At 43.6% G+C, this 70924-nt stretch overlaps 4 protein-coding genes across 14 annotated transcripts in view; 1 reads left to right on the forward strand and 3 right to left on the reverse strand.

Moving 5' to 3' along the window:
* The window catches only part of GET4 (guided entry of tail-anchored proteins factor 4), a 16192-nt gene extending 13990 nt beyond the window's left edge, over positions 1 to 2202 (reverse strand). Inside the window, exon 1 of the mRNA XM_081965675.1 lies at positions 1939 to 2202. Coding sequence (XP_081821801.1) covers positions 1939 to 2102 — 164 coding nt within the window. The 5' untranslated portion in view covers positions 2103 to 2202. The remainder of the gene's footprint in view (positions 1 to 1938) is intronic.
* Positions 2203 to 4374: 2172 nt separating this feature from the next.
* On the reverse strand, positions 4375 to 39366 carry SUN1 (Sad1 and UNC84 domain containing 1). Of its 11 annotated transcripts, none has more exons than XM_081965667.1 (23): positions 33832 to 34010; positions 27255 to 27351; positions 25907 to 26098; positions 24728 to 24918; positions 23520 to 23546; positions 23221 to 23418; positions 22446 to 22568; positions 21058 to 21141; positions 19502 to 19612; positions 17325 to 17423; positions 15095 to 15188; positions 14120 to 14178; positions 13816 to 13961; positions 12968 to 13204; positions 12368 to 12451; positions 12071 to 12114; positions 11357 to 11495; positions 10822 to 11076; positions 9816 to 9900; positions 9469 to 9584; positions 7766 to 7933; positions 7050 to 7142; positions 4375 to 6590 (listed from the first exon to the last, which is right to left on the reverse strand). In XM_081965667.1, exons 2-23 carry the CDS (start codon positions 27329 to 27331, stop codon positions 6477 to 6479), a joined length of 2736 nt encoding a protein of 911 aa, XP_081821793.1. In that variant the 5' UTR covers positions 27332 to 27351; positions 33832 to 34010; the 3' UTR covers positions 4375 to 6476. The 11 variants fall into 11 exon arrangements, with proteins under 11 accessions (XP_081821793.1, XP_081821794.1, XP_081821795.1 ...); XM_081965668.1 differs by having other exon boundaries at positions 27255 to 27376; XM_081965669.1 differs by having other exon boundaries at positions 33706 to 34010.
* Positions 39367 to 40797: 1431 nt separating this feature from the next.
* On the reverse strand, positions 40798 to 65411 carry DNAAF5 (dynein axonemal assembly factor 5). The gene is made up of 13 exons (XM_081965674.1): positions 64720 to 65411; positions 63203 to 63387; positions 62935 to 63059; positions 62088 to 62203; positions 58978 to 59210; positions 55860 to 56072; positions 55063 to 55206; positions 52553 to 52721; positions 51108 to 51255; positions 45934 to 46084; positions 42916 to 43063; positions 42072 to 42263; positions 40798 to 41843 (listed from the first exon to the last, which is right to left on the reverse strand). The coding sequence occupies exons 1-13, from the start codon at positions 65264 to 65266 to the stop codon at positions 41698 to 41700; spliced, it is 2517 nt and encodes an 838-aa protein (XP_081821800.1). The 5' UTR covers positions 65267 to 65411; the 3' UTR covers positions 40798 to 41697.
* Positions 65412 to 67654: 2243 nt separating this feature from the next.
* PRKAR1B (protein kinase cAMP-dependent type I regulatory subunit beta) overlaps positions 67655 to 70924 on the forward strand; it is a 55706-nt gene continuing 52436 nt past the window's right edge. Inside the window, exons 1-2 of the mRNA XM_081965680.1 lie at positions 67655 to 67854; positions 70437 to 70650. Of these exons, the coding sequence (XP_081821806.1) occupies positions 70465 to 70650 (186 nt within the window). The 5' untranslated portion in view covers positions 67655 to 67854; positions 70437 to 70464. The remainder of the gene's footprint in view (positions 67855 to 70436; positions 70651 to 70924) is intronic.

Raw genomic sequence — 70924 nt, forward strand, 5'->3', positions numbered from 1 at the left:
TTATTACAGCTCATTTATAGTAATTACAAGCAAGGGGGTGGATGGCAGGGTATTTTCAGGCTTATTGCTTTTTAACATGGAGGACTATTTAAACCATCCAGTTGAACAGTTCCTTGACAAGCCTATTTCTGTACATTCTAGATTAGCTTAACCCCCTTTTCAATCCTCACTACTTTGATCTGGATATGAAACCACTACTCAAAGGTTTTGGGTTCACGCCTTGAGCATCAACGGCTCAACCATAATGGTTTACACAAGAGTCTTTGAAATTGTAACCTTATTAAAAATAAGAGAGAGAACAGACTAACTTGCCCAGAATCACTATGGATAGTGAGATGGGTGAGATATAAATAAATAAAATCTGATGGAACAAGAGAATGAATGTTTCAACCACAGCTGTGTTACAGGTCTAAGAATATAGCACAACCGGTCAGGTTTACTCAAGGCAAGAAACCACCCAAGGCGAACAAGCTGGATTCCTCCTTGGGTTCAAACCTGCCCCCACCCCCAGCAACCAGCTTAGCATCATCTGTGAATCCAACCTGAAACTCACCCATTTGTTCCTCCAAAAGGATGGATGGATATCTATCTATCTATCATCTATCTATCTATCTATCTATCATCTATCTATCTATCTATCTATCTATCTATCTATCTATCATCTATCTATCTATCTATCTATCTATCATCTATCTATCTATCTATCTATCTATCTATCTATCTATCTATCTATCTATCATCTATCTATCTATCTATCTATCTATCTATCTATCTATCTATCTATCTATCTCTATCTATCTATCATCCATCCATCCATCCATCCATCCATCCATCCATCCATCCATCCTATCATCCATCCACCTACATACACACATACATCGGTCCTGTATTGGCGTGGCCTCAACATCCCAAAAACAACCTCACCTCCCTTTGGTTGAAAAGGAAAGCCCCCCCCCCGCCCCACGAGGTGCAGTTGGGTTCGCACTAGGGTTAGGGGTCTCCAACCGTGGCCACTTTAAAGACTTGTGGACTTCAATTCCCAGATTTCCTCAGCCAACGAAGTCCACTAGTCTTAAAAGTAGCCAAGGTTGGAGACCCCTGCTCTAGAGAGCACGTCAGTTTGTAGAATAAGCTTCCCTGTGTGGACCTAGATGTCCCTTTGGGGCACTCTCCTCCCACTTATGACCTCAGGACTGTAACTTTGTTGCTTGTATCCTTACGATTTATATAGATATTGATGGTTTCCTGATGGCTTATTTGTACCCTATGACTATCACTAAATGTTGTACCTTATGATTCTTGACGAATGCATCTTTTAGGTACAATGAGAGCAGATGCACCAAAGACAAATTCCTTGTGTGCCCAATCACACTTAGCCAATAAAGAATTCTATTCTATTCTATTTAATACAATACAATAGCAGAGTTGGAAGGCACCTTGGAGGTCATCTAGTCCAACCACCTGCCTAGGCAGGAAACCCTATACCGTTTCAGACAAATGGCTATCCAACATCTTCTTAAAGACTTCCAATGGAATAGAACTGCATGGAGCTGCATTTAGGATGGGTGGACTTCAACTCCCAGAATCCCCCTTGGAAGTCCACCCATCGCGCTGCGCCAACATTCCCTCTCCCCCCCAATTCCTTATTAGGGATCCCTATCACCCCTCCCGACCCGAAGCATAGCCAAGCACGGCCAAGGGAGGGGAGAATGGGCTAGGGAGTCCTTCCTCTCCTCCTCCCTCACCCCACCAGCACCTTCCCACCCCTGTCTTGGCCAGACCGGGTGCCCGCTCCCCCGCCTCCTCCTCCTCGACCAATGGGGCTTCGAGAGCCCGAGAAAGACACGCGGCACAGCCAATGGCGTGAGGCCGGCGCTCGGGCGCGCCAATGGAAGCGTCTGGAAGGAGGAGGAGGAGGGCCGCCCTCCCTATACGCACCTGAAGAAGAGAGTCCGGTACATCTGGTGCGCCTCGTAGTAGTCTCCCTTCTCCACGCTGGCGCGGAGTTTCCCCTCGACGCGCTGGACGCCTCCCCGGTTGCGGACGCTGTTGCCGCCGCCTCCGCCTCCGCCGCCCTTCAAGGCCTCCTGCTCCGCCGCCATGACTATGGGGCGGGGAGAGAAACGCCGAGGCGACCCTGGCCGGAGCTGCCTCACGCGACGTAACGCAACCACACGCACGCACGGCGGCTTCCGGCGCCGCCCACTTAACAATGGGGCGACGGCGGCCGGCGAGGGACCGAGTCGTGCGGCGCGCCGCCCTCGCCGGAGGGAGGGGAGGCGGAGTGACGTCGCGGTCACGTGACCGCCACCTGCGGTCGTGCCGCGCGGAGGCGGTCCCTGCTAGGCGTCTCCTAGGCAACGCCGCCAAGGATGCAGCTTCCTCTGGACCAGAGCATCCTTCGGGCGGGGATGGTCTGCGGGTTGCCACCTTTTGCAAAGCCGACCCAGCTGAATGGGGGCCGCTTTTCTTTAAGCAGCCCGGCTGCTTTTTACCTGTTGGGTTTTGAGGGATGCTTGGGGAAGGCCAACTTCTTCTGGAACAAGGGTTGAAGGTGGAAAAAAAGAGGACAAGCCCACCATCTTTCCAGATCCCACAGATGTGGCCCTTCTAATGTCCGTCTAGGCCAGTGATGGCGAACCTTTTCGGCACCGAGTCCACGTGCTTTGCATCAGTGGGGAAAGTCAACTTTTTTTTACTACCGGTTCTGTGGCCATGGCAGGGGAAGGATCTTCATCCCTTCCCCACTCTTGGGCCAGCCAGAGGTGGTATTTGCCAGTACTCCGAACTACTCAAAATTTCCACTACTGGTTCTCCAGAACCTGCTGAATTTCACCCCTGCTTTGCATGCGTGCGCCTACTCATCTGGGCCGCAACCGGGAAGAAGAGTTGCCCAGGGGGCATGCAGGCACCAGAAAATGAACTTCCAGTGTCCAGCCAGCTAGAACAGAAGAGTTTACTGGCGCGCATGTGTTTGCCACCATCAGCTGGCCGGCATTCATGCTCACGTCGGAAAATGGAAGACCAGCTCTTCCAGTTTCTAGCACTGCTGCATGCATGAAAGCCAGCTGATTATGGGAACATGTGTGCCAGAAACCCCAAAGAGGAACGGGCGATGCCGTGCATGCCAAGCAACATGGCTCTGCGTGCCACTTTGGGCACGCGCACCATAGGTTCGCCATCACGGGTTCTAGGCTTTAGGAAAGAGAGTGCTGCAAGGGCATACGCCCACATGGAGTTTCAGCCCCAACCAGTCTGGGCGTTCCAAATGAGGCTTTGCCCGAGGGAGTTGCCTAGTCAAGCAAGTTTAACCACGCTGAATCCTGGAGAGGAGACCTACTTACGGCAATGGATGAAAGCAAACCAAGGGACGTTTCATACTCTTGCATGAGGACAGAAACAGGTAGGCAGCCAAGGTCTCTGGATGCCCCAGTAAACCTGTTCCAGTTTTGCTAGTTGTAACCAGAGGTCGTATTCAGCAGGTTCTCACCAGTTCTGGAGAACCAGTAGCGGAAACTTTGAGTAGTTTGGAGAACCAGCAAATACCATCTCTGGCTGGCCCCGCCCCCATCTATTCTCTGCCTCCTGAGTCTCAGCTGATCGGGAGGGAATGGGGATTTTACAGTATCCTTCCCCTGCCACGCCCACCAAGTCACACCACATCACGCCCACCAAGCCATGCCCACGGAACCGGTAGTAAAAGTTTTTGAATCCCACCACTGATTGTAACCGACAGATTTAGGGACAATTTTCTGAAACTGACTTAATGTATGACTTATTTCTCAGAGAGAGGGGTGAGGCAGCCAGCTCACCTAAGAACCGATGAGAAAATAAGGGCTATACTGGGGAAAGGGCATCCTGGAGACGCAATCAACATTGCGATAATCACTGGTCTTTCACCACTGCAGCCACTTGTCTGAAGTGGCATAAGGTCTCCTGCTTGAGTAGGAGATTGGATTAGAAGATCTCCAAGGTCCCTTCCAGCTCTATTCTGATTGCTTTGCATCCATATGCATATTGTCAAGGATCTCTTTCATTTCTACCTTGTTTTTAAGGGAAAACAATCTTTCCTTGGGCAATAGTTCTGACTTGTCATTCTAAAACTAGGGAAGGCAGTACTGAAATATCCACTTTGAATGTCCTCCACTGTTCTCTTTCTTGAAGATACTAACCGCATGGAAATCAGACATAATGGATGTACTGTTACACTTGAATATTTTGACAAAGTTCGCTTACATGCATTCTTTTTGCGTGGATTTCGATGTAACAGCAACAGAATAAGGGTTCTATTTTAGGTTTTGCTTGCTTCCTCTATTTGTTAATCCTTTTAAGGAATTTGATCCCTCCCCAACCACATATGAGAAGCATTCAGTATAAATATCCAAAAGGAAACTTTATTCTTATTTCCAAATATTACATGCACTTTCAAAAATTAAAATTCTTAAACTTTTTTCAATAGCTTCTGGTCAGTTAGGAGGCAGCAAAGGATACCAGAGACAAATATTTTGAAAAAGCATTTACAAAAATACATTGCACAAAGTCCTATCTCATTTTTCTTAAAAATAAGTTAGTGTTATGCAAAACAAACAAACAAACCCTGCCCTTCCCTATCTGGATTTATACAGAATAATTTGGAATCATTTCCTTAAAACTGTTAACAGGTTTTACTAAGTTTTTCTCAAGAGCCACTAGTTCTACTGTAAGCTAAACTCAGCTGAACAAGTGGTATTCAAGAATAAAACTCGCTTTTATAATTATTTGAGGACTCTTGTGCAACATATGAAAAAATAAAATAAAACCAGCATGTCTTTTTTTCTGAAATCAAAGTTTACGTTCCAAAAATCCAGGACTCAAAGTACCATTTTCATAGGGGAAAAAAAAAGAGAGAGCTTTTTCTGAGACGGATCCCGACAACTTTTCAAAATTAAATTTTAAAAAAGGAAGCTGAATTGCCAGGGATTCTGTTCAATAACATGAAGGGAAATTCCCCATAGAATCTAATAATAGCCCCAGGTGCCATCCTGAATTTGATAGCCCGTTTTTATTATGTGCATACACATGCTTTAAAAAAAGAAAAGTAAATATAGATCTTCTTTTTTGTTTTGTTTTTGGAGAACCGATTCAAAAACGGTTGCCTTTTGTGCTTTCCCATATATCCGGCCTTGTGAAGCTTCCCCTGAATTTTCAGAGATTAGCAGCAATCCCAAAGGACAGAGAGAACTCTGAGAGGAGTAAACGACACAAAACCCAACATGCGAATAAAGCTCCAGGCCTGAATTTTACTGGCAAACTGCTTTCTTTGACGTTTAGTGTTCCTGCTTTAATCTTCTACCACTGATTCCATCTCCTACATTTCCTTTTCATTATCTCCCATCACAGGGTAGCCAACTACTATTATGGATCTGTCTAATTCCATTCCATCTAAACCAGGGGTGCCCAAACTTGGCAACTTTAAGACTTGTGGACTTCAACTCCCAGAATTCTCCAGCCAACAGCTGGCTGGAGAATTCTGGGAGTTGAAGTCCACAAGTCTTAAAAGTTGCCAAGTTTGGGCACCCCTGATCTAAACCATTCTCAATGTAACGTCGTCCTTAATCCACCTACCTCACTCGGTGCTAACACATGGGGATACTTTGCCTTCAGCACACAAGGCAACTTACCAAACCACTCCATTTCTGTTTCTTACTAGAAGCCATCAAATTAGACTCAAGCCCTTTCTGTGTTCAACAATCACTACTGATATTCATTTGGATGTTAGGGTTAGGGTTTTTTTTTTTGTTTACTAATATATATTTAAGGAAAAATGTTCTAAAACCTGGAAGATAAATATCAAAGCAAACTTCGGTTGAAATCAGAATCTTCAACGTACGAATTAAATGTTGCACGGAAATGACTACAACTGATGAAGGAGCTTCAAGGATGAGCTGCTAAGCAGTTTCGTCAAGCAAAACTCTGAACGGTGGTAACAAGCCTTAGTTTCGAGGCTTGTGCTGGAATTGCAAACAAACCTTCATCTGATTGGGAACTGCATAAACAACAGAACATGCTAACCATATCCAGGTGCAGAGGAGAGTCCCAATATTTAAAAAAAAAACCAGATTCCTAATGGTGAAAAGGAAAAGTTTAAAAGCTTTTATCTTCTGACTTATTAAAAGAGGGGTTAGTGATTTGCTAATTCGGTTTAGGAACGAGAGCAGTTGGCATGCGGGGTTTCTCCCCCCCCTCCCTTCAGAAAGAACATATTAAAAAAACACGAAGCTGTCTGGCAGTTACAAGCTGAGCATCTTGAGCAAATAACCATTAGGTTTGGGATAGAATTTTGTTGGCAATCTTCTACGTTTAGCCAGGAAAGAGTAACACAACCTGTCGGACATCACATATCTTCATCTTTTAAAGATTCCAGTGTTCAAAATTTCCCTTTATAAACTTAAAAACAGAAATGGTGTATAACCAGAGTAGGAAAATAAGCGTAGTGTTCATTCAGCAGTTTGCCCGTGCACTCTGAAGCGATACAGGCACGTATATTCTGTGTGACCCCAGTTGGAAAATATCCTTAGTTCCACTATTTGGAATGCTTTTTCAGTTGTCTCCTAAAAGTAGAAGAAAACGTGATTAGAATCCGCTAAGAGGGAAGTCCTGATTTATGACCACAATCGAGCCCAAAATTTCTGTCGCTAAATGAGAGAATTGTGAAGTGAGTTTTGCCCCATTTTACGACTGTTCTTGCCATAGTTAAGTGAATCTTTGCAGTTGCTACACAGCTGCCTAAGACAATCTAGACTTGGCTTGTCAAGAGGTCACAAAAGGGAAATCACGTGACCCTGGGGACACCGTCATAAATATGAGCCAGTTGCCAAGGATGCAAATTTTGATCATGTGACCCACGGGGATGCTGCAGTGGTTATAAGTGTGAAAAGTGTGTGCTGTAACTTCGAATGGTCAGTAAACAAACTGTTAAGTCAAGGACGAACATGTACTATTTTCATGAAGCTTATTATGCAAAGCATAAAAAAAGGATTAAAAAAAAATCTTCTGAAGTGTTGACCTACCAAGACTGGAAACATCTGTAATGGTTCTCCATCCTGATCATATGTATACTGGCCCAGAAGTATTCCCTCTTCTTGATACTCATTTTCAAGGCCCTGTCGATAAAAATGGTTTGCATGGCTCTGAATTCTTGATAAAAGAAGATGAGCAGATCAATTTTAATTTTCAGACTCGGTGGCCTCCCAAAAAAGATGATTATTTATTTACTTCTATTTATTAAATGTTTCTGTTGCCCATCTCACTAATGCAGCCCGTAAACCTTTCACACCCTTTTGCATCCGTGACCTCCGGTTCCACATCTGTAGAGTTCAAACTTAGCCACTTTATTGTTCTATGCCTATTTCACAGGAATCTTCTCAGACTGGCAGCCTTCACTGGGTAAAGACTAGATAAGGCACAAAGGCATTTGGTGTGAATGTGTGAGTGTGAGGGGGGGGCAATGAGAGGGAGGGAGGGAGGGAGAGAGAGGGAGAGGGAGAGGGAGAGGGAGAGGGAGAGGGAGAGGGAGAGGGAGAGAGAGAGAGAGAGAGAGAGAGAGAGAGAGAGAGAGAGAGAGAGAGAGAGAGAGAGAGAGAACGCTTCCCCTTTAGAAAAGACTTTAATTTCTAGTCCTTCTAATGTGCATTAGAAACCCTTTCATCATTACTAGAAACCCTGGAGCAACTTTAGTTGAACCCTAAGACAATATTCCTTTCATTTTGCAGAGGGCACCACTTACGTATACTAAGAAATCCTTTGGGGCGCTGGTAATATTGCCTGTGGGTGAAAGCGATTTCGGGATGTGTTCCAGGCAGAAAGACGTTGGATAGATCATCATCGAAAGCCTGATCACCAGGTAACCCTGTGATCCTTTGAAAGCCCAGCAGTTTCCAGGATACATGTCAGGCTGTGGATAAGAACCAGAAGTTGCAAACAAACAATACAATGGAAACAACTGAGAACCAGTTTGGTGTAGTGGTTTAGGCCACGGGCTAGAAACTAGGAGACCGTGAGTCTGAGGACTATCCGTACACACTCGACTTACGACCACAACCGAGCCCAAAATTTCCATTGCTAAAAGCGAGGCATTTGTTAAGTGAATTTTGCCCCGTCTTATGACCTTTCTTGCCACAGCTGTTAAGTAGATCACTGCAATTGTTAAGCTAGTGTCAGTTTTGGAAGCCATATTAACCACCAGAAGCTTCCACGCTGCCACATTCTTGTGCTTGGGAAATTAGGAAAGGGGCGGGGGGATTTAGTAGAGGGGATGTGGTTAAGACATAATAGCATTCTTCTTTTCGGTCGAGGTCATGGTGTTCCTGCACCTGGAGGAGAAGTGGTTGGAGTGATGTCTCGAGATGGGAAGGATTGGGATTGGACGAGGTGATGGATTGATGGGGCGCTTGGGATGGGTTTGGACTTTTGACTCACTTAAAGGAATGCCTGGAAATCTCAGATTCCGGTTTTCCCGCATGTGCCACTATACCTACTCTAATAAAATGGAACTTTGAGAAAATGCCTGTGAAAGAATTAGGATAAAATCTGAATTATTTGTGTAAAGAATGAACCTGACAGATTCCATTTTGAATCAATACATATCTATTCTGTTTGCTAGGTTGGAAAAATACTGCCTGGAAAGGTCACTCTGACCCAGCCAGGAATAGCCCAGATGGGAAGTTGGAAGTCCCCTCTGATACGGATATAGTTTGGGAGAAGTTGGCAATTATCTTGTTATTGTTTAAATTGTGAGAAAGACCCATTTTTGCAGAAGTTTAAAATATGTTCTGGGCATGCAATTAACAGGAATTTCCCACAAAGTACACAGGAAAGTTAATTTTGGGCTATCGCTTAATTAATGTCAACTATTGTCAATATTGCCAAGTATTGTTATTGATCATGCCAAATGCATTTATGTAATTGTATTATGACGCTCTTTGATGATACCCATGAGACTTCAACGTGTGTATTTAAGTCTCACCGGTGCGCTGTTTAGGATTCTCCCACTTTTCGGAGAATCCACTTGCGCAAGTGTAAATAAAATAGATGCTTTTTGTTGATCATAGTCTCCTTGACCATTTTTTAAAAAATGTATAGAAAATATATCAAATATATTTTTCTGTCTTGGAGTTTCCACTTGGAGTTGGGTTCTTCTGGAATGATGATACTAGGAACAGGGTTGTTACGGGAATCCAGGTTCCGCATTCACTTTGCTTGTCAGAAGGGGATTGTGTGACCCGGGGAGGCTGCAACTGTCATAAATATGAGTCAGTTGCCATGTGTCTGAATTTTGATGAAGTGACCGCGGGGGATGCTGCAACGGTCATAAGCGATCAGGGTCACAGGTTTGTTTCAGTGTCTCTGGAACTTCAAACGGTCATTAAATCAATGGTTGTAAGTCGAAGACTGTAAAAGCGCTCTAGCATAGCGCCCCGTCCTACTTACCTGGATCACTACACGGGGTGATTGGGAGAAATACCACAACGGAATTCCAAAGAGGCTAAGCAGGGCCGTTTTGGTTTCGTAGGTCTCTGAACAGCGAGTGCTCAAAATGCTACCACCTCGAAGAAAGACAGAGAGAGGGGAAATCTTTTAGCTTTGTTCATCGCGGCAGCTTTCAAAATAAGACTCCTGTTCTTGGCTTAAGAAGAGATTGGACCACCATTTGCCTGAAATGGTACAGAGTTTCTTGTTTGAGCAGGGGGTTGGACTAGAAGCCCCCCGAGGTCCCTCCGAAGTCTGATATTCTCTTAAAGAGCTGAAAAAGATCTTCCTAACTCTTGACCCCTTACCTCCAGATTCCAAAGCAAAATCCACGATGCCGGTTTTGTCTTGAGAGTACAGCCTCAAGGCGTTGTTGACAATGACCTGGGCTTGCTGCAGAAGGGAGAGGTGGACAGAGATTCCAGGTCAGCATTTCAATAAGGTGTTGAAAGTCACTGATGAGCAAAGAATTCCTTTTGCTACAGAAATCGTCACCTGTTCACCTTAACCTGTTTTAAAGGGGAAACGTACAGCCCCTTGGGAAGATGGTCTCAAAAAGATCTAACAGGCTACTCTAAATCTCAGCCCTCTGCTCTGCAGCATTGAAGAGAGATCTGGAATAAAGGCAACGGTGTTTAAGATCTAGATCGCTTTTTATTAGGTGGGATAATGGCTGCTTCCTCTCATCCCCTGAAGAATGTCATGAGAGTTATTTCTGAGTAGGGACGTATCTGCCTTATTGCAATATTGAACTCTAGCTTATTGTCGCAACAGCATTACATGTCAATTGTGGTCTCCAACCTTGGCAACTTTAAGACTTGTGGACTTCAACTCCCAGAGTTCCTCACCCAGCAGGTCTTAAAGTTGCCAAGGTTGGAGACCATATTTTAAATATACATTGCATTTTATCCTATCACAAAATCTGGCTCTCAGATTTCTCTAAATTAAGCCAAGATAAATACCACAGCTGATAAAGGAAATGCCATTCCGTATTCTAATGGGTAAGCCAAAAGAATTCAGCACTTTCCATCCTTGTCCTATAAAACCCCTCGTTTCTGGCATTGGCCGGCTTATATTTAGTTTAAGTTATGGCTTAAACTTAAACGTACTAAGTTATTTTAAGTTATGGCTCTTTTGCCCTGCAGGAGTGAAACCAGGGCTGACAACTTGTGGCCCATGGGCTGGATGTGTCATGCGCTGGCCACGCCCAGTTTAAGGAAGGGGGGAAAAAGTTGCAAGACATTGCATGACACCGCGAGTTTGACATCCCTGTGCTAAATCAACGGTATAGAATACCTTTCCGTTGTGGCTTACCGCTTCCGTGATGCCTACAATCCCAGCTTCGTTGACGGCATTTGTCACGATCTCTGTGGTCACTTTGGAATTTGCGATCGACCTCTGGAGAGTGATATTCCTGAGGATTTGCATCTCCAGATCTCGCATCAAAACTTGTACGTCTGTTTTGGTCACAAATCGGGAAGTTAGCCACTGAAGCAAGGATTCCGAAAAATCTCCTTTCAGATCGTCCGAAAACATAACCCTGATCGATTCTTTAATCTGAGCATCAACCTAGAAGTGAAAAGCAAACAACAAAACATGACAGCTTAATGACGGATTTCAAAATAAAGGCGCAATTAGGTAAGGCATCTTTATTTTGGGTATGTGCCAACTAACCGATGGAACACAAGCATTCCAGCGGTTAATTAAAAGTGGGTAATGTTGAAACAAGTCGAGCAATCAGTTCTTCTTTCCCAGATCAGTGGTTTTCAAAAGTTAACCCATCCAGAACATTATGTCAGAACGAGGCGTGCTAATTCAGGCTTGCTCAGGCGTTCCCTCCTAAGCTCACCTTTTGGTGAAGGGCGTCGATCGTGTTGCAGCAGCTTTTCACGTCCTGTAAACTCAGCAACTCTGTCTTTAGACGCGCCAGTTCAAATTCTAGGTGCTTCATCTTGGACAAAAGGCTCTGGCTGTGCTCATCCATGTCACTGAGAAGCGGGGGGGGGGGGGGAAAGAGCGACAGGGGTCAAGCTCTGGAGAGCTAAATTAGAGATAGGAGAGTTTGTGTTTTTACACTGGAGTAAAACCAAGGGAGCATTATTACCTTAAATAATGAGTGGAGGTTGCATATGTTATAAAATTGGGAAATCTGTCTGTCTATATCATCTCTCTCTCTAGTTTGTCTATCTCTTCTATCATCTATTTTCTGTCTGTCTGTCTATTTATCTATCTCTTATCTCTTTCTCTCGCTCTTCTGTCTAACAGAATAACGGTTGGAAGGGACCTTGGAGGTATTCTAGTCCAAACCCATTCAAGCAAGAGACCCTACATCATTTTAGACAAATCTCTTGTTAAAAACCTTCACTGTTGAAGCACCCACTGTATTTATATCTGTACTATGTATATGACTGTCTGTCCGTCCATCCATCCATCCCAACATACCATTGATTATTACTAATAAACATCCTCCCCCCTTCTTTTTTTTTAAAGAATACTATCAACTTTATAGAACGTTTTGTAATATTTAATGGTTCCCAATTCAATATACAGGTTGCAGCCGTACCTCATTGTTTTTGCTTTGGTTAATTCAAATTCTTTCTGGAGGCCCTGGAAAATAACACAATATTAGTTTCCTGAATAAATCGCTTCACCGTACTTGGAATGATTGAAAGGAGAATCCACAAACTCTCTGCATTGCAGAAAGTGGCTGATGGGGAATCTAATGGAGAAGACAAGGCTTAATGTTCCTGCCTGAAGCACAGACGGAATTGCAGTTTGATGCTGTTGGGCTGGTAACAGGGATACAGGGTGGTAAAATTCTTAGAATTATTCCAGAAAAAAAAAAAAAGTTTACTGTTACCTCTGATTTTTCCGAGAGTTTTGCCAGAAGACTTTCTAAAGTTGCAAGGCGCCATTCGTGCTCTTGATGCAAAGTCAAAAAATGCTCGAAAGGCAAAACAGAATGACGTTTTTTGTTTAAAAAGTACTCTTACAATGAAAATATAGCGCTTTTATCATGAAAACACTGAGGATTCATTGCGTGTTTAAATGCTGCACAGACAGTTAAGCATACAAACAAAAATGGCTATCTTTAAACATTTTTCATCTTGAGCCTCTATAAATAGAAAGGCAACGATCCCTTTCGGCCAAAGGAACAAAATGACATCATTTCAAAAATTCACATGTGAAAAGTACTTTTTGTTCTTGATTAGGATCTATGTTGAATCTGGCAACTGTATAGATTTACATATTTCATCTGGTTGAATAATTGAGTTAACGGAGGGCAAACAACCATAATTTACTAAACTATTACATTACAGTGCAAAAACGAATGACAGTTTCTCAGCTCATGCAAATTCTAATTTTCCCCTTCAATTTTTGCCCTAGAAAACATACTATTTCATAAGTTTATAATATTTTCATTAAAATTGGTGCACAGAATTATTCCACACGAGCCTACCTCGGAGTGCACCGTTCCATCCGATTTGGCCTTTGTTAGATGTTGGCTCACAATGTTTTTGACGAGCGCCAACATTTCACTTCGGTCGTTCATTTGGGTGACTTGTTCCTGAAAGCTTTGGACCAGAAGTAGCATTTTATTGTATTCTTCATCCTGGTGACGCCACCTCTCAGATAACTGGGCCATTTGTTTCTCCAGCTCACTTACACGATCTGCATCAAAGAACTTCATAGTCACCTAGATTGGTGGGGTGGTTTTTTTTTTTTTAAATAATAAAAAAGGCTTATTTATTTTCACTGCTTCTGACCATAAACAAACTCACATTAATAAAATCACTTCACCAGAAACCAAAGTGTCACTTGAAGGAAGCATTAAAACGATACTAAAACGGATTAAAATCAGCGACAAATCCCAATTAACTTTAGACAAAGTTTGCGGATATAAAATTAGATTCCACCACGACCTAAATATAGACGATGATAGTTTTCTTGAAGATAATTCCAGATTTTGGAAAACCCGTTGTGGAAAAATCAGATCCAAAGCTTTTCTAGCCAAAAATCTATGGCTCAATGCTGGCCTCTTGTTTATTTGGGTATTTATTTATTTATCTATACAGTGTTTATATCACCCCATCCCTCAGCATTGAGCGTTTAACAAGAGAGCCTTAAAATAGCCATCCATAAATGGAAACCCAATCTCCCTGAATTAAAGTAAAATATCCTTGCCCCTGTTTGAAGTTACGGTGGGCTCAGAAAACCCTCTAGCAACACTGCAGTTTTCCTAAACCTCTTTAAGACATTACACCTTTTTGAGAACCAAAGTGGGAGGTCAGGGTTGGCCTAGCTCACCTCTGGAAACCGATCAGCGGGGCCTGGATGAGGTTCAGATGCGACTCTCTTTACGGAGTCTTCCCACCTGGGCGTTCTGAATAAGCTTGTCCAGTTCAAAGCTGGTAACAAGGAAAGGAAATCTTCGGAACCCCAGCACCATAAACCTGAAGTTAAAAAATGTGGTTAAGCGGAAACATGCATGAACGTTTGAGGAAACTCAGTCTAAAACTACCTACACTGCAAGGGTTGTGGGAGCTGATGGACTACGTTATCCTCCCGGGTAAGATATTAAGAGTCTTTTTCTCAATACCTGTTTACTCACCAAGCAGTAAAAGTAGGGGGAGAAAGAACAGCAGCAATCTGAACATCTTTGGAAGACATCTGGAAAACAAAAGGCAGACGACTGGAGTGTAAAATTGCCCATTGCTGACCTTCATTGTCATTAATAGTTTACGTACAGTGACTTAATAAATAATAATCAAGTCAGTGGTCCTTCCCAAAACTTCCCAGGGCTGCTCATTGGAGCGCCTCCAGAAATGAAATTTTTATTCAATTTAAATCGAATTTAGTGTTGTAGCAAACGGTCCAACCCACTGAAGCACATTCTCATCGTGATGAGCCAGGGTGGCACAGTGGTTAGAGTGCAGTACTGCAGGCTACTTCTGTTGACTTTCGTTTGCCTGCAATTTGGCAGTTCGAATCTCACCAGGCTCAAGGTTGACTCAGCCTTCCATCCTTCTGAGGTGGGTAAAATGAGGACCCAGATTGTTGGGGGCAAGAGGCTGACTCTGTAAAACTGCTTAGGGAGAGCTGTAAAGCACTGTGGATAAGTCTAAGTGCTATTGTTTTTCTCCTTCTTTTTCTTTTTCTCTCTCTTTCTTTCTTTCTTTCTTTCTTTCTTTCTTCTCTCCCTTCCTTCCTTCCTCCCTTCCTTCCTTCCTTCCTTCCTCCCTCCCTCCCTCCCTCCCTCCCTCCTTCCTTCCTTCCTTCCTATGGTTAGAATATTGGAGGCTGACTCTGCCCACTGTCAGGAGTTCGATCCTGACCGGCTCAAGGTCACCTCAGCCTTCCATCCTTCTGAGGTCGGTAAAATGAGGACCCAGATGGTTGGGGGCAAGAGGCTGACTCTATAAACCGCTTAGAGACGGCTATTAAGCACGGTGAAGCGGTATATAAGTCTAAGTGCTATTGCTATTAACAGTAGTTCACGGTTAGAAGCAGCTTGCCCAGTCTGCAATGAACTGATTTTTTAAATCCAGTGCTTGAGACCCCGTCCCGTTAGGAAATGCTTACAGACCTTGTAAGGAGAAAAACATTCAGCAGAGAAATTAGGGTCGCGAGCTGATACCATCCAGTGCCGAGCCACCAGAAGGCCCCTGTGGCCGCTTTCCCTAAACGAGAGGAGAAAGCCGAGATGAGTGAGAAATGTCAAGGATCCTTCAGCGCAGTTGTTTTCAAACGTTTTTGGATCCTGAGGGAAACTTTTCTCGATCAACCCCAACGCTGCCCAGGAGCCATTAGGCACTGCAGCAAAATCCAGGCACCGATGCATCCATCAACGGCTACGAAGATGGGAAAATGGTAAGGCAGGTGTGAAGACATCGCCATGGAAACGCTGCCTTGATGTTCTTGGGTTCTACAATTGGACTCAGGTATGTAAGTCGTAGGCTTTGCATTGTGATGTCATGACTGTTTCATCATTCCTTTGCTGGAGGATTCTAGTAATTCATTTCCTGCCTTTATTATTTGTACAAACAATTCAAGGTGGTAAATATATATAATATATATACTTCCATTTATTTTCCCTACAATAACCACCCTGGGAGGCAAATTGGGCTGAGTGTGTGCGATTGGCCCAAGGTCACCTAGCCGCCTTTTAGGCCTGAGACTAGGACTCACAGTCTCCTGGTGATTGGCCCAAAGTCACCTAGTCGGCTTCCCTGCCTAAGGTGGTACTAGAACTCACAGTCTCTTGGTGATTGGCCCAGTCACTCAGCCAACTTCCATGCCTAATGCGGGACTGGAAGTCACCATTTCCTTGTGATTGGCCCAAGGTCACTCAGCTGGTTTTCATAGCTAAGGTGGAACGAGAACTCCTGGATTCTAGTCCGATGACTTAACCACTAGATCAAACTGGCTAAGCATAGACTGAGACGTACTAAGGGCAGGCAGATACCAGCTGGCTCTACTAGGTCTCACTGCCATTCAGGTTCAACCAGGAGTTTCTTTGGGATACGACCCACAAATTCTGCAGGCTAATGGTGTATAATGGTGGTGGCCCATTAGGATTGATCTTTTCACCCAAGGTTCCCTGAGATGCAGTTTGAAAACAACTGGCTCAGGAGGAGAAGAAAGAGAGAGGAGGGTTAAAGAAAGGTTATTAGATGACAGAAGTTTCCAGAGGGAAGGAACATTTTTTTGTAAGTGACGATATACGTGCAACTGTAAGAAAAAAACAAACAGACACCACTTCATAACGCGTTGATGTTGATTTTCTGCATTAGTGGCTCAGAACACTCCCGGCACAGACAGAAGAGTCATGCAGCATGGAATTCGGTTTTAAACATTAATTTAGGCGTTTTAAATTAATAGCGCAGGTTGTTGCATTCGCAGTAGAGCCCGTCTGACGGAAAGTCATGCTGGAAGAAGAAGTCAGATTGCCTAGGATAGAATTGTTTCAATTTGCAGAATTATTCAGCCACTCTTCAAATCATTGGCAGCGAGCATCTGCTCTCCATTTGGGAATACGGGAAGCACACAAATTGTTATAAGACATGATCCGTTGTTAATTAGGACGAAGACAAATGCGTCCCCTTTTGTCAGTTATAAAGCAAGGAAGGACAGGGGGGAAAAAAGCTGCCCAAAACAAGATGCATTTCCTACCCGCTAATCCACATGGAGGGAAATGAGAAAAATGCAGCGGTCTCCAGATAGTTTTCGTATGACAGGTTAAGTCCTCAACTTAGGACCCCAATGTCCGTTGCTAAGTAAAGTGGTGATGAAGTGAGCCATGCCGGATTTTATGATCTTTCCCACCTCCAGAGTTAAGCATTTCACAGCAGTTGTTAAGTGAATTATATGGTTGTTAAACAAATCCAGCTTCTCCCATTGACTTTGCTTGTTGGAAGCTAGCTGGATGCATGTGTGTGTGTGTGTATAGTGGATCGTGGCAAATGGACAGGTAAAGGAGCAGGTGGTTCTCCTTCACAGCAAGCTAAATTTATGCAGGAAGATCACCAAGTCACTCTCCACAAAAGGGGCTCTTGCAAACCCTTCTGCCCACCTGAAGGGCATCTTTCTCTGCCTCTTCCTCCCCCTTCTCCCAACCAGGTGTGACAGCATCGAGTGGAGAAGACTTTGCTGTCGAGATAGGAAATGCACCGTTTGAAGCTGCGCCAAAGCCGCTGAGCTCAAGTTAATCGGCGGTTCGCATTTCCCTGCGAGACGCCGCAGTCGAAAGGCAGTAGGCTATTTCCATGCAAAAAGCTTGAGTGCGCATCCAACCCACACACGCACACAGGAGTAACCTGGGGCCACAACAGCCAGCCAAAGGAGAGACAAAATCGTCCGGGTCACAAGCCATCCTGCCGTTCTCGTTCTTTGCAACATATGGAGGAAGAAGTAACCTGGTACGACACAGATGGGTGTGAAGGGAGACAACAGAAAGGGGATTTCATTCAAAGCCATCCCTCGGCGCTTCTGCACGCCAAATTAAACCCGCATTTAGAAACAAAAAAACCCTAGCATCTGGGCAGAGGAAAATGAGCGCTAAGGTTATTAACAGCCAATTTGACAAGATCACTGTCTCTCGTTTGAATGAAGTTACGCTTCCTATCTCTTAAAAAAATACAAGGCAGGTTTTCAGAGGCATCCCCCCCCCCAAAAAAGTTATTGGTACGAATTCTAAATTATTTTCAATGGTGAGAAGTCCCATCACCCCTTAGAATTCGACACTTAAATGTAAGGATGTAATAACCATTTTTAAAAAATATGTATCGAGACAGGTGTTTTGCTTGATTTAACAACAACAGAAAAGAAAAATAAACCAATGTCGGATTTTGATTTCCATCTCGGAAAACCCAGGGATCGAAGACCATCAGGAGATCCCAGGTATATTTTTATCTGATAGAAGTTAAAATATTTCTAGCTCAAATTGTTATTTTTAGTCCTTGGTGCTCTCTGAGTTGATGGGTTTTCTTGCAGTCATTTCCTTAGGCAACTTCATCAGTGCACTGGATGCTGTTACTTAGTTCGGTAAGGAAACGTCTGCAAGAAAACCATCCAAGCTCAGAGAGCACCAAGTATCCCCCAGGCGTCATTGTCTTGTTTCACTACACTAGATTAAGATGGGTTTCCCTAAAAGCTAAATGCCTTTGTGCTTCCTCTCTGCTTTTTGCTAGGATTCCTTTCAGCGTTACTTTATTTTTAATCCTCTAATGCATTATTTTATTTTTAATCCTCTGCTGAACCACGGGGTTTGGCTTTCTTAGTGGTTGTGCAACATATGTAGAATAAGAATGACCTTGCCTCAACAATAAGGCTGTGTGTGTGTGTGTGTACACCTAAATCTACAGCTAGAGTTGGCAGGCAGCTTCTGGGGAATGGCACAATTCTCGAGGGACGCTTTGATCTAATCTGTGCAAGGAAGCTCTAAGTTTAGCCATGCGAGGATTCGGATGATGGTGAAAATCCAAAGGCTGCAGAGGGAAGTCCTTCTGACCTCAACCTTCATTAAAAGGCACGGGCTACTGTGAGTAGAGGTGCACATCATCAGATGCATGAAGTGCAGTAGAGATGAATCTAGGGCTCTCTATGGAGATCCTCAAACACCCAGGTCGGGGTTGTCCCAAAGATGCTTTTTCCGAAAAAGCAACTGAACTTTTCTAACTGAAGAGGTGAAAAGTTAACAAAACAAAACAAAACAAGAATAGAACAAAGAAGTCCAATTGCTTTTTTTGGGGGAAAAAAAAACCACCTTTGGGATGATCTGGAGCTCTTGCTCCATGCATCTCATAAGCAGCACCTGCAGCCTGTGACTTTCAATGAATTGGATTAGTTGGAAAAGATGCCACTCTTGGGGTAGATACAGATTAACAAAGTTGGAAGGGACCTTGAAGGTCATCTAGTCCAAACTCCCGCCCATGCAGGAGACCCTACACCATTTCTGTCCAGTCTCTTCTTCAAAGCTTCCAGTGATGAAGCTTTCCCACAACTTATAAGGGCAACTTCTGTTCCATCTGTTGATTGCTCTCACTGTCAGAAAATTCCTCCTTATTTCTAGGTTGAATCTCTCCTTGATCAGTTTCCATCCACTATTCGGGTGCTTTGGGAAATAGCTTGACCCCTCCTCCTCTCTGTGGAAGACCCTCACACATTGGAAGACTGCTATCGTGTCTCCCCTAGTCCTTCTCTTCACTAGAACTAGCCATGGCCAGTTCCTGAAAACTAGCCATGCCCAGTTCGTATGTTTTAGCCTCTAGTCCCCTAATCATTCTAGTTGCTCTTCTCTGTCCTCTTTCTAGAGTCTCAACATCTTTTTTTTTTTTTATAGTGTGGTGACCAAAACTGGATGCAGTGTTCTAAGTTGGGGTATTTGGCTATTGTAGATTAAGGGGGGGGGGGAGGCTCTCCTCCCGCAACATTTATGAGGGCCAAGAGGCGAAAAAGGAAAGAAAACGATAAAAACCAAGCGTTGCAAATCAACCTGGGTAAGAAAAGATGTGCCACATGCTTCTTGCTATCCTTTTGGACCGTGAGGATTGCAAGTGGGCTGTTGTGTATGTTTCAAGGTGTTTCTTCCCCTTACAGTCATCACCTGCAGGTTGGGGGGGTAAGAGGAATGAATACAGAGCACATTCATCAATCAACTGCGCAATGCAATATGGCTAGCCCAGGGGTGTCCAAACTTGGGAACTTTAAGACTTGTGGACTTCAACTCCCAGAATTCTGGAAGTTGAAGTCCACAAGTCTTAAAGTTCCCAAGTTTGGACACCCCTGGGCTAGACCAACTTTCAGTACAGAAAACGACTGCGGAAGGAGGGGGGGCAACAAATTTGATAAATAAATCCATGAAATTACTTTGCAGACAGTCCTTAAATCTTAATGGTGTATGTGAGCATGGCCACTGCTGAGACAATGCCACACACTGCTTGCGACAAGACAATTGATCACCCCTACCAACACACGCACACACCCCACACACCCCCATACATGTTGCCAATGCAGGAGGCAACAAAAGGGTGCCAAACAGGCTGAAGTGTTCAATTTGAGGTGCCCGTCCAGGTTCTGGAAATGGGGATTAGGAACTTTGCAGGTCTGAATCTGGAAAGCCTGTACTCAACTGGGGATCACCAATGGAGTGGAGGACAAGCAAGCAAGCAAGCGTCCAAGGTTTTTCTGACCCGTGTAGACATATCACAAATTCTGCTTCTGGGTCAATGACAAGCTCCATGCTTCAGGCTGGCAATCTTGGCTTTAGGTGTGTTCTGACTGAGGCTTCCCAAGAGCACGAAGCAAACTCCTTGTTCTGACAAAAACCTCTTTTATTAATTTGCTGTGGATTTACATCCAGCAAAGTCTTTCAAGGGAGGATTTACAGTCACAGACTTTATCTGGCTTCGAGAGCTGCCAGGCCGAGATCTGCAAAACCTGGCAAGGAGTCTCGGAGAGTCACGAACCAATTGAGCGAACTAATTGTCTCCTGCAAACTCCATTCCTCTTATTTCTCTAGGAGGGGCCATTCATCGTCCACTTGTGCCTTACTCCCAGGTTGATCCGTTCTTTAGCTGTTCCCTTTGTCTGGCAACTCTGCGCATGCGCACACTGGCTCCAGCTGTTTGTTTGCCCCACTGATGTCTGACTCTGAAGGCAGCTGATAACTGGCATATGGCCCTGGCCCCCTCTCTGCCTCCGACACAGAGCCCTCATCCGAGCCTTCCCCAGACTCCTGGATTGGCCATGTTCCTCCCCAACCTCCTCACCGTCCAAATCTTCTGACAGCTCTGCTGTGGGCCACAACAAGTTGCCCTTTAAAATTAAATCTCATAGATGGCTGCATGTCTATAAAAAAACCCTGCTTTTCTGAGTTGTGCATGAGACAAACCAATCAAATAATGGAAGCTCCCTGGAAGTACAACATGCTGCTGAATCACAACCAGCATGCAAAGTTTTTCAAGCTTCCACAAGACCGATGGAACACGGATGCAACATCTGGAATTCTAACCAGGGCTTATTTCTTAAACAATGGGAAGCTGTACTTACACATGGATTCTCCGTTCATACCCAAGTGGCTTTTATTCCTGAGAAATTCTTTTACATTCATGCTTCCACAGTAATTTGAGTGAGCTGCAACAGAGAGAGAGAGAAAAAAAACACCCTGAGTCTAAAATTGTATTGTGTGCTAGAGGAACAAAAAGAGAGAAAGAATAGCCTTGAGGTGAACCCAGTATGTTTTTTAGAAGTGTTTCTTTTAACGTTCAGAAGCAAAGAACAAAGCAGCAGGGAAAGCAACATTGTCCATCAAAGCAATTTGCCACCCAATACCTGAGTGAGGAATGTGTTAAATTAGTTCTCACCTGGTCAACAGTAAGCAACCTAATACTATGTTAGGTCATGACTGAAACAAAGAGCAGAGGGAGTTTGTCCTCAAAGAAACAGTTCCTAGAACTAAGCAAGCAGGAAAAAACAGTGAAAGAAATTTGAATATTCACTATGGTATAAATAGAGCTTGTGTTTGATACAGTCATTGGAATTCTTTCATAAAGGCTTCACGGTTTTGCGATAATAAATCTACTTGTTCGAGCCTTCATGTTTATTGAAAATATATTCTTGCAGTATTTTGCCTTCTCAGCCAACAGAATCCTGACAAGAGAAATAGGAGAACACAATCCTTTTATTGGAAATGGGGGGAAAGTCCAATTAGGTGTGCATATTTACACATCTAGATTATATCTAGATTGTACTTGTATAAGCACCTGCTGGTTGCATGAGGGAGGCGCTTTATGGGACAGGTGGATGGAGCGGCCTCTTTTAAAAAGATGCATTTCCCCCCAAAGACACAAGTCCATTTTATATAGGTAAAGGTAAAGTGTCCCTCGCACATATGTGCTAGTCATTCTGGACTCTAGGGGACAGTGCTCATCTCTGTTTCAAAGCCGAAGAGCCAGCGCTGTGCGAAGACGTCTCTGAGGTCATGTGGCTGGCATGACTAAATGACAAAGGGGCACGGAACACTGTTCCCTTCCCACCAAAGGTGGTTCCTATTTTTCTACTTGCATTTTTTAAGTGCTTTCGAACTGCCAGGTTGGCAGAAGCTGGGACAAGTAACGGGAGCTCACTCCGTTATGTGGTGCTAGGGATTTGAATCACCGAGTTCCATAACCAAGATTCCTCTTTTCGTTTCAAGCCCACAACATCCATCATGTCCGCTGCAAGAAAGAAATTGAGAAATGGAGGAGCCAACACCTGCATGCTGCATATTGTTTACTTCCCGAGAAAAAGGAGGCAAAGGAGTGCAAAAAAACAGAAGCCGGCATCAAAGATACCCTGAAGTTGTAGGTGCACGTCTGAAAAGACACCAGGGAACCGTTTCCTTTGAGGTGTGCAAGGTGGGTGGAGAGAGCTTAAGAAAAGCTTAAAACTGAAAGTACCTGTACAGTCATAGCCCAGTTTCAGCAACATCGCCTGAAACAGATGCACTATGAGGGATGTGAAAGATGTAGAGGCGTGCTTGGCTGCTCGCAGGACCTTGCTGCGGTAGTAAAGGAGACCCCCTATTGAAAAAGCATCGGGACATGTGATTATTTTCCTCTTTTTCTAGTGACTGAGAGGGTGGGGGAAAAAACACAAAGGCAGCAAGTGTGCCGAAACTGAACATGCCAAAGATCGCGAGCCTGCACTCTGCCAAGAACCAACCCTGTTTTTCAGAGCTCAATCGTAGAAAACGGAGTGGGGAAGGAAGGGGAAACAAACAGGACGTTCAGGGTTTATTTGTCGCTCTTCTTTCCTTAATGGCGTGTCGAAGTATAATTCTGGAACGGAGCAAATTTGAACACTTCCACTGAGTTTGAAAGACTTAGCAGAAATTACCTTGCCAAGTTGAGTTTAAATTGAGGTGTCCTTCCTGCTTTCCGAGCTTGGCTGTTTTCTCTCAGACGTTTCATTACCCAAACTAGATAACAACATTGATGCTATAAGGTCAAACCCCACTTTCTCCTAGCGTTCATGAGGTCACCTAGCCGGGTAATGAAACGTCTGCAAGGAAATACCCAAGCTCAGAGAGCACCAACTTCTCATTTCAAGCCTGAGCCAGAAATATTCTCCTCTACTGAGTTTAAATTCACGTGACTTTACTACTCTGTCAATACTTTATTTACGCAGCAGCAGCAGCAGCAGCAGCAGCAGCGAGAGAGAAGGAATGCTTACTGGATTTGTATATTTGGCTTCTATCCCTAGAATAAACTCTTGAGGTTGGCATGGAGGAGGAGGAGGAGTAGGCTGTAAGGGCTTCCTTCCGTTCGGAAAGCATGCTGCAATCATTGCAGGTGTATCCATTGCTGAGTTCAGTCTGGTTCTCCATTGTTGCAATATTGCCATTGGCCGGGATGGAAGTCGTATCCCCACCTGTTGAATGGGCAAAATAAATAAATAAAATCGTCTACCAAACCAAATCTACTGGAGTGGCAAGAAAAGCCATCGAAGCGAAAACATACAAGCCGAATTACCTTTGAGGTCCCCATCGTCATCGAGACCTAAGAAGAGATAATTTGTTTGAGTCCAAGGAGGTCAACAAGCTAACAATTTCTGCTATTTCTAAAAAGCGCGAATGAGAAGCAGAGGTGGAGAATTTCATGCATTCAAGACAACAGCAGGGTGATTTTAAGACCACACCCAAGATAGCCATTATGTTATCTAATATTTCCTGATGGAAAAAACACGTTTTTGTACCTTTTCTTGCTGTAACAGTAAGTCACAGTAGCAGGCTTGTTAGGTGACATCAAAATAAACTTTAATTTATGCTACTAAAGATAAAAAAGATTCCCTTATCTCAGTCTCTAACTAAGCTAGTGGCATATTAAAGCAGGAAAAAGATTATTTGTGTAGTATAGCCTTTATTTTCATTGTACATCATGTACGCAATGAAATTGGTTTTATTGTCATTTTTTATCATCTTTACTGTCAAAGATGAGTTTGCTTTAGGGAGCTGCAGGCAGGGCTACTGTCTACGTCCTTATGCATTCCAAAATACATTTTCAAGATAATTTACAAGTGCTGTTATCAGGCTTACTAAATAGATAATGTAGGACGTAGGAAGCATGGACCAGATAAGAGAATTCTACTTTATTGTAAAACAACGTTCACAGAATCTTACATGTCTGAAAGTCTAATTCTCCCAGTCTCTTTTACAGCCCAAGAAATTAGGTTTCCCTCGCACATATGTGCTAGTTGTTCCTGACTCTAGGGGGCAGTGTTCATCTCCGTTTCAAAGCCCAGGAGCCAGGGTTGTCTGAGGACGTCTCCGTGGTTATGTGGCTGGCATGACTCAACGCTGAAGACACACAGAAGGCTGTTACCTTCCCACCAAAGTGGTTCCTATTTTTCTATCTGCACTTTTTATGTGCTTTTGAACTGCTAGGTTGGCAGAAGCTGGGACAAGTAACGGGAGCTCACTCTGTTACGTGGCGCTAGGGATTCGAACCGCCAAACTGCCGACCTTTCTGATCAACAAGCTCAGCGTCTTTCCCACTGAGCCACCACATCCTTTTAGGGGCAGGTCAATTTTGAGTCTCTTGCTCCATTCACCCATTATGCAGCTGTGGGCTATGTTCTCTCTTATCTTTTCCCTAGGTAGCAGTCTTTGCTCCATCTCCCAAGGTCTTTCACACATACCGTTATAGCTGTACAGTCTTTCACGTTAAGAGTCTGCACCTACCCCAGAAATGGTCAACAGCCGTCTGTTCCCTAATTGAAGACTCATCCAGCAAGGTTGAGATATAAGACCCATCACTTGTGCGGCTGCTGAAACTACTGTGGCTAAAAGCAGCAGAGCCCGGCATTTTTCTCCTTGAAGTGGTTCTTACCGAACTGGACTGTTTCATTGTAGTTTTATGGTGTTTGGTCATCCTTAACGGAAAAAAAAAAAAAAGAATAAGAGGCAAAGAGGCAAAACCCAACAGGGTTAAAATGCAGGAAAATAAAAACATTTGTGAGTGCAGGAAAACTGAAAGAGGCAACACAGCACTCCCAATATAGTGTCGGTGTTGCTATGGCTGTTTCAGAAGAAGAAACCAGAAATTGGCATTTCCTTCCCGCTCTTCATCTTTTAAGAGTCTTAGAGGTGTTTGGCTACTGCAGGGGTGTCCAAACTTGGCAACTTTAAGACTTGTGGACTTCAACTCCCAGAATTCCCCAGCCAGCAGAGCTCTGCTGGCTGGGGAATTCTGGGAGTTGAAGTCCACAAGTCTTAAAGTTGCCAAGTTTGGACACCCCTGGGCTACTGGAATACATTGGAAATATAAACCAGAGTTTGGATTCTGCATTTTAGTGTCATATTATGGGAGGAATCCTGGCTCAATCAAACATAATGGGAACCAATTATAGTCCTCTGTCCAAACATCAAATCCTGACCATATGCCATCGTCATACGGGAAGTATATAGCATCTCCACAGAAGCCATCAAAGATCGAAGTACTTGTTGAAATAATGCCAGAAAATGTTGGGAGTTCCAGTTCTGAGCGTCCTGAATTTTAAACATGGACGTCAGGCTCACTAAAAATCAAGTAGAAGCGAAGTCACTTCTAAATCAACAGTGTCCGACCTTGGGAACTTTAAGACTTGTGGACTTCAATTCCCAGAATTCTCCCTTGTTCTAAATCAAGGGATAGCATCTGAGATTAAGCTTTTCCAGTCCCAGACTTCAATGTGTGTACTAAGTTCATGTGTAAACCTTGCCCCATTTTTTAATGCCAAAACCACAGGGAGATGTTTCATCACGCTTTCCCAGAAATTCGAAGTACTGTGCGGAAACCGCATTAAACTACGTAAAATTCGATGGGACAAGACTAAGGAATTGATAACGTAAGAATGGTCGGTAGCAAACAAAAAAGCTTACTGGGGTGACTGATCTGCAAACATCTTTTTCCCAGGATAGCTGCTGCCACTTCCGAAGAGACCCTCGTCTTTAGCGCCCCCATATCCCGCTGCAGACAAACGTAAGCTGCGCCGTGACATTCTTGGCGAGTCAAAGACGGGGTCCAACTTGTGCGCGGTCTCAAACTCCAGGGCGGTCAACGAGTAACTTGAACTGCAAGAAAACACAGGCATGTTTTGGGTTGTCCGTTGCGTAGGACTGCAACTTGCATCTCAGGATATATATTTGCTTGGTTCTCTAGTATCTGGTATCCATGGCAGCTGATACAGCTTTTCCTGCGTGTTAACTTCCCAAAACAGACCCTAGGTACATGTATTTATTTATTTAATATTAGCTGCTGCAATGTGGAAGCTGCGTAAAATGAGTGAAGAAATGGGAAGTGGCAAATGCTGATCACTATCCGAAGGAAGTTTAATTTTAAAGTTTTGCGGTTCACCATTCCTGGAAGCTTATTCTGGCCATTGCCTTGGTTTACCTTAAACCATGGTTATCCAACCTTTTGGCCTGCTTTGTACCGTCTTTGCTTTGCTATTTTTTTTTTATTGATTGGTGAACCACCCAGACTTACCAGTGTGAAAATAAATGAATAAACAAGCCACAAGCAAACAAACAAGTAAACAAAGTCCTTGCGATTCTTAGCTAGGATGTTAGGCATTGTATTGTTACAAGTATTATACTATTATTTATCAGATTGAGACAGCATCCTTCTCATCCACACAGTGACTCTATGGTGGAGTACAGTTAAAAACTGAAAAGCCATAAAAAAAAAGAGAAGAAGCTTCCAACGTATCTTTCTGGCAACCGAGAGATTCTTATGACCTTGAATTTAACTTTCAGACGGTTCATAAAGTGTAGATTGCCCATTTTAAAAAATTGTTACCAAGAGTTCCCAAATGGTATGATTTTTAATCTGTAACTCCTTGATTTATGCAGCTGCTCTGCAGGGACGGTTAACTGTTTTATTTTCCACTTGGTTTTATATAATGCCCACTCTCTGGTTGTTTGTGCATGCCTTCCTCCTTGCATGTACAACCCAAACAATGTTATTTGGGTGTGGCTGCAAAATTCTTGATTTATGGTGACTAATAAAAAGTATGAGTCACGTTCTTAATCAACGTTTCTGCTTCCATAGAATGTAAAAATATACATAAAAAAACAAATCCTCAATTGCTTTTCTTAGATTCTCTGGAAGGCACACCGAAAGTGCTTTGCGACTGACTTTGAGAGTTTCATGCCTGGGTTTCAAACGTACCACAGAACCCACAAGACACAGAACAACACAAGGATCTTTAGAGTTCAGCTTTCTCACCTGAGGGCATAGGTATAGCCAGTGTTGTCTGGCAGGCACTGGGGAGGGTTATATACGTGAAGCCGTGAAAAATCCATGGTGGCTATTTCAAATCATGCTGCAAAAAGGGCGAGAACCCAATGCTATAACAGTTCAAAAGAGACAAAGAGAAAAATAATAATAAAAAGCTCTTGATTCCTCTGGCCTTGTTTGTGGAATATGCGGGTATTTTGGGGAAAGTGAAAGGAGAAAATAATAATAATGCACACATGCACACATGGCACTATCTGAAAGAGCGTGCCTGTTTTATATGACTGCCAATGTTAGATATCCCTTATCAACACTTACAGGATTCTCAACGTCCTTCCTTTTTTTTTTCTTGTTTCTCCCTCCCTCCCTTTTTCTTCTTTCCTTCTCTTTCCTTCCTTCCTTCTTTCCTTTTCATTTTCTTTCCCTCCCTCGTTCCACACTAGTGACGTCCCTTCCCTATCCACCCTATTATAGAATAATAACAAGTCTTGCATGCTACTATCCCTGGCTATATTTTGCATTTACAATTACTAGGCAGCGGTGCTCGGAAATTCCTCAAGTTGGCACTGCTTGCTAAAGTAGATATTATTTTCTAATTTACCCAAGAATAACATTACTGAGATTTTATTTTCCACATCAACAACAGTACCAATCAAGAGGGATGTGTCAAAAGAAAGGGATGTTGTTGTTTTTTGAAAGGCCAAGTTGTTTTCATTACAACTTTTGTTTAGCGCCCTGCTCAGCTTTCAGTTTTAAAAGAGTTTTAAATCCCATCTGGCCAGATCCGGATTTTTTTCCACTCGTCCTCTGGAAAGGCATGGAAGATCTCACCAGAGAAAGACCAAAACACTGCCGAACGTGTATGGATCACAAATCTGTACTTTAGAAAGTTGTTTCAGCTTAGGATTTTAATGGCCTGAACTATGGAAGCTACCTTTCAAAGCATTTTCTGTCTGATTGGCACTCTTCAAGGCAGCCTTTTATGGTTTCAGCATTGATGTAACACTGAATATCAGCTCTCATTTTATCAATTATTGCAGCTATCAAATATCATTTATGGTGCAGCTTGAAAACCTAGGGCAAAAGGTTATAGCCAAACCAGCTTTGACTTGCAAACAGCTAACAGACCCAAATGTTTTTTTTTAAAGTTGTGTATTTGGGAAATCTGCTCCTCTTAGTTTTTGGGAGAAATATATCTTCAAGGTTTGCAGAAGGGGAAAAAACCCTGTTTTAAATGATATCAGGAACACAATTGAATTGTGTTTTTCTGCTGCTTTGGATTTGTTTTATGTATATACGCTGCTATTTTAATTGCTTACGGCATAGGAAATGGCAACAGTCATCAGAGGACAGTACAGATCCCAATTGGGAATTCTCATTGTGTGAATTAAAACAACAACCAACTTTGGAGGAACACGGGAGAGAAAAGAGCTACGCATTCCAAAGGATTTGCACTTAAAACAAACCGTACCTCAATTAAAATGTAAAGCACTAGGAAACAGAATGCAAATATATTAAAATGTTACGATGGAAACATGCTGACATTTTGAGGGATAGTTTTATTTTCCATAAATTTGTCATGCATCCTTTAAAAAGATAAGGAAGTATTAATTTAATTTTGAGCTGTAAAAATGAAGTTCCTGAGTCTTTTACCTTTCTGTTCTATTAGATGAATGCATGTTTAGCCCTCAGAGAAGTTTGAGTAATTTCAAAGTTATGACTTTGAAAGGAGTTGTGGGCATTTTAGAAAGGACTCAATGTTTTTTGTTAAAGCTGACCAGATTTGCCCAGGCAAACGGGGAATAATGTCAGGATTCGCTCCCAAAGTTAGTTTTGAGAGAAGGATAAATTTACAAAACTAGTCAGTTAGCCACTAGTTTTGGCTAGTGCCCAAATCACCCATCAACCACATCAGTTTTCTTAGTTTTAGTCATGAAGCAGTTACACAAACTTGCTGATCGTTTTAGGTGGCTGCAGTATCACAAAGTTGGAAGTTCCTTGGCTTGATTTGGGCTTAGCATCAAACTTAGATTTTTGGCTTGGCAAGTAACAACCCATTATGGTATAGCCAATAAATAATGGTGAAATAAATGTAATGTGTAATGTGTATGAAATAAGGCTACATGCAAAGAGAAAAATAATCAGTTGGGAACTTAAAAAGGAAGACTAAAGGTAAAGGTTCCCCTCGCACATATGTGCTAATTGTTCCTGACTCTAGGAGGCGGCGCTCATCTCCATTTCAAAGCTGAAGAGGCAGCGCTGTCCAAAGACATCTCTGTGGTCATGTGGCCGGGATGACTCAATGGCGAAGGCGCACGGAACGCTGTTACCTTCCCACCAAAGGTGGTTCCTATTTTTCTACTTGCATTTTTTACGTGCTTTGGAACTGCTAGTTTGGCAGAAAAAAAGAGAAGACTACAACTGTGCAAATAATTAAAGGCCCAAGAGTAGAATAACACCTCACCCCCTTTTTGCACTGTAACTAGGGAAAAAATAACTTTAAGGGGAGCATACACACCTAGAAAATAGCATTAAAGCGAAAGGAAATCCAGTGTTCATCTCCAATATGAAAGCAAGACTAGTTATTTGAATAATCTGAAAGATCTCAGCGATGCTTTCACCAACATGACAAGCAGGCTGCAAAACCCATGATTAAGAAAACAACATCACTCCCTGTTGTTCTAATTCGGTCTCAGAAACGGAGGTGTTCACTGGAGAAGAATGCATTTCTGGTGCAGGCATCACAGTGGGAAAAAGATGCCCTCCTTACCATCTGTCCTAAAACTGGTGAAACAGTACAGTTCATGGCTTCTTTCAAATTGTGCTTCAGTTACAATCCAGGTCCATTTTCACCCAACCACAATTTTAACAATGAGAAAAAACAGCTTTCCAAATGTGATTGGAGTGAAACAAAGAGCCTTTCAGGAGGCTGTGAGTTAGATCCTAGGTAAAGGCAGATATTTCCCTCTCTGGCCACAATGAGAATATATCTGCTGCACAGAACTCCACATTGGTGACAGGAAGGGCACCCGGCCAGTAAAATACTCTGCTAGCTCCATTCAGTTGCCCAGACTCCAGCCCGCAAGGGATTATGGGGTTGTTAAAAGATGATGAGGATGTGAATCTGTCCAAACGACAAAGCTCATATCATTTCCAAAACTAGGGGCAGATTTTGGTGCTCAAACAACAAGTCAAACATGGCTTCAATTTTGTTTCAAATTCATCAGGTCAGCAACTTGGAGAACCTGTTTCTAAATGTACACTGGCCAGGAATTCTACGGTAAAATTATAATAACCTGCATGGCTGTAATATGAAAATATTACACCTTATCCTAAACTGGATCTTCTCTATCTTCACAGAAATAAACTTCCTAGGAGTTCTAGTAAGTCATAGTGGATAGGGAAGGCTGAGAGATGGAGTTCCAAGAGGTTTGGAGATGGCCAGGTTGGGAAAGGCTATTCCTAAGCAAATATGTATGGTAAGTATTCTAATACTTCAACTACAAGGATGATTTCAGCATCCTATCTAGAAAGCGATGTAAAACACTTTCCTGTCCAATTGGATTACTTCTTTTAGGTTCTTCAAAACTTGGGGGAAGTATACAATTGTTTTGACACGCATAAAGCAGTGATCTTGCAAAACAGCAAATCCACAATTAGCAAATGATGTTTTTAAAGATGCACCATAGACATAATAAGAGACGCTTCCTGCAATTGGGCTTCAAACGGTTCTCCAAATTAAGGAAGCAATTAGAAAGAAACTTCCATATCCGCTGGGTCTTCCCCTCCCTTCCCTTGGTCACACCAACACCAGCTTAGGTTCCGCCTGGACCTGTGTATCCACAGTTACTACCAAGGTTACTCCGAGTCGAGGGTTTTGAAGTCATCATCACTTCTGGTTTCAAGTCAAAGTAAAGGGACCAACTGTAACTGGCTTGTTCGAGGAGACCTTCAAAACCACGGGGGTTAAGGGAAGTCATGATGAATGGGTCATATGTTCCGAGAAGGCGGCCAATATTGTTGACTTTCACAAAACCGGAAAGCGACATCCTCAACAAGTGAGCCAGGAATATTAGAAACAATTGTAATATCTGTTTTTTTGCTATGGTTCCCTTGAGCCTAAACATAGCTGAGAGACATGGTTACTTAGCAAACAACATGGCATCAACAAATCTAATTTGGACTTGGCTGCACGACAGCTGCTCTCTTCTTCTTCTTGGAAGCCCACATATGAAATATTAGGTGATGAAGAAATGATTTTTTTAATTGGCAGAAGCACAACCTGTAGATATGTCCTACAGGAACGGAGCCCATAGCTATTATTTGCATGCAAGCTGTTTGACTATTCAAACTGTTTTCTTACTGTAAGAAATTGGGAAGCTTCCAAGAATCCAAAACAAAAATATATTTCATTCTTTTTCCCCCCCCCAACCTGGCAGTTGAACGGTGTACAGAGGTGTTACTGGCAATCCCCATCAACTGAAGCGTTCACCTTTTGGGGTGAACTTCCATTGGAGCAGCGATTGAGTTATGGAAGTCAGAGATGTGGAAAGTTATGGAAGGAAGGGGGACTAGCAATAGCACTTAGACTTATGTACCGCTTTACAGTGCTTTACAACTCTCTCTAATTGGTTTACAGAGCCAGCATGTTGCAACAATAATCTGGGTCCTCATTTTACCCACCTCGGAAGGATGGGTCAAACTTGAGCCTGGTGTCATTTGAACTGCCCAACCGGACCAAAGATTGGTCCAGATCACAACCACGTCATGTGGAAAAGAAAGGATCCCTCAAAATTGCATGGATTGCACTGATTAATTGTTCTCACACTTAGGAAATTCCTTTCCTAATTCTAGGTTGGCCCTCTCTTTGAGAAGTTTCCACCAGTTACCCTTTTGTCCTGCCCTCAGGTGTTTTGGACAATAGGTTGATTCCCTTTTTTGTCACAGGCCATCAAGCTCAAGTTTGCTCAATTCTTCAAGGGAGAACTGCCCCAAGGACCAACATTTGATAGAGCTTACTCTGTCAAAGAATATCAATCTCTTTTCTGTATAATATGCAGGTAATGCAGTAGGTCAGCTTTGGGGACTAAATGATGCTTTTCAAACCAGAATGGTTGGTTCACACATGGCACTAGGATCAATAAGCCAACTTTAAAAAAAAAAAAGGGGGGGGGAAAGTTTTATATGATAAAGTTTTTTCTACTCCCTGTTTTACTCTATAGGTCTGTGTTATTGGGGAAGAATGTGATCAAAAGCACAAGTGGAATATGTGAATGCCGTCTTTAAAACATATCCAAGTGGTACAAAGCTGTCAACAAAGCTTCATTTCAGAGCTGTTACACATCTGTTAAGTTCAGAACCATGGACATCCTTTCCCTTTTGTGTTTCACTGCAGGGGCTTGTGTAAAACCCATGAAACAACACGGTTGTATGCATTACCACAATGCTGAACTAGAAAAAAAAATCTGCTTTCTTTGCTCTGCACAGCTAACATCTGTTTTATGGGAATACCTAATACTGCACATCAGGGCTTCTCAACTTAATTATTGTGGCCCTGCTTGCTGCAGTAATACAGAAGGGAAGAAGAAGCAATAAAGCACAATACCACTTGGAAAGTGAAGGAAATACTGATCAAAGTTGAGTGCGCACCACTGGTTTTAAAATTTAGGTATTCTCAAAAAACTGTGGCTGTTTTCAAAGTGTGGTGTGTCAAGCGTGCATCCCAAGGCAATCCTCAAGTTCAACCAAATTGTACTGCACATTAAAACCGAGTTAATCCAAGCACTAACAAGCAGCCTGCAATTTTGAACCTGGCTGCTATTTTAAGGGTGTACCTGACAACCTAATTAATTTCTGAATTCTGTTTATTTAGTCAACACATTTATTTAGGCTCAACAACTGACTTCCCCAGGCAGATGCCTCAATTGCTCTTACAATACAAGGGATATCTAACATTTCGCAGTCTGTTTCACACATTGTCGTGTGAAATGTTATTAATTTGCAACAGGCTGAACAACCAGAGTTGAACGCAAAGCCGAACAATCAGTTGAAAGCATGAACACAACCATCCCAAATAAATAAATAAATAAAGCGCACGTGAATGGACTCAAATCTAGCACACCGCAAGCTTGATCTGCATTATTCCCAGGAGGGACTACACAATGACAAAACACCTTTCAACACATAAAATATCTTTTAAAAACAAATATATATATGGATATAATTTCCAAACTTAGAGCTGCAATTCTGCTCATAATGCTAAGCAACAGAACCTGGCTCTTATAAACAACTCTGAATATCTGATACACACGTTAGCTAAAAGACTTTCTGAGATAGGATGCCTGCAAGCCAGTGTGATTGACACAATTGTCAATTGTTTTATGCATCAAACTAGGTCCCCCCACCCCCGTTGGGTTTTTTTAAAAAAAAGCACCCTGCTCACCACGCCTGGCTAACCCGAGCAAGCAAATTAAATCCTTGCTTTGACAGGGCTAAAAAGAAGTTGCTGGAGGAGAGATCAGTTCTGCCCAGCCAGCAGTAAACTGCAGCAGGGATCCACTGTTCAAACCTGAAACTTTTCCAAATCCAGCATGGTTCCACCCTTGCAGAAGGCACCGGGCGATGCCTCAGTGTGGCATCCTTTTCTAAAGCAGGATTTGCCAAAGAGAAGAAGTTTGAGAGTTGACAGCAGGCTCAAGACTCCTGTATTCCACTCTGCGGAATCCCAAAATGGCTTCCCAGCTTCAACAAAGCCTGAAGGATCAAATCTAATTTAATCCAGCCTCTTGAACTCCTGCCTGTCAGTCACAGCCAGGCTTCGAAATGATTGGCCCGAGCGAGGCGGGCCAGCCTACTACATTTAACTCCTTCACTCCCAGCAATGCAAAGTCTAGAAATTGTTGTCTAAGGATGTATTTACAGCTACAGTGGTTTCCTTAGGGTTTTAATTCGGTTTTAAATAGCTTTCTTAAAATAATAACAACAACAACAACCCTACATGGCTATGGATGAAACATGTAACAGTGATCCCATTGTCATCGGGCACTTGGTACCATGTCCAAGAATTTTACAAAACATATAAAGAAATTCTTGCGATAACACCAACTGCAAAAAACTGCGCTTCTGGGAACATCATATATTTTAAGAAGGTCCTTGGTTGATACCTAGGACGCTGGTAGCAACCCGTAGCAACCATTAGCACCAGTCAATGGTATTTGTGATGCATTTTAAAATGTTCAGTTGACTGAGTTTCATGTTTAATAAAATAGGTAATAATAATAATGTAGTAATAACGTGTTAAACATCTATGCCACCTGACTCTCAACGACTCTGGGCAGCTCAGAACCAGCAAAGAAATTGCACTAAAATCAATTACAAAATTAATACAACTAAATTGATGTGGAGAACTCCTAAAAAAATAATGTTGTGCCGCAGATCCGATCAACCCTTCTTGCATTTATTATTGATTTAGCCCAGTTACAAAATCCAGTGATCACAGTGGATTTGGAAAAAAAGGGGAAAAATTAGTGAGGGGAAGGATTACATCAGAACCATTGTTGCTTTTTATAAAACAGGTGAATTTCCCATTTTGGAGTCGTATGAAATGCAATTCCAATACACCTTCTATGGCAGCGCCCTTTTCACAAGGAGGATTCCACTGCTAAAATACAGAATCAAACACGGATAAGAGGAAAGGGCTTATCCAAATAAATTCCCCAGGCATTGTCACCCATGCAAATCACCACAAATTCTCCATTTTTCATCCATGCAAATTGCCATTTTAATGTCAGGAACGCTTCCTGCCCCTGCCAACGTGCATTTTGGAACCATTCCTTTCTCTAACTCTTTTCCTCGTTGAAACCACAGGAGCTGGCACTGGATAAAATGCCACTGCTAAATTTTAGCATTTAAATATGGATAGGGCCTACGTGCTTCACACACCGAAGCCCCTGAAATCAGCCAAGATGCACTGCTTCATTCCAAGCCACCTTGTGGTTTGTACAGACTGGTCTATATCTTACTGTGGCGATGAAAAAAAAAAACCCAGCACACCTCACTTCTGCTGCCACCTGTTGCTCACCTGTTGATGTTTCTCACCTAGTCCCAAAGAAGCGCCACTCTGCGGCCTCTCTTGCTTTTCCTGACCTCTTAAAACTTTTAGGATTCTGAAAACCTTTTAGAAAAAGGAGCTATTTATGCTGCAGAAATCGCCATGTGTCTCCTGGCACAGATGCCCAGCCTTGGCAAATTGCCTTTTATTCACTACATTATGCCAGCAGCGACCAGCAAGATGCCAAGCCAAGTTTGTAACTCCAATGCTATCAGAGGCCTTGTTTCATTTGAAAATTCCCGAGTCCAGATAAACAGAATGCTGTTTTTGTTTACCAGCTGTCTTGCCCCCAGCCTGCTCTGGAGCAAAGACACACCATTAGTGGAGGTACAGATAAGCATTGGTGGTTTTTTCTTTTATTGGCATGGGCATTTATCTGCCAAGGAAACAGGAGGCACCAGCTGTTGCTATTCAGATCAACACACTAGTAAAATTGTGTGAGCCTGGAACAACTTTGCAAGACTAACAACCCCACATTCTCATGTGAGGGGGAGCATAAGGATAAAATACCTCTCCTGGTTTGTTCATCAAATTTAGATGCTGCCCATCTCACTATCCAAGTGAATCTGGGTGATTTATAGATACAAACGATAAAACCAAAGGGGGTGGGGAAATAGAATTTAACAGATTTAAAACACAGCCAAGGATAAAATAAGAACAGAGTTAACAAAAAGTTACAAAGTTAAAGATCCTTTTCATGAGTTTCTGCTTCTTTGTTACATCGCAAGGAACAATAAATATAGAGAGCACAATTATATGGCTACAAAAGATCATTAATTTATTTTTCTTAGAAAACTTCCTTTTAACTGACGTTGAAAATCTCTTTTATTTCTTACCTTTCATATCATGCTCTATTATTAAAACAAAGATGCTCATCATCAAAAATAAAACAAGGACGCTCCATTTCAGCTTGTGTATTTGTCAGAGGTTATTCCGCTGCAAGACTTTGGGGTGAATAATAGAAAACCAATTTTTCTACCCATCACTGGCTGTTGTGTGCTTGCTTGAATAATTACATCTGACATCACTTTTGGAAAAGATACGCATTCTGCCTTGAGGCTATGTTTCCAACAGTTTTTATTAGATTTATTAAATCAAGCATGTGAATTCTTAACAATATACTAAATTTTGAGTGGGCTTAAGGTACTGGGTACAGCCAGACTGTTTAATCAGTTTTTAAACTAATATATTTTGCATGCTTTGTGGGTTAATAACCAGTTTAAATGTGCTGGCTGTTAAGTGCAACCTATGCTTTAAAAAAAGCATGAATTGAGGGGAAAGTTTGTTTAGGATATCCATAGTTTGTTTGAAAATAGTTTATGAAATTAAAAAGAACAGAGATAAATGTCCCTTTTCAGTAACACAAGATGGAAAAGGTAAATCATGAGCCAACAGGCAAAACCAGAACCATCATTGTTACAAATCTTAAATAAATAGAAAAATGAAAAGTTGAAACATTAAAAATATGTATCAAGCGGAAGAACCAGGATTAAGAGAAAAGGTAAACATGGTAACATGCTGTATGTACATTACTGAGATGCATTAAATTTATTAGCATCATTGTCAACCCCCCCCCCCAAAAAAAAAAACAGCTTATGTATACTGCAAAAGAGAACAAAATGGAGGCGGGAGTAAACAGGATTGAAATAATTTCAGTATTTTTTAAACTTAAAACTCCCACAAACCTCCTTTCAGCAATCCGTAGGTTAAAAATAAATTAAACAGAAGTGAAACATATCCGCATCAAAACATACAGACAGGGCATCATAAACCAATAGTAATCAATCATAAGATGGTCAACAAAGGAAAAATAATGTATGCATTACAAAGAGCAAAAGGGAGAAGTGGGCCATAGGAGGCAGCAGACATATATTAGGAAAGAAAATGAATTATTGCTGCTTCCGCCACAAATTACCTTGAAACCCTCAATATTTGGCAGTTTAGTTCTTTTAATGGATAATCAGATAGAAAACTCTGACCCAAGCTGGAAGAGAGATCATGTTGTAAACTGCCTATTACCAGAGTCCTCTGCTAATAGGTTACCTAAAATGTGTAATTAATTAAGCTTAATGGCAAGCAAAGAAACAGATGGCAGAGAAACGGAGCATTTATACCCTTAGTTATTTATAAACATAAAAAGTAAATAATGTGTATGTTAGGAATATAGATTAGTCTTAACACATAAACTGTGTTTATGTGTGCTTCTGAGTCATACTTTCCTTGGAAATATTTGCCACTCCCTGCTTCCTATGGGTGTGTGTGTGTGTGTGTGTGTGTGTGTGTGTACAGGTAGTCCAAAGTTGAGCCCAACATTTCTGTTGCTAGGGAAACATTTGTTAAGTGAGTTTTGCCCCACTTTACAACTTCTCTTGCCAGTTAAATGTTAAATGAATATTTGCAGTTATTCAGTTAGTAACAGGGTCATTAAATGAATCTGGCTTCCCCATTGACTTTGCTTGACAGTAAGTTGCAAAAGCTGATCACATGACCCCGGAATGCTGCAACAGTCATAAATGTGAATCAGTTGCCAAGCATCTGAATATAAATCACGTGACCATGGGGCAGCTGCAATGGTCGTTAAGTGTGAAAAATGGTCCCAAGTCACTTTTTTCAGTGCTGTTGTAACTTTGAATGGCCACTAAATGAACTGTTGTAAGTTGACAACTACCTGTATACGTATATATAAAGTGTGTATGTGTGTGTGTGTGTGTGTGGGCAGTCCTCGACTTATAACAGTTCATTTAGTGACTGTTTGGTTACAACAGCACTGAAACATGTGATTTAGGACTGTTTTTTCACACTTAACGACCTCTATAGCATCCCTGGGATCAAAATTCAGAGACTTGACAATTGATTCATATTTACGACGGTTGCAGGATCCCGGGAGTCACGTGATCCCCTTTTGCCACCTTCGGACAAGGCAAGTCCATGGGGAAGCCAGATTCACTTAACAACCACGTTACTAACTTATCCACTGCAGGGATTCACTTAACAACTGTGGCAAGAAAAGCCGTCAAATGGCTCAGAGCTCACTTAACCGATGTCTCCTTTAACAACAGCATGTCTACTCTCAATTGTGGTCGCAAGTTGACTACCTGTGTGTGCATGCATATATGCATATATATAATATATATACATACACATACATACACACACATATATTCTGTCTGTCTGTCTGTCTGTCTCTATACACACACACACACACACATATATATATACACACACACCCATACGTGTGTGTATACACACACAATTTATACTCTCACTCTATATATACATATCCACAAACACACATATGTACATATACATTTATACACACACATATTATATATATACCCATACATGTGTGTGTATATATGTATATCTTAAACGGGAAAAGACCCGAATACAACAAGACCAGCATATGTATGTGTGTGTGTGTGTGTATACACACACACATACATACACACACTCTCTCACTCTCTCTCCACACATACATATACCATTTATTATATATATTTTGGTGTGTTGTGTATACCTCTAATAGGATCGGTATCAAATACTCAGAGCTGCACCCCCCCCTCTCACCTGCAGGTATTATTTACATTCTCTGGGGGAATGAAATCTCTTCCCTTCCCCTCCACCCTCAGCCAGGATGGAGACCCTCCTCTGAGGGGGTGGGGCTAAACCCAATTTATACGCCCCCTCCCCGCCTCAGCCTTCGCAGCTTTTCCGCCTCCTTCAGGGCGGGGAAACGGTGGCCTCCCTCCCAACCCGTCATGCCCGCCACCCCTCTATTCGCGCGCCCGTCTCGAAGGCAGCCGCGGCCGACCGAAGGCAACAGGTGAGCCGGGCGAGGCGGGAGCGCGCACGCCCCTTCCCACGTTACCTGACGGGCCAGCCGTGCGCGTCCCCGCGCCGTTCGAAGCGCCGCCGCGCTCTCCTGAGGGAGGGGAGGACTAAAAAAAAAAAACCGTCGCCGCGCGCGCGAGCACACATGCGCGCTGGCTCCCCCGCGCGGCCGTTGTGTTTCGAAAATGACTCGCCCACCGAGGGCCACGCCCACCGGCCTCGGCCACGCCCACCCCGTTTGGCAAAGCAAGCGGCTGCGCCGGGAATGTTGGCTCTGGGGATGATGGGCGTGGTAGTCCGCGAAGGAGGAGTGATACGCGCCCTTTTGGGGCAGGAGCCACAGCTGGGGTTGGTGTCACAAGCCAGGATCAGCCCCTGAAGCCCACCTGGATCCCAGGGAGGCTTAGCAGACCACCTATCTGGGTTAGCGAGAAGCTGCGATGTGCCTGGTGTGATCTGAACCTTTCCACCAAGTTCACAACTAGCCTAAGCCATCATTTGGCTGAGTTTGGGCAAGGATCCTATCCCATCAACCAGTGTTTTTCTCAACCTAATTGACGGGAAGTGGTGTGGACTTCAACTCCCAGAATTCTCCAGCTGGGTGGCCACTGGTTCCCTAGCTGGGGAATTCTGGGAGTTGAAGTCCACACCTCTTCCAGTCGCTCAGATTAAGAAACATTGGTTGACGGGATAGGATCCTTGCCAAAACTCAGCCAAATGATGGCTTGGCACAGAGTACAAACCAAGATTCCACGGCTGGGGAATTCTGGGACTTGAAGTCCACACCTCTTCCGGTCACTCGGATGGACAAACATCACCTTAAGCCATGATTTATGACTCACAGTGGCTGGTCTACATTTTACACCACCACATTCCATGATTTGGCTTGATTCACTTATAACTCCATAATTCACATAACAAATGCAGTGATTTACTGAACTGTGGCAAAAACGTTGTAAAATTAGGTGCCAGTCAGTTAACCTCGCTTAGCAAAGGAAATTCAGGTCCCAATTCTGGTTAAGTCGAGGATTACTTGTATCGTGGTGCCAACTTCCTCCTAGGGGGTGTTAGCACAGGCCATTTTAACTAAGGAACTGATTAATGGATTCAAATAAAAAACAGCATTCAATTTACAGATAGTTTGAATTCCCACAAGGGGCCAGTTCGAAGCCTGCGGGTTTTCCCCCCCCTTTTCTTTTAAACAAATAGCAGAGAGATGTCAACCTTTTGATATTTACCAGAATTTTGCTGTGCTCAGTTTTGAAAGAAACACAAGTAACCTCTACAGATACCAGTACCTCTATTTATCATCTTTTGGCAGTTCAGGTGATTCTGACATTGGGAATTTCTTCTGGAGATTGCTGGTACTGATAATGTAAGGATCTGATTTTCTTTTCTTCTTTTTTCTGCTGAAAACTCTATTATTATTATTATTATTATTATTATTTTACAAGACAATGCAGTCTACCTTATCAGCTTTTCTCCTGATCATCTGAACTTGTGTTTATGCATGGTTTTAAATCTTTGCAAAATGCAAAGCAAGAAAAATAGGTCCATGCTGGAAAAGAGAAGCAAGTAAAGGAATTTTCTAACCACTTAGCAACACCTCAGGGTCCTCAATACATAAGAATTTATTGGTGTTTTAAAGGCTTAGAAATATCTTGCATTTAAAAATACTGCTATTTTCTGAATGTCTGGCTTGCAATCCATAAGCCACAATCTTTTACCTCCATGTCCGAGACAGAGTTTATAGACACAATTATTTTATCACAAAATGTAAAGCTGTATTCAGAAACCAAATGGCAACATTCAAAATATCGTAAAAACGAAGAGCATGAATTAAAACCAGAGCAATTGGCGAAAGCACAATCCTAGGAACACCGAAACTCATTTTATAAAGACTCTGAGAAAGAGCTAACTTCATTAATAATCCATTTGAAACTTCTTATCAAAACCTGTTCTCAAATTATGTTTATGTACAATTCTGTTCTTATTTCATCATAAATCAAGGTACTATAAAAACATACTCGGGGTTGGCATTTAGATTTGATACACACCATGAATTTCAAGACAGAGAGACAAATTCCCTGCTTTTTCCTCCTGTGGCTGAGTATCTAGTATCATATATCAGAAATGTGTTCAATCCAGCGTTAATTTGATAAAAACTATCCATTTTAACAATGTTTGCAGAATAAAAGGGCTTTCACTCTGTTAGCTGTGGATCATTCAAGCTATATATCAGCTTGTCCTAGCACATTGCCATTTTGTTATTTAAACTTAACCACAACAATGTTAGTTTCAGGATTGGCAGCAATAAATATAATTGGGGTGTTTTTTTTTTTTTGCAGTGTTCATGAATGCAAGGAGGATGTGACTGCTTCTTCCAGCTTAAAATGTCTCTGTTTATTGAAGTACCCCTTTTCTGGGGAACAAATGGAAAGGTTCCCATTTTTAATTAATTAAGGCACCTTTAATTAAGGCCCACCGAGGCGTTTAGCACTCAGAATAGCTCCATCCCGTTGATTCAAGGTGGAGAAGCAGCTGGTCACAGTAGATTGGAGTGCGGTGTTTGTGTACGACTCCTTCGATTTCCTTCGCCAAGAGGTCTGGATAAAGAACGCCCCCTTCTTTCAAAGTGTCTGCAAAACAGAAAGTGGCTGGAGTTGTGAAAATTGGCTTGGGCTTCAAGGCATACAATTTCTCAAAAACAATTTTTGGAACACCGAAATTGAGCCGTAATTATTTCCTGAGAGGTTGCCACTAGGAAGTTGGAAGCGATTTTATCAAGCTACTTAAAAGTGATTAACTTTCTTTAAAAAAAAAAAAAATCTCAGGAAAACCAGAGCTTATTGAACGGCACTAATTACCTAAAACAGCCGATTGGATATTTTGGTCGGGGTCATCCAGGTGAACTAACAACTCTTGGTAGAGGACCTCAATGTTGGTTTTCAGAAGAGCTTTTGTCTCTGGGTCGTTTATACATCGGAACCAACTGGTTAAGGCAGTGGCGGCTGCCAAACGGACATCGTGCGAGACGTCATCCAAGCGCTTCAAGAGTTCTAAAGAAGAAACTGCAGGGTCATTTCCCGGACTTCGCGAATATGGGAATTCTCTGCACGACTGACGTGACAAGGACATTGCTTCCCACTACGGGGCAACGCAGAGAAACCAAACATCTTTAATAAACCTTCCATTCATTTCCCTCAGTTTTAATTCTTGCGTTTTTCTACAACTGCTTAACTTAAAGGGGAAAAAAAACGCGGAAAAAAGGTTACGCCGACGAGCATGATTCTTAGTTGAAAAGCTTTTGACAGAACAATTTTCTGTTAAATGATACATTTCTAGCCTACGTATTGAATTAGTCGCTGCTTTTTCTCATACAGCCCTTTCTACGTAGGAAATTAAACCCAAACACGACGGGTTATCAAATGCTCCTGTGAATATTGCAAGAAAAATTACTTGACACGTTTGGCTATGACAGCAATGTTTTTTTCTCCTATATTGTGTTGTTACTTCAGCCACAATTTAGCAGACCAGAAAGGGGTGGGGTGGGGTGGGGAGGAGGAATGTATCTAGAAACTGGAGTCACTCTCAATCTGTGTTTTTCAAAGTTGTCAAGTTTGAAAAACAGTCTGACTAAACAGCCAGGTTCTCATTCCAGGGAAAGGTAAAAAGATCGAGCCAGGCCTGCTACTTCTCCCTCTAAAATACCTGGATAAATTTTGCTGAGTTCGGGCTGTTTTCTGCAGCTGTCTAAAAAAGTCCTGATAATTCGGCAAGACATCAAACGGGTCATTTTGGAATCTTCTTCCAGCGTCACAATGATCGAAGGCATCAGGGCATCCTTGACGTTTTGCAACTGTGAAAGCAAGAAACCACCAGATTTAGGATTTAGGCATTTGTTACGTAATAGGCATCTGGCGTTTTGACTCATGATCTCAAGCCAGACCTGTTAGAGAAAGAACACAACATATCCAGCTAAATGTAAGAACTGGGGCAAAGATTAAAGCAGACAATTTAAAGAAAGCATCCTTTTAGCAGCCATAAAGGTAAAGGTTCCTCTCGCACATATGTGATAGTCGTTCCCGACTCCAGGGGGCGGTGCTGATCTCCGTTTCAAAACCGCAGAGACAGCGCTGTCCAAAGATGTCTCTGTGGTCATGTGGCCGGCATGACTAAACGCCAAAGGCGCACAGAACGCTGTTACCTTCCCACCAAAGGTGGTCCCCATTTTTCTACTTTTGTGGGGTGGGAGTATCTTAAGTAAATAGATTCCTTGGGTTGAGGAATCTCACCCCAAACCTGGTCACATGACTACCTAGCCACGCCCACCCAGCAGGTCCAGCCCCCCAAAAGTGTGAGGGACCGTGAATCGGCCCCCTGTTCAAAAAGTTTGAGGACCCCTGGTATAGAGTATAATTTTATAGGTTCCTCCTTGTTTGAACCAACCTTCAGGGAAAAGTTCCTTGTTTTCACTGGCAGGAAAAGATTAGCAGAGGATACAGGAAACAAAGGGGAGAAGCATGCAAATTAACCATCTCATCTTTAATTGGAATTTTATTGCACTGGGTGTCCCTACTGTTTTTTCTCGCCCTTCTACTTTGTTTAATAGCTGTAGAAAGTTCAACTGTGAAATGACAACGCAAAGTCAAAAGCACCGCACAGCCCCAAGAGAGGGACTCGCAATTATGTTTCTCAGATTGCATCAGTCACGTGCTGCACAGAGGATGACTTTGAAGCCGAGAGTTTTTAAGAACAGTGCGTGATGTCGTGCTGGAAGGAAAGACAAAAACAAACAATTCCCACTAATAATATTGGAATGAATAACTAAATAAACACAGGCAAGACCTTTGCCTAAAGTAATTCTCAGCATCCTTACGGTCGAGAATTTTTTTCCCTGTTTTTCTCAAGAGCTGCTCTTTCCACATTCTGAAATCCAAACTGCTCTGATTTCTGCAGATTGCACGTGATTTTTGTAATCCAAGGAAGCTAATTTAATAAGCGTCTTACCCTCTTGCCCGTTGTGACAGGTTTGGGTGACAAATTGATTCAAGTTAGCAGTTCGTTCTTACTCCAGGAGATGGTGCTCCTGGTCCAAATTTCTGTTCAACGCCCCACCTCAATCTTGCCTTGCCTACTTGAGCAATCAAATATATACCTGCCGTTTCCCCCCCCCCCCTTTTCCCTTGCCTCCTCTGCAGCACCTTAAGAACACCTTAAACTAGTGTTTTTCAAACTTGGGCCATTTTTAGGCTGTGAGGGCTTCAACTTCTAGAATTGCTGGCTGGGGGAATTCTGGGAGTTGAAGTCTACACCTCGTCAAGTTGCCCAGTTGGAAAGTCACTGCCTCAAGCAGGATTTTTTATTTTATTTTCTGGGATTTAGAACCACGAGGATGGATAGGAAGCTAGCACGTATCCATTTTGAAACCCCCCACCCCCCAGATGCTCAGAGACTGGGACCCAGGCTTAGATTGATTGATTTCAAGATTAATGTCCCTGATTTAAGTCTACTTCAGGCCTGGCCTTTTCAAAGCGTAATGGGTGGAAGTCTCTAGTAAGAATCCTAGAGGTTGAAGCCTGACATCAATTTTTGAAAGCCAAGTTGACTTGAAGTCGAACCAAGCCACCTCAAAGCTTGTCCTGCTGTAAATTACTTTTTTTTTTGTCCTTTGAATCAGGATCTCTCAGCGGTCCAGGTCTGTTTGGTCTCTCCTGTGTTAAAAGGTTGTTTTGTGTCTTTTAAAATACTGATTTTTTTTCCGGAGGATTGAATTGGATAAGATGTGTATCAGTCAGCCTAATGGCCGGGACTCATTTTGCCAGACGTTGAAAAGCGAGAGCAGGTTGACTTTCTCACTGAACAATGGGATAGAACCAGTTCGACCCTTTGAAGTTAAAAGGAGATTAGAAGCTTGCATTTTTCCCCCAAACAAAAAATGCTCAAATTTCAAACAAACTCCCCCCCCTCATCCCAGCCCAACACATCTGAGGGTTTCAGACTGGGGGGGGAGGGGGGAGTTAAGACACCATTCTTTCCTTGTTGGCTTGCTGCTGACTCCTTTTTACCTCTAGCATAGCTTTTATTTTTGGGCAGAATCCCAGGCTAACCTATCCTTCCTAAGCACTAGTTTGGCAAGGCTTTAAAAATCATTTTAATTTAATTTCGTAAGCTCACATGTTGCCCAGCTTATTGTAGATTCCAGAAGGCTTATATCCAACCTCCCTAAAAACACAAATTAAAAGCAGTAGCAACCTCCAACCCCAAGTCTTAAAGATGCCAAAGTTAGTGGTTAGGGAATTCTGGGAGTTGAAGACCCCAAGTCTTAAAGTCACCAAGGTTGCTAGCTTGGGAATTCTGGGAGTTGCAGTCCACAAGTCTTAAAGTCACCAAAATGGCTGGGGAATTCTGGGAGTTGAAGTCCCCAAGTCTTAAAGATGCCAAAGTTAGTGGTTAGGGAATTCTGGGAGTTGAAGTCCACAAGTCTTAAAGTCGCCAAAATGGCTGGGGAATTCTGGGAGTTGAAGTCCCCAAGTCTTAAAGTAGCCAAGATTGGACATCCCTGTCCTAGATGGCTAGATTCAACCTGGAGCAGCATTAAGACGAAGCACAGCTTGAAACGCTGACCTGCTTTTCGAGGTGACAGTGTGTTTCCTTGCTGGGTTTTCACTGAGCTGATCTGATGTGATGTTTGTGGGGAAGGAGCAGTGGGGGCACAGGACATGTTACCTCGTCTGGAGAGAGCAGCTCACTGTAAATCAGCGCCCAGAGGCAAGCCACAGCCGTGGTACGGATGGCAGCTGCTGTTCTTCCTGCCTGCCACTGGAGATTAGGAGACAGGATGTCTTTTATCACGATCTCAAGGTAGTTACCGAACTGCCTGGAGCCAAAAACAAAAAGAGGAGAAGAGAATGAAAAAGCTTTGTGCAAACGTGCTGGAATGACGGGGAGGGAGGATGAAAAGGCACATTTTTAAGACTTGAAAACAAGAGGACCCCGAACAGGAAGAAGAAGAGTGCAGGAACAAGAAAACGGGGAAGGTTTGGGGGGGGGGGGGACGAAAAGCCTAATTGATGACAGAATATGTTAGCAATATTTCATTACTTCGGATTTCTTTAGGGGAAGGGGAACAAATGGACGTTCTGTAAGCAGTATTTCAGGAGGAACGGAAGGAGGAAAAGACCTCTTCCCTGTCCTCTTCCTGGACCCCTTACTTTCAGGTTGAACCCGCCCCAGGTTAACCTGAAGGAGTTTTCGGTTTAAAATTCCAATATTTGAGGGGCTGCCACAAAGAAGGGGGGGGGGGGTCAACTTTCCAAAGCCCCAGAAGGCAGTCTCAGTCTATCTCTGTTTCTGTCCCTCTGTCTTTCAGTCTCTCTCTTTCTCTGTCTCTGTGTTTCTCTCTCTCTGTTTTCTCTTTGTCTCTGTCTCAGTCTATCTGTTTCTGTTCCTCTGTCTTTCTGTCTCTCTCTCTCTCTCTGTTTTCTCTGTCTCTTTCTCTGTCGCTCTGTCTCAGTCTATCTCCGTTTCTGACCTAGTTACTTGCGGGATCGCATCCTCCCACATACATCCCTGCGGCCAATTCGCTCACACAGGGAGGGACTTCTCCTGGTGCCGTCCACTAGGCAATGCCAGCGGGCGACACCGAGGAGTAGGGCCTTCTCTGTGATGGGCCCAAACCTCTGGAATGACCTCCCCCCCGACATTAGAACCACTTCTGACCTCCGCTCCTTCCGGCAAAAACTGAAGACCCACCTGTTCCGATTAGCAGGCCTGGCATAATTCAACTGTCCCTCCTGGCAAATATATTGTATCTGGTTATTTTAGGGGTTTTTTAATTTACTGTATCTGTTTTTAGGGGTTTAAATTTATATTATATTTGCTTTGTACAGTTCTTTTAACTACATTTTAACCTCCTCCATGTCAACTGTCAACTGTACATATTTAATTTTATTGTATCTTGTTATATTTTGTATGAACTGTACACCGCCCCGAGTCCCTTTCGGGAGAGGGGGCGGTCTAGAAGCATTAAATAATAATAATAATAATAATAATAATAATAATAATAATAATAATAATCATCTGTCCTTCTGTCTTTCGGTCTCTCTCTCTGTCTTTCTCTCTCTCTCTCTCTCTCTGTTTTCTCTCTGTCTCTTTCTCTCTGCCTGTCTGTCTCTTTCTGTCTCTCTAAAAGGCAAAAATACATTTGCTACAGGTGAAAATCCACTTCTGAGGAACTGACAAAGCTTGCCAAGCTTCCAGCAGGACATGATTCAGTAAGAGGCAAAACCTTTCCGATGTTCCAAGTCAGTGAGGACAGAGCTCTTCTCATGGTGCCCTCCGTCTTAGAAGGGACGTCTCTAGGAAGTTCCAAATGTGGAGCTCATCAATATCAATGCTCAACCGACCAAACTAAACTGGATGTTCTTTCTTGCTCCACTGAGGACAACCTTCCTATTTTGCTATATGGTGACACAAGGTCACTATTCAGATCCTCTCTCCCCACGGGACAATTTCAGCCTCGATCACAGGGGGGGAAAATGCTGAAGTCAATACTCAGACGGTAGGAGCGATGCAATAAATCTCCTCGTTCTGGCAAGAGCTTGTACGAGGTGCATTATTTATTCATTATACGGAATATCTCATTTCTAAAATAGTCACAGGAACACACGTAAATAATTCATAATGCAACTTTGTTCGGGTCTTGAAAGACGTTCTTTCAGCATTTCCCCCCATTTTTTTTTTCTCAAATGCCGACCTTTGGTTAAACAAAGATGGCTTTTCAAAGATCTAGCCATTTTCATTTTGATCCCGAATAGGAATCGATTCCTTCCCGGCCGTTCGATGAAAGACCCAATCGAACATTGCCTGGGAAAAAAATGATTTTGCTGGGTTTTCTGCTACCCAAATGTTGTGGGATCGGTCATTATTTTTTGCACTTTGGCGGTAAATTAACATGAAGACAGCAAATGAACGTTACGGATGGCACCCTTTTTATAAGGGAGTCCATAGCTTGGTTTATAAAATTGGAGACCCCTATTCTGCATCCTCTCCTCCTCCAGCAGGTGGCATGTAAGAACCAGTTGCCAAAAGGATGGTAGCCCTACACTCAACAAAATCATATCGTAAAGACCAGGGTGCTCCCAGACGGTTAACTGAATGCCTCTCATTGTTCTATACAGATAAGAGAGTTGGAAGGGACCTTGGAGGCCTTCTAGTCCAGCCCCCTGCTCGAGCGGGAGCCCCTCTGCTAATTCAGACAAGTGGCTGTCCAGTCTCTTCTTAAAAGCTTCCAGGGATGGGGCACTCACGTCTGACTGGTTAGACCGTTCCACTGGTTAATTGTCCTTATTGTTAGGAAATTTCTCCCATGTTTGGGAATGTCTTCCACGTTTGGTGGAAAGCATTTTGGATAAAACAAGGATATATAATGGGAGAGTTATCGTAGTTCCTGTACAGTCTTCCATTTACGGGTTGCAACTCTGGATGGAAGACTTCTGGAATTTGTGATCTCTTTTCAAGCTTCTGAAAAATACTACAATCTACTGGGGAGGGATAAAGGATGCAGGAGTAGGTTGCTGGGGGTTCACACGGGTTTGGGCGATCCTCTAACTAGGATTCTGCCCAGTTGGATGAACCCTTAATGCCACCCGTGGCTGGCCCCTCCTGGCTTGTTTGTGGCCTCCGGAGGGCCTCTGGCGTGCGGGGAAAGCAGTTTTCGCTCTCCCGGAGGCTCGAGGAAAGCCTCCGGAGCCTAGTGAGGGCAAAAAATGCCTCCCCCCGCCCCCGCGGTGCAGGAGGCTGACTAGGCCACGCCCACCCAGCAATGGGGCAGAGAATCGGCTGCTGCAATTTTTGAAGCCCACCCCTGGTGGCACCTGGCCCTTAGCATGCAAGGGATTGATTGATTGATTGATTTGCGGGCTCTGAAAAGATATTCGTGTCCCTTTTCTTACCCAGTGTGCAAAAATGCAAATGCACAAAAACGGTGTATCACAACGCCGGTTTTTTTTTTTTTTTTTTAAGCCAGATCGTTATCGGGCTTTGCAATCTTTGCAGACCGGAAAACGTAATCAACCTGAACCGACTTTTCCAAAGAAGGCTCTTTTCCTCCATTCATTATTATTTTAGGTTCACCGTGAAGGAAACCCACACAGCTGTTTTCTTCTTCCAAGTGATTTTTTTTTGTCAGGCTCCGGTTTTGGCTTCGAGGTGGTCTGGGCTAAATGACCCATGGGAACTCTTTGCATTTTTCCACCCCTTGTAATGGCTTGTTTTAATCCCTTCAATAAAATGTGTCAAAAACCACAAAAGGGGGGCTTTACAAGAGCCACTCACTTTGGAATGTCTTCCGGGAAGGCGAACTATGTTTAAAAACTGCATTTTTAAAAAAAAATTGGAAGAAAAATATCTCCTGAAAATGCTCTCCTTCCCCCTGCCTCTGGCATCTTTTGTCTTTCCTCAGAGTCAAATTCATCCTATTTCAGAAATCTCTCCTCTTGCCTCCCCCCCACCCCCAATAGTCCATCTTGCCTCCAGGACCAGTTGGCTTGATGGCCAGAAAGATATTTCAAAGGTCTCCCTATGCCAGGGGTGTCCAAACGTGGGAACTTTAAGACTTGTGGACTTCAATTCCCAGAATTCCCCAGCCAGCCATGCTGCCCTATGCAATAAGGTTGCAACAGGGTGCAGGGGTAGGCAGCTGGGGGGGGGGTTGCAGGGGTTTGGGAGAACCTCTAGCTAAGATTCTGTGCAGTTCGGAGAACCCCCAAACCCCACTCCTGGCTGGCTCCGCCCACCCTGCCCCACCCCTACCCACGTGGCCTGTTTTGAAGGCAGATAAGTGCAGGGCACACATGGAGGCTTGGGGAGGGCGAAAAACAGGCCTAGCGGAAGTTGGCGAAAGCTGCAAACACACACACACACACAAACCCGCCGTGGTGCAGGAGGCTGCCTAGGCCGCGCCCACCATGGCCATGCCCACCCAGCAACCAGGCAGAGAACTCCTTGCTACAATTTGTGGAGAGGGAGGGAGGGAGGGAGGGAGGGAGAGGGAGAGGGAGAGAGAGAGAGAGAGAGAGAGAGAGAGAGAGAGAGAGAGAGAGAGAGAAATCCTCTCACCAAAGGTGAAAGCTTTAGGAGCACCTTTTCTACATAACAAGCTTGCACAATCACAAGCGTGGATCTGAAATCATAAACACAACCTGGGTGGTAAAATCAACATTAAGCTGAAGTCTCTTGACAAGGTTTGGACGGTGCCCCCTGGATGTTTCTAGGTCTGTACTCTCCTTAGGACAGCCCATTCAAATTTGTAGGGCCGTCAACCCACACAAAATGATTTTAGCAATAGCACTTAAGACTTCCTTCCTTCCTTCCTTCCCCAAGCAATAGCAGGCTTATATCCCGCTTCACAGTGCTTTTACAGCCCTCTCTAATCAGTTTACAGAGTCAGCCTGTCAATAATCTGGGTCCTCATTTTACCCACCTCAGAAGGATAGAAGGCTGAGTTGACCTTGAGCTGATGAGGCTCGAACTCCTGGCAGTGAGCAGAGTCAGCCTGAAATTCTGCCTTCTAATCACTGTGCCACCACAGCTCTATTTTGGGCAGTAGAGATTTTTTTTTTTTTTAAAAAATGTGGCTTTCTTTCACTGCGTCTTGCCTGGGACTCAATCCTATTTGCCTGAGAATTCTTATAACTGTGAGAAAACCAATTTACATCTAGTCTTTAGAAATCAAATGCAAAATCTGTGTTTTGCCAACCTGACAAGCTGACTTTAAGATGGGTGGAGTTCAGCTCCCAGAACAGCTGACTGGAGAATTCTGGGAATTGAAATCCACACATCTTTAAAAGTCAGCCAGGTTGACAGACGCAGATCTAAAGGATATGAAATCAGGCTCTTACCCTTTTGAATTGACCGTCTCGCCTGGGCTCTGAAGCAACTGGGATAAAATAGAAAATAACTTTAGCCGCATCCGAGGGTCCCTGGAAGTGTGAAGGCAGGATTTAAGAATGGAAATAAAATCCTTCAGGACTTCGGCAATCAGAGGCCCTAGGAAGAGAAAGCGGGAGCAGTGGAGTTCTGTACCAGGTGAAATTAGCCTCTGAAAAGAGCGATCCCCTAATGGGGAAGTCCGGTTTATTCTGGCAATCAAATCTCAGTTGAATAAGTTGAATTATGAACAGACGGAAAAAGCAGAGACATCACCCTGCCAACACAAGTGCGTCTAGTCGAGGCTATTGTTTTCCCAGTTGCAATGGACGGCTGTTGATGGTTGGACCATAAGGAAGGCTGAGCGCCAAAGAATGGAGGCCTTTGAACTCAGGTGCTGGAGAAGACTCCTGCATTGAGTCCCTTGGACTGCAAGGCGATCCAACCGGTCAGTCCTAGAGGAGATCCACCCTGGCTGCTCTTTAGAAGGCCATAATCCTGAAGACAAAACTCAAATGCTTTGGCCAACTCATGAGAAGGAAGGACTCCCTGGAGAAGATTAAGGCATTTGAACTCTGGTGCTGGAGAAGACTCCTGCATTGAGTCCCTTGGACTGCAAGGCGATCCAACCGGTCAGTCCTAGAGGAGATCCACCCTGGCTGCTCTTTAGAAGGCCAGATCTTGAAGAGGAAACTCAAAGACTTTGGCCACCTAAGGAGAAGGAAGAAGGACTCCCTGGAGAAGAGCCTCATGCTAGGAACGATGGAGGGCAAAAGAAGAAGGGGAGGACAGAGAAGGAGGTGGCTGGATGGAGTCACCGAAGCAGTCAGCGTGAGCTTCAATGGACTCCAGAGGATGGGAGGACAGGAAGGCCTGGAGGAACGTGGTCCATGGGGTCGCAACGGGTTGGATACGACTTCGCATCTAACAACAACTTGAACAGATTTCTGGGAATGCAGCCTTGCTAGGACTTGACAAACTACCGTGTTGTCTCATTTCACCTGGGACAGAAGAGTTAGCAAACTGCTTCAAGAATAAGCTAGGCAGCACAAACCTTCTCTGGGGTGGCTCTCTCCCTCTGGGACATCATCCCTCCGGAGAGAAGATCAGTCCCACTTTGATACTCTTTTGCAAGACCCTGAAGACCTGGTTCTGCCAATGGGTCTGGGGATCCCAGAGTGATATGCAGCCCATCAAGTGGCTGGTCTGAATGCTGTCACTAGGGAGGTTGGGGGTTTCTTGGGTTTTATAAGGGGTCTTTTTCTTTGTAAGCCACCCAGAGTCACTGTGAGTAAGCTGGGCAGCCAAATGAACATTTTCTTACTGAAATAGATAAATACAAGCTGCCTTCGCATCTCTTGGTCCATGAACCCCCGAGCAGGGAGGTTCAATTCCTGCCCGCTTCCAATCTTCTCACCTGACTGAGTAGCAATGACGTCCAACTGCAGGAGTTCGGGTGAGCAGCAGCTCCAGCCGTGGTGAGTCGAGGACAGCCATTCCATCAGCTGAGATATGTGCTGCTTGTATAAGCCGGTGACATCCCGAATGTGCTGGACCTCAGCCAAGGCACTCATCGCTTCCTCCAACTGTAGGAATGGGACAGAGACAGGGAGAATTGAGGAAGGAATGCAGGGAGTCCTCGACTTACGACCACAACAGAGCCCAAACATTCCTGTTGCTAAGTGAGACATTCGTTAAGTGAGTTTTGAATCCCTGCAGTTGATAAGCGAGTAACAGGGTTGTTAAGTGAAGTGGCCTTCCCGCGTTGACTTTGCGTGTCAGGAGGTCGGAAAAGGGGATCACATGACTCCCCCGGGACGCTGCAAGCGTCATATGAACCAGTTGCCAAGCATCTGAATTTTGATCATGCGACCATGGGGATGCTGGAAAGGCCATAAGCAGTGGTGGGTTCCGGATCCCGTTCCAACCGTACCCGGCGGTGTCCACATGGATGTGCACAGCGCACGCATGCATCTGAGCACCTCCGCAAGCCTCTGCGATGTTCCAGCTGCTCTGCGGAGCATCGTGGAGCCGCTGTATTAGCCATGCGCATGCGTGGAAGCCTTAAAAGACCGGGCGGGCCCTCCGGAGCCCCGTACCAGAAGGGTATCCGGTGCTTTGGGCAGGCTCTGGGATGCGCATACCGCCTGCAACCCACCACTGGTCATAAGTGTGAAAAAAAGCTCATCTTTTTTCAGGGTTGTAACTTGGAATGAAAGCGAAAGAATATTTTGGACAGGGGATGCGACACTCAGAAAAATACGCCCTCCTTCCCTTAGTCATCCTCCATGGAAAGACTGAAGGCCAAGGAGGTCCAGGCAGAAGAAGAACAGGGTGGCTTCAAAATCTAAGGGACCCGTTTGAACAAAACTCAACAGGACTTTTTTTGTGCTGCTGTTGATAAAAATAGGATCGCCAACATCTGATGATGGATGTGGCACAAGGAGAACTTTGAATGGTCAGTAAACGAACTGTTGTAAGTCGAGGACTACCTGAAGGTGGATTGTGGCAAGCATTTGGCCTCTGCAGTGCTTTGGAATTGAAAGAGAAGCGGCAATTGGAACATGCCAGCTGCCTGCAGCTGTTGGGAAGTTCCTTCAAGCAGCCGCGTCCTGGGAAAACGCACATCTGCAGGAGGCTTGATCTGCATATCCACCTTCCCTCTGAAGCATTATATCGGCCTCCCCCCAAAATATAGGAGATACTTCTGGTGCTAAATCAGTGCTCTGGTCCAAAATCCCCCCCCCCGCTTTTTTTTTTAGTTCTTTCCGGTGAAAGCCTATTTGAATGCTTTTAGCGATTCAGGACTTGCCTAATGAACTTCCTTTTCTTTAAAACAGATTTATCCAGGAATCCTTTTTTTAAAAAAAAGAAAGAAAGAAAGAAACAGCATCCCGAGACGAAATGCTTAGATTCTCTTCTTCCTGAACAAGTCTAGGCATCCGGATTCCACAAGGCACAGTTACCCCTTTGACCTTTGACTGTGCATCAAATACTCTTCATGCTAATCTGCGTTTGATTTTTACAGTTTTAAAAGGTAACTTTCAAAATTATGGCTTGGGGGCGGGGAGAGAAAAATTGCCTGTCGGTGGCAAAGAGCTGTAAATTTCAGGGTAGTTTTATCGTGCCCAGAAGCAACCAAACAGGAAGCCGAATAGCCATTAAGCGAAGGAGTTGAGTCGGGCAGCAAAAGCTTGCGTAGGCCACCAAAGAGTTTCCATGAAAAGATGGCAGCCTGATTTAGTTGGAATTTGACTGGAGAAGAAAGTGATTTATGGGCATCGCGAGGGTCATAAACGAAGGGGGGGGGGGACAACATCCATTATCGGAAGCATCTCAGGTGCCGGCCTCCGATTTTAAAGGATGCCTCAAACTTTTTAAAGCTCAGCATTTGGGGGGTAGTGGAGGTGAAAAGGGCAACTCCTAAAGAAAATACTGAAAGGAAAATATTTTCCTTCCCTGACCATGGAAAGGACCAAGAACCTGGAGAGGATGAAGGAGGATCCAAATCCAGTATTAGGCAAAATACTGGATCAGTGACCTGATTTGTTAGAAGATTTCTTGAATCTCTTTATTCTCCCTTTCTCCCTCTTTTCCTTCCTTCCTTCCTTCCTTCCTTCCTTCCTTCCTTCCTTCCTTCCTTCCTCCCTTTCCTCTCTCTCCTCCCTCCCTTCCCAGGCCCTAAATTTAGAAGATTTGAGGTTTAAAGGAAACACTTTATAGGACCAGGTATCAAAGGTGCACTAAGCGTTGCCAATTCTGTACTTTCCAGATCTGTGGCTAATTTTTTTATAATTCAAGTAGCCTCTGCTAATCAATCCTGGAATTGTGAAAAGGCGAAGATGAATGTAAGAGCTCGTTCCAGATGTCGAATCACATTCTGCAACAATAAGAACCTTAAGCAGAAATGGCATTCGGGGTGGCTACCTTTACATGTAAATGCCCAGCGGTTGGTATTGCCATGATGGTCACCAAAACCTTGGTGAGCTGGAGGCTTATTTCTTTGCAGTCTTCCTGGCACAGCTCAACGAGATTTTCCACGCAGCAAAGCAGCTGCTCCAGATAAAAAACCTGCCAAAAACACCAAAAAGAAGCCGTTATTCCATGCTTCCCAGAAGGCGGAAACGGAATTTCCCTTCCTGTTTTGCTCTGCTTGGCTCAGGCGATCCGGTGTGGGCTGTTTCCCACGGATGTTCTTAGCAGAGAAAACCTATCTGCCTCTTCCTCTCTCATCTCCAAAGGAGCATATCAAACAATGTACTGTATCTGCAGAGGTGAAAATACCTGTCATACTTATACAGAATTTCCCTGGAGACAGGCTTTTACATTAAATTGAGTTTGATATCCCTGACCTACAAGGTCCCTTCCAACGCTGTCATCTGAGGATGAAAAGTTCCTTTGAACCAGGCCCTTGTTAATGAAGGCAAATACATATACATGTCCTAGGATAATGTTGCAAGATCCAATCTGGGTCAGCCACCAGGATGAGAGGCTGACAGCTTCCGGACTCGTGCTGGAGCCCATCTTCAGGGAATGTCTCTGTACTGGAAATGAGCAAGAGTCCAAAAGCTCAGAAGAGTAAACCCCTCGTCCCGGTGACCAACCCAGATCGGATCTTGCACGATGCCCTTGGATTGGACGTGCGCCTGAAGCCAGAGGCGCTAAACTTTGCAGAATGTGCCGATGCCCGCTTCGATCAGGGTTGAGTTGGGGTTCTCCCTCACCTCTTCAGTCCGCTGACTGACTTCAGGGTTGCAGAGCGCATTGCCAAGGGACACCAAGTGAGGTTGCAAGACTTTGCGGGGAGATCCCCGGATAACCGCCGCCAGGATGGCGAGGTAAGATGCCGTGGGTGCTCTTTCAAGATCGGACAGGATCAATTTCAGCGAGATCGTTGGGCTGACAAAAGCGCCAATCAGCTGGGTTGCTTTCAAACACTGTTAAAAGAAAAACACACACACAGAGAAACTGGTTGTAAGATGCTAAAGACCAAATGAATGCAATGGAGCTTCCCCGTCCCCCCCACTTTTTTTAAATGAAGAATGGAGGGTGACAGCTGCTTTCTTCCTTTTCTCATGCTTCAGGAATTGCCTCGCAGGCCTTCGGCTCCATCCCTCATTCACGATTATGTACATTTCATTCAGGTGTAGCAAACCAGCCCAAAATAAGCACTCCTGCGTCTTCTTTCAGCACAAGCCTCTCCAGCTTCCCCCTCAAATGAACGGAAGCTCTCAGTCCCTCTTAGGCAGAGATTTACAGTATCCCTTTCACACAGCACTTCCTCTGCCAGCTTGGAAGGAACAAAGACAAGATTCTACCTTATGATCAGGGGAGCCAAACTGGATTTCTTCGAGGGCCGGATCAGCCTTGTACTTCTCCTCCGCGGGCTGGCTGGGGGAGAGGGGGAGACGGGACGGATGGCTCCTGCAGCGCCCTGCTGGCCAAAACGGAGCGTGGAGAGACCGTGCGCAATCCCCCGCGCCTCATTTTGGCTGGCAGAGTGCTGCAGGAAGTCATCCAGGAGCCCCATTTTGGCTGCCAGATGCACTCCGGGCCGGTCCTTTGCTATTTCCAAGCCGGCCCCACAGGCCAGGTGTTAAGCACCCCGTGGGCTGGATCTGCCCCACGGGCCTTGAGTTTGACACTCGTGCTTAAGATGATGGGTTATGGGCTCTCTAAATTGTGGTGGGGGGAAATATGCCTTATTGGTTTTCCTTTCAGAGAGAAAGAGGAATGGGAATGGGGGGGGGGAGCAGCCTAAGGTTGAACAATAGAGGTCACTTCCTTCTTGGCTGTTAAGAGGGGTCCCAAAGAAAGGGCATCTTAGGAACCCTAAGATAGAAGCCAAGATTGATTCATCAATAATCCTGGCCACAGCTCACCGTTAAGCCTATCGTTATAGGAAAAGTTGACGTTGTTGAATAGGGAGTCCATTTCAGCCTTGTCTCACTGACCTGGAAGATTCTCTTGAGGATTCAGAAAAGTGTTTTTTTTAAAAAACAACAACAACACCACTACAGGTAGTCCTCGGTATACTACGGTTCATTTAGTGACTGTTTGAGGTTACAAAAATGACTTACAACTGTTTTTCATAGGATCGTTGCAGCATTCCCGTGGTCACATGATCATGGGAATCAGACGCTTGGCCACCGACTCATGCTTACGATGGTCGCAGTGTCCCGGAGGGGGTCGCTTGATCCCCTTTTGCGACCTTCTGACAAGCAAAGTCAATGGGGGAAGCCCGATTCACTTCAGAACTAAGGGTGAAGTTAGTGTGACTAACTGAAGAGGTAACGTAAGAAGAACCGTATTACCAACTGCAGTGATCCGCTTAACAACGGTGGCAAGAAAGGCCCCAAAATGGGGCAAAACTCATGGGACAACTGTCTCACTTAGCAACAGTAATTTGGGGCTCCATTGTGGTCGTAAGTCGAGGACTGCCTGGAGTCCCTACCTGGAGATGCTTAGGGGTTAAACAAACACGGGAATCTAGAACTCAACACTTTAAACTTTGGCCTCTCCCTATTTGTGAAGGTTCAAGAGATGCCACCAAGAATGGCCCCCGGTGATATCATTCCGCTGACAGATAACAACACCTGGAGAAAAAACTGTATTTTGCTTGCTACGTTTGTTTGTAAACCACGAAAGGAGCTCGTGTTCCTTCCAGACAAGACAAGGGAACCAGCAAGCTGGGAGCACATAAGCCTCTAGATTTTGAATCTTCATCAGGGCTCTTGCCAGCATACCTTATTACTGTGGGAGGATTACAGGCAGAGAAGGAGAAAGAGATAATATGGTCAAATTAACTAGAAAGGTTGTGAACTGCGCATAACTTGCAAATGGAATTTATCCCCCAAAGGCGTTTTTTACATTTTAATCTCCTGCTTATGATTTCTGAAAGGCTCTTAATACTCCACCTTGGCCAGCCGCACAGGTGAAACACAATTTGTACAATCTCATCACTGATCGGTACAGTAGTCAAAACAGAAGTATACTTTGCTTAACGGTACCGTATGAAGTTTCTCGTAGGCTTTGACCCGGATAGGCTGATTAACAAAATCAACGGCCTTGTGGGTCAGCTCCCATACAGTCAAAAAGCAGGAGGGGGGGGGGGAAGGTGACGTGGGATTTGGGGCCCAGAAGATTTTATTATCAATCATGAGATGCCCGATACTGTGACACGGGGAAAAAAATTCTCTGAAAACTTTCAGGGGAAAAAGTCAGTTCCACGTCTTATTCGTCCCACTTCTGTGCACGTTGAAATAAAATTAATAATCACAGCTCAAGTCAAATCACAATGGGTACTATAATCAGTGTAATATGTTGGACTGGTTACTTGGGAAATCTGCCTATATTCTGCCCAGTGACGGTGGGTGGGCTAGTCTGAGAGAGAGTGGCTGGCGATTGGCCCAAATTCACCCAGCTGGCTTTTATACCTAAGGCAGAATTAGAACTCACCATCTCCTGATGATTAGTCCAAAGTCTAGTTTTTATGCGTAAGGCAGGAGTAGAATTCCCCATCTCCTGGTGACGAGCCCAAAGTCATCCAGCTGGCTTTCATGCCTAATGTACGACTAGAACTTACTGTCTCCTGGTGACCAGTCCCAAAGTCACCAAGCTGGATTTCATGCCTAAAACAGGACTAGAACTCACCATCTCCTACTGATTGGCCCAAAGTCACCCAACTGGTTTACATGCCTGTGACTAGAACTCACCGTCTCCTGGTTTCTCGCCTGGTGCCTTAACCACCAAACCAAATATTCTCGCTGGATCCAATCTCTGTCAATTTTAGGGTAGCAGAGCCTCCTTCCCCCAGCAGAGTTTGGAAAGGAGCACACTTACATTGCTAACCACGCTACTTTCTTCATCCGAGCACACACGGTACAACGTCCGCAGGAGGAGTTCCATGTGTTGCGTGATATGGTCCTCCGCATGCTGTAACAATATAAAGAGGAGCTGAGATGCCTTTACTCGGGTGCCTGTGACCCAGTCGGCGATGTCGTGGCAGAGGCCGGGAAGTATTTTGAAGAGGTTTCTGGTTACCAGCTCTCGACATCCCAGATCCGGACGAGTTACTAGGTGAAAAAGAAAGAAGGAAAGAATTCAGGGAGAGGCAGCAAAAATGTCTCAAGCTCTTCTAACAGTCTCGATTTGAAATCGGAAAACGATACCTGGGCGACCAGTACGAAGGCTTGGGGATATTCCCAGTGATGGGATTCAAATAATTTAACAACCGGTTCTCTGCCCTAATGATTTCTTCCAACAACCAGTTCACCAAACGGCTCCGAAGGTTAACAACCGGTTCTCTGGAACTGGCTGAATCCCTCCACTAGACATTCCACACCCGTGAATACCTGCCTCCAAAATTCACCCTAAAATGTAGACGCCATTTTCTCAAAGGCTTTTTTTGTCTTGTTTTTATTGACCCAAGGATGAAATATATGGAAAACTATTATACAAAGACTTTGATTACAATAACTGAAATTTTTGCTGTCTTTTTAGTTTGGTTTTCATGGTTAACCTCACATTTTCATTTGGTGCTACTGTTCCCTACCACTTTGGAGAGTATCTGTGTGTGTGTGTGTGTGTGTGTGTGTGTATGTGTGTGTGTCTCCCTCTCTCACACCCAGACACACGACTATTGCGATGTGTGAAAGATACACCTTTGGGAAGTGAAAACACACAAAGTTACTAGCAGTGGTTTTTTTGGTAAAAATAACGTTGCTTGAAGAAAGAAGATGATTTAAGGCGGGTAGGGAGCGGGGTGGGTGGGTGGGAAAAGGCTTGGAGCATCTCAGGGTCTCGCCTGTGGCTCTCTGCTTGTGTGGCTAACACAAAGCAAAAGTTAAGACAGGATGCAAAAAGCAAAAAATGCAGGAGTGTTTGTGAAGCACCTACTTAAAGGGAAGAACCTTCAAAGGTGCTCTGAGATATGACTTCTTTTTCATGGAAGAAAAGCCTTGGGACTATAGAAACTGACAGCCGGCAACAAAGAGGTCAAAGACAAAAAATCTCGCTGAGAAGATGAAGATGAGAATGGTGTCCTTTTTGACCAGAGGCGCTGTTCCGCCCCCCCTGCACCCCCCTCCAAACAATTTTGACTGGCCTTTTTCAACAGTTCCCTTCATTCCTAATGCGCAAATGCAGCTATTTCATCGAATGTATCTCACTGCTGTCAAAAGCTTCTCTCTCTCTCCACCTTTCCTTAACTTGTCTGCACCCACAGCCCGAGGCGGTGATTTCTCCCCCTCCCCTTTTTTCTATAGAAAGCCAATCTATTGTTAGGATGGCTTTGAGCTCTTTCTCTCCTTCTCCAACTGACCTGCAATCTCTGTCAAACAGAGATCAAAGAACAAAAAGGGAGAAGTGTCAGGTTCATTAGCTTGCAGCTAGGAGGAGACTGGGGTGAAAGAGAATCCTTGGTGGAAAAGCCAGGACAGGGAGGGAAACTGACAGGTGTGTCTTTTAGTGGTAAAAAGAGTTCGCTCTTTCCCAAACCATTAAATAAACGGCTGGTTTATTAAAAATATGTCATTTACAGACAAATGTTGGAAATCTAGGTGAAATCAAAAGGCAGAGAAATTAGCCCAAAGGACATTAACAGGCAAGTTAAGTGGCATCTGACCTTCTGTGATTTTGGAAAACAAGTAAAATAGCAATAGCACTTAGACTTATATACCGCTTCACAGTGCTTTACAGCCCTCTCTAAGCGGTTTTACAGAGTCAGCCTCTTGCTCCTAACAATCTGGGTCCTCATTTTACCGACCTCAGGAGGATAGAAGGCTGAGTCAACCTTGAGCCGGTCAGAATTGAACTGCTGGCAGCTGGATGGAAAACAAATGGTATCTTTTTAATATGGGTAAACCTGTTGCCTTCAAGCATCAGATTGTATGCTTCATTTCTGAACTTCAAAGCCATAAATGAGACTCCTAAGGGAACACAAACACATTCTTGCATTCAATTTTGGCCATCTTCTGGTTGCATGAGTAGATATGTGAAATGGAAGCCTAATCCCCCAGCCTTCCTTAGAGGCCTCTGTCTTTCTCCAGCTACTTAAAGAAAAAGAATTGTTCATTTTCCAACTCAGCCTGGGAGGAAGGTGTAAGGACACTAACAACAGCAGAAATATAAATTGAACTTAAAAGATCTTGAAAGTGGAAGACAACTATATTGTCCCGTGTTAGGATTCAGCTTCTCAATGAACCTATATATATTATTATTGTGTATGTTTTATATGTATACATATACATGTACATACATACATATATAAAACATGCTTATATATTGAAGTGACCATGAAAGCAATATTGTTTCACGTTTAGTCTTGAGCTATGGCACATTTGCCAAAAAAGCTGCCCACCATGGAAGGTTTATATGCCACATCTTTAAGTTTAACATAGAGAACCAGAACAATCTAAAAAAATTTAAGGGAAGGGAGTGAAAATTTACCAGGTCAAATTCTAAAATGTCACACAATTATCTGTTAACTTTTGTTAGTGGAGATACAATCTAAAAATGTCACAACGCTTCTAAATCAGACAAATTCCAGTGTAAATAATAAACAGATTAAAAAATAGTAGGTCATAACAGGGCTTGTTCCTTAACAATGGCTAAATTTTAATCCGTTGATAAACCTGCCAGTAATCTGTGGGACTTCTGGTTAGGAGTTGGGGCAATTACAATATTTAAGAAAGTGCATGACATGAAAAATCCTGCTCAACTGGGCAGATTTTAGATTAAACTTGTGCAAACGGACTGGCCTATCTTAAGGAAACCATTGTTCATTTGGGAATGGAATAAGAAACCCCAAAAGTCCTTCTCCTTGTATCTTAATTTATATTTTCTCTTGAAAGCATTCCTTATACCTTATTTTTTAAAGTTATACATTAAAACCTTGGGGAAGTAATTTGCAAAAAATAGTTTGCTCTATGAACATTTTACACTGTACTCACGTCCTGGTGGATAATAAGAAGGCTCAGCATAAAAATCCAATTTATCCTTAATATCGTCTTCATTTTCTTTTTCCCACTGCAACCCCACTTTCTTCCAGTAAGTTAACGCCAGCTCCCTAAACACAAAGCAAAATAATCACAAATATTGTCGATTCTATGCAAAATATATATCTTGAAAAAGTGGTTGCATAAGAAACTAAATCTGTTAATTTTTTTTTTTTAAATAACCCTTGGAGATTTCTGACTAAAGCTGGTCCCAATTGTTCTTTTAAATCAAGGACTACATGTATATAAGAATACTTCACAATTGCACAGGGTTTTTGATGGTATGATAGATAGATAGATAGATAGATAGATAGATAGATAGATGGATGATAGGTAGATAGAAGATGGATGATAGATAGATGATAGATACTGTAGATAGATAGATAGATAGATAGATAGATAGATAGATAGATAGATAGATAGATAGATGATAGATAGATAGATGATAGATGGATGGATGGATGGATGGATAGATGATAGATAGATTCTTTGCTCAATGTTAGAGCTCTAACATCTGCATACAAGTTTAATTTCACATACATGATATCAGACAGTCTGTTCATGCTAAGAATTCTGGAAGTTGCTATCCAAGACATCCAGAAAACAGCTGGTATAGAGGAATCTTTGCAGATACAACAGGGCAAGCCAATGTTGTTGTTTTCTTTTACAAGTGTGCAATGTGACACCTTTTTTTAAAAGGGGGTGGAAATTCAATGGCCCAATTGTGTTTGGCACTTGTGACGTCACTGACCATAGACAACCGCTCTGCTAGTGTAAGATAGACAGTCTGAATTTGACTTACTTATTCTCATGCATTTCATCAGTCAGGCCACTGAGTAAGAGAGGGATCAATTTATGGAAATAGGAGTAGCGATCCCGCAGGTGCAACAGCCATTCACCAACTACGCTGATAACAGCCTCTCTGACCTGAATGAAAGATCGGGGGGAGAGGGAGAGAGGGGGAGAAATCCGTATCATGCATTTTGCAATTCCATCCAAATCGAATGGTTTTGCAGGAAGAAACTTGAGCTTACAAAAAGTAATGAATTTAAACCCTGGCCAAATGTTACCTGTGGAATGTCATCAAAACATCGCTGGGCGAGGTGAGAGAGCACATCATCCAGCGATTTGACGTTGCCGAATTGGATCACGGACCCCGTGGCATGAATGACAGCGACACGGACCTTGTAGTGCTGGTGGGAAATGGCCTGCATTAAAGGACTGATCAAGCTTTCCGACTGCAGGTGAAAATGATCTGGAAGGCGGAAAGGTTTTATTTAGTGACTGGAAATGGTAGAGAACAGCCCACTTTAGCGTTTGTTCTAAGCCAGGCAGTGCTTGGTTCTTAACTGCTCCGAGGCGGATACCAAAGACATAAAACAAGGCTGACCTTAAACTGCTGTAGCTCTGCTAAATGTTTCTCCAGATGGAGCACACTTGCAATGTACTGCAATTTTCTTCCAACAGCACATTACATATAATGATCCATACCTACATTATTATATATATGGTTCCATATATGTATTATGTGCATGTGGGTTGATATATACTGTGTGGTACATGTGGTATGTGAATGCATACAAATATAAATGTCATACATTTTACACACACACACATACACTTGCTCAACAGCGAGTGGGTGGCATATAAATTTAATAAACTATATTGACCTATACATACAATACTTTTTATGGGCCATGATCTATCATCATCTATCTATCTATCTATCTATCTATCATCTATCTATCTATCTATCTATCTATCTATCTATCTATCTATCTATCTATCTATCTATCTATCTATCTATCTATCATCTATCATTCATCTATCATCTATCTATCTATCTATCTATCTATCATCTATCTATCTATCTATCTATCTATCAATCATCTATCTATCTATCATCTATCTATCATCTATCTATCATCTATCTACCTATCATCTATCTATCATCTACCTATGTATCTATGTATCTATCTATCATCTATCTATTATCTATCTATCTATCTATCATCTATCTATCATCTATCTATCATCTATCTATCATCTATCTATCATCTATCTATCTATCTATCTATCTATCTATCTATCTATCTATCTATCTATCTATCATCTATCTATCTATCTATCTATCTATCTATCATCTATCTATCTATCTATCATCTATCTATCTATCTATCTATCTATCTATCTATCTATCATCTATCTATCTATCATCTATCTATCATCTATCTAATCTATCGATCCATCCATCCATATCTATCATCTAACCATCCATCTATCTATCTACAGTATCTATCTATCTATGGTATATCCATCCATCCTCTCTCTCTCATCTTCTATCTATCTATCCATCCATCGACATACACACATACATTATATGTATAAAATATAAATTCTCTCTCACGCAAGACCCCCCCCCCCCGCCACACACACATTGACGTCGGGACGAAAAGCCCCTCGGAATCCTAACCTCCCCAGAAAGGCCGCCCTCTCCCTCCCTTTCTCCTATCAGCCGGGCGTTCCCGTTCCCATCCTCCCCTGCGGGACCCAGGTGCGAGAGCCGCGTGGGGCGGGGGCGGCCCACCTGGCAGGGCGGCTGCGGCCGCGGAGGCCGCCTGGCATCCCTCCCGCTTGGCGGGCGGGAAGGGGTCGAGCAGGGCGGCCCGGAGGACGTCCACCGCCTCGGGCAGGAAGGGCGCCAGGGCGCTCCGGTCGCAGCGGCGGAGGAGCTCGGTGAGCAGCTGCAGGAGGCCGAGGCGGAGCTCCTCGCAGGCCTCGCCGGGGCCCTGGGGCAGAGCGAGCCGCTGGGCCAGCGCCGGCATCACCACGGGCAGCGCCTCGGCCGGGTGGGCGCCCTGGGCCAGGCCCAGCCGGAGCAGCTCCAGCGCCAGCTCGCGGCACCGCTCGGCAGGGTCGCCCGCCAGGCAGCGCGTCAGCGGCCGCAGCAGCATCGGCCCGAAGACATCGCGCACCGCCGACGGAGGCCCTTCCGCCAGCAAGGCCCGCAGCGCGCCCAGCGCCCGTAGCCGCGCCGACCGCGACTCCTCCTGCAGCCCGGGCAGCTGCCGCGACACTGCCTGACCGAGGCCGGCCGACGAAGGGCCGCGGGCCTCTCCGCTCAGCTCGGCCATGCTGAGGGGAAAGCACGCGTTGCTAGGCCGCCGGGCCGTTGCTAAGGGCCCGCGCGGCGGTTTGTTTTTTTTTTGCGACAGGCGACGCGCTTGACGGGCCCCGCGCTTGACGGCTGCGCCGGAAGGCCGCACCAAGTTCTACCTCAGGCTTCCTGAGTGGGAGGGGGGAGGGAGAGAGAGGGACTTCAACTCCCAGCATTCTCTAGGACTGTTTCTCAACCTTGGCTACTTGAAGATGTCCGGACTTCAACTCCCAGAATTCCCCAGCCAGCGAATTCCGGACATCTTCCAAGTGGCCAAGGTTGAGAAACACTAGGAGAATGAATGTTTCTGTATAGGTCGTCCTGGACTTATAGCAGTTCGTTTAGTGACCGCTCAAATGGTTCAAATCAAATAAAACTTTATTGTCAAGGCACATGTGTACAATGAAATTTCTTTCTTTGTTTTATTTACTTAGTTTGTCAAGCATGTACAAGATAAAAAGGTAAAGGTTTCCCTTGCACATATGTGCTAGTCGTTCCCATCTCTAGGGGGCACTGCTCATCTCTGTTTGAAAGCCGAAGAGCCAGCGCTGTCCAAAGACGTCTCTGCGGTCATGTGGCCGGCATGACTCAACGCCGAAGGCGCACAGAACACTCTTATCTTCCCACCAAAGGTGGTTCCTATTTTTCTACTTGCATTTTTTACGTGCTTCCAAACTGCTAGGTTGGCAGAAGCTGAGGCAAGTAACGGGAGCTCACTCCGTTATGCGATACTAGGGATTCAAACCACTGACATTTCTGATCAACAAGCTCAGCGTTTTAGCCACTGAGCCACTGCATCCCTTATATACAAGATAGCAGGTATAAATATAAACATGGATATAAATGAAAGAAATGAATACAAATAAATGGGGAAAGTGGGACAGGGACGGAAGGCAAGCTGGTGCGCTTATGCATGCCCCCTTTACAGACCTTTTAGGAATGGGGTGAGGTCCACAGTAGGCAGTTTGAGGTTGAAGCTGTGGGTGGTTTGAGGATGTAACAACGGGTAGAGCATTCCAGGCGTTGCTGAAGTCGTGTTTTCTGCAATTGAGTTTGGAGCGGTTTACCTTGAGTTACTTATGACAGCAGGACTGTAACTTTGTTGCTTGTATCCTTACGATTTATATAGATATTATTTGTTTCCTGATTTCTCATTTGTAGCCTATGACTATCATTAAGTGACTTGTACCTTATGATTCTTGACGAATGTGTCTTCTCTTTTTATGTACACTGAGAGCATCTGAACCAAAGACAAATTCCTTGTGTGTCCAATCACACTTAACCAATAAAGAATTCTATTCTATTCTATTCTATTCTATTCTATTCTATTCTATTCTATTCTATTCTATTCTATTCTATTCTATTCTATTCCTTATTCTATTCTATTCCTTATTCTATTCTATTCCTTATTCTAGTCTATATTCTATTTTATTCTGTTCTCTTCTGTTCTATTTTCTATTCTATTCTATTCTCTAACTCCTATTCTATTCATTTCTATTCTATTCCTTATTCTATTCTATTCTCTTCTCTATTCTATTCATTTCTATCCTATTCCTTATTCTATTCTATTCTATTCTCTGCCCTTCTCTTCTCTTCTCTATTCTATTCATTTCTATCCTATTCCTTATTCTATTTTATTCTATTCCCTTCTCTTCTCTTCTCTTCCCTTCCCTTCCCTTCCCTTCCCTTCCCTTCCCTTCCCTTCCCTTCCCTTCCCTTCCCTTCCCTTCCCTTCCCTTCCCTTCTCTTCTCTTCTCTTCTCTTCTCTTCTCTTCTCTATTCTATTCATTTCTATCCTATTCTTATTCTATTTTATTCTATTCCCTGCTCTTCTCTTCTCTTCTCTTCTCTTCTCTTCTCTTCTCTTCTCTTCTCTTCTCTTCCCTTCCCTTCCCTTCCCTTCCCTTCCCTTCCCTTCCCTTCCCTTCCCTTCCCTTCCCTTCCCTTCCCTTCCCTTCTCTTCTCTTCTCTTCTCTTCTCTTCTCTTCTCTATTCTATTCATTTCTATCCTATTCCTTATTCTATTTTATTCTATTCCCTGCTCTTCTCTTCTCTTCTCTTCTATTTCCACCTCCTCAAAGGATGCAATTTTCTCCCAGTTGGGAATCCCCCCCCCCCCCACTGGGACCTCATCCAAGGGAGCTTAGAGCTGGTTCCTTTCCAGCTGGAGTTTATTTTTTCCCTGCAGGAAAAAAAAAGAAAAAGAAAAGAGGCTGAGCTTGCTATGACGGGGGTAACTTGCTGCGCAAGGAATGGATGTTGGACTCAAGAGATTTTTTTTTAACGCTTTATGTGCAAAAGAAGTGGGGGGGGGAGGGAAAGACATTTTCAGAGGGGGAGTTGAGGGGAAAAATAGACAGTGAGATCATCTAAGGACGGGGGTGACTGCCTGAGTCCATTGTCTTTTAGCTGGGGATTTTTTCACCCCCACTAAGAAGATACCCAGAACATTGTGGGGAGAGGGAAATGTACCCCCCACCTCAAGCTACCTAGCAGCTAAAAGAGATTTCTACTGCGAATAACGGGGGGGAGCTGGAAGAAGCTGGTAGCTGAGCCAAACATCAGGTATTTATATACTCCCTGTCCATCCAAGCCTGCCCTTACCGCCCCCCCCACCAACCCTCTCCTTTGTGTACATTTGCATGCTCTTTGTCTCTCTCTCTCTTCTTCTCTCTCCATCCTCATTCCCTCCTTCTCTCAGCAACAATAGCTGAGATTTAATTCTGCACAAAAAGAGGTATTGCGGATGATGGAGGCAAAGGACCAAAGGTTTACCGGGGGGTGGGGGTGGGGGGGTTCCCTTTCCATGCAGTTAACCAGGGAGAGACGCAAGCTTGCTGGAGGCGTGGGGTTGGGGGCCATTTTCTTATCCCACCGTTTCAAAATAACATAATAATAATCCGGCTGGAGCATCCCAGGATGCTTTTCTAAGAAAAAAAGGTGCTTACATTTTGTTCGTTTTAAAACACCTCCCCCCACACACACACATACAAAGAAAAGGAAGGATTGAATCGAAAATCTTATTTCCGATTCTGCCTTCGAAGATTCGGTGGAAGGCACAGGCTATTATTCTCTGACCGAGGAAGATGTATTTGGTTTCTTTTAATAGCTCTGACCATCTTCCAAAGAGAGCTTCTTTGAGATAGGGGTCCCTGTGAGAGCCAAAATCTTTGCAATCTTGGACTCCAAATCCATGAATGAATGATGTTAGAACAGAACAGAATGGAATGGAATAGAATAGAATAATGGAATAAGAAGAGAAGAGAGAATATAGAAGAGAGAATAGAAGAGAATATAAGAAAATATAAAATAGAATAGAATTGGAGTAGAATATAGAATAGAATATAGAATAGAATGTAGAATAGAATATAGAATAGAATAGAATAGAATATAGAATAGAATAGAATAGAATATAGAATAGAATAGAATAGAATATAGAATAGAATAGAATATAAAATAGAATAGAATAGGAAATAGAATGGAATATAAAATAGAATAGAATTGGAATAGAATATAGAATAGAATATAGAATAGAATGTAGAATAGAATATAGAATAGAATGTAGAATAGAATATAGAATAGAATATAGAATAGAATATAGAATAGAATAGAATATAGAATAGAATAGAATAGAAAATAGAATAGAATAGAAAATAGAATAGAATAGAAAATGGAATAGAATAGAATTCTTTATTGGCCAAGTGTGATTGGACATACAAGGAATTTGTCTCTGGTGTATATGGTCTCAGTGTACATAAGAAAAATAAAATACATACATCAAGAATCATAAGATACAACTTAATGATAGTCATAGGTTACTAATAGGCTATCAAATCATATTAGGAAACAAATAAAAACAATATAAACTGAAAGATGCAAGCAACATGGTTATAGTCATAAGTGGGGAGAGATAGATACTAGGAAGGAAGAGAAGAATAATAGTAATACAGGCATAGTAAATTATTGACAGTGTTGAGGGAATTATTTGTTTAGCAGAGTGATGGCATTCGGGAAAATTTCCCTTTCTTGCAAATACTTTCTTGCTTTCCCTTTCTTGCAAATTCCAGGGGATATCATAAAACCTTTCCGTTGTGGTTGATTGAACCGGCCATCCAAAACATCGCAACAAAGATAATAATAGAAAGCACTGATAGAAACCCATGTGAGAAATTCAGCTCGCTGCCTCCAGTGAGGGAAGAAGTAGCTTCCTTCCCATGAGATATGAAATAACCACGTTTGCTCGGGAGATAACGCTAGAACAGGTCTGCCCACCAACTGATGCAGGAGGCTGCTCATCCGTGGTTAAGGATGCGATGGCCATGCAGCCGTTTGAACCCCAGGGCTAGATTTTGCAGCCTCAAAAGGGGCAAAACAACACAACTTCTATGAGCCCATGTGTTCTTCTATTCTCCACTTGTTAAATGGCAAAGTCTGCCTGGTGGGAAGGAGGGATGCCCGCAAAGCTTTGCGGTTTGAGGTTCCCAGCCTGCAGGAATGAGAGAAGCTTGGAGAAAACGGAGGCTGTGGGTTTTAAAAAAAAATAAATCTCGAATAAAGAGATTTTGGGTTTTAAAAAAAAGTTTTGTATTTCTCATACATACATTCACAAATATACAATCTCATCACTATTATTAATAATGTCTGTTATCTTTTAACATTTATAACAATCTTTCCTTCCCCCACAAAATTACAATTATTACAATTGAGACTGCTTTTCTACCATTCCATACACCCATCTTATATTGCAACAACCCCACTTCTTATTCCTTCCCTCCCTCCCATCTTCTCTCCTTTCTTCTTCCCGCCTCTCCTTTCCCTTCTCTCCTTCCTCTTCCTCTTGCCCACTCCTCCTTCCCTTTTCCACCCTCTCCCCTACTCTGACTTCCCCTCCATTTCTTCCTCTCCTTTCCCCTTTCTTGAATAAAGGGATTTGTTTAACGGTGGAGCACTGGCTGATGCTCCAGCGCTTCAGAGAATATCACTCATGATGTGCTCCAGATGTTTTCAAAGAGCTGGGAACAGGGGTGGGGGGAGGCTGGCTTTTCCTGTCGGAGGAGACATCCCCCTTCTCCAGGAAGCATTTGAAGAGGGATGTCATCCCTCCTCTCACATCCCACCTCCTCCTCCTCTTCCTCCTCCTCACCCAGGGCTGTCATCCGTTGGCCCCTCACCAAGATGGCGGCTGCTTCCTCCTCCTCCTGCAACGGAGGAGAAGACGAGGAGAGCTTGAAAGGATGCGAGCTCTATGTTCAGAAGCACAGCATCCAGCAGACCCTGAAAGAGTGCATCGTGAATCTCTGCATCGCTAAACCCGACCGTCCAATGAAGTTCTTGCGGGAATATTTTGAGAAGCTGGAAAAGGTAAGGGGGTTCTGAAACAAGAGGGGAACTGGGATGGCTTGTATTGATTTATTTCTTGTGAAAAGGGAAAAAAAAAAGAAGAGTGAAGGCTTTCCGATCTTTAGAAGCTGCTTCCTAGAGAGTTAGAGCATCAGTCAACTAAGGGAGCTGTTTTTTTTTGTTTTAATTTTGGTGGCAGGACCTTGGCCCGTGATAGCGAAGCTATGGCCCATGTGCTCAAAGTGGCACGTGAAGCCATGTCGCCTGGTCTGTTTGTCTTCCGGGTTTCTGGTGC

The sequence above is a fragment of the Natrix helvetica genome (genome assembly GCF_964273705.1).
Source record: "Natrix helvetica genome assembly, chromosome: 13".
Classification (NCBI taxonomy): domain Eukaryota; kingdom Metazoa; phylum Chordata; class Lepidosauria; order Squamata; family Natricidae; genus Natrix; species Natrix helvetica.

Excerpts from the sequence above, each read along its gene's own strand:
- SUN1 (XM_081965663.1), bottom strand. The coding sequence starts at position 39,351 with ATGTGTGCTCGCGCGCGCGGCGACGGTTTTTTTTTTTTAGTCCTCCCC. Across the intron at positions 11,496-12,070 it reads ACCAAAGCAAAAACAATGAG|TGACATGGATGAGCACAGCC; the intron begins GTACGGCTGCAA and ends CCCGCTTCTCAG. Across the intron at positions 9,585-9,815 it reads TTTTGCTTTGGAATCTGGAG|GTGGTAGCATTTTGAGCACT; the intron begins GTAAGGGGTCAA and ends TCTTTCTTCGAG.
- DNAAF5 (XM_081965674.1), bottom strand. The coding sequence starts at position 65,266 with ATGGCCGAGCTGAGCGGAGAGGCCCGCGGCCCTTCGTCGGCCGGCCTC. Across the intron at positions 51,256-52,552 it reads CGTCATTGCTACTCAGTCAG|GGCCTCTGATTGCCGAAGTC; the intron begins GTGAGAAGATTG and ends TTCTCTTCCTAG. Across the intron at positions 42,264-42,915 it reads ACTCAGCAAAATTTATCCAG|AACTCTTGAAGCGCTTGGAT; the intron begins GTATTTTAGAGG and ends TTTCTTCTTTAG.